This window comes from Chenopodium album, chromosome 3 (genome assembly GCF_948465745.1).
Source record: "Chenopodium album chromosome 3, dcCheAlbu1.1, whole genome shotgun sequence".
In the NCBI taxonomy this organism is placed as follows: Eukaryota; Viridiplantae; Streptophyta; class Magnoliopsida; order Caryophyllales; family Amaranthaceae; genus Chenopodium; species Chenopodium album.
Window position 1 is genome coordinate 62,674,913 of NC_137836.1, and position 72,089 is coordinate 62,747,001.

The window sequence follows — 72,089 nt, forward strand, 5'->3', positions numbered from 1 at the left end:
ACTCCCTCACCTCGAACAACACTATCTACTACACCTGGCAATCCTGACCCATACCTGTTGATCTGACCCGAATGACCCGACCCATGACCTGAAATTGACCCAAAAACATTGACCCGAAAATTACCCGAAGCCTGAAATTGACACGACCCGACCCGAAAATGGAGTTGACCCGATCTTGACCCGACACCCAAAATAACCCGACCTGACCCGAAATTAACCCAAAGTGTTTAACCCGAATGGACCCGATACATGAAATTGACCCGAACGAAACCCGATATTAACCCAAACAAACCCAATACCAGAAATGTTTTGAACTAAAATTACCTTATAATTGAACAAAAAATGTCTTGTGCCAAAAATAACTCAAATTGTTCATTTTCAACCGTAGCTAAGCTCATAAACTGAAATATACTCTATAAAATTATTGATTTGAGCTTGATCCAAAAATGAAACAACCCAAACATGACCCGAACAAATTTTGACCTGACTCGAATATAACCAGGACATATTGACCCAAATTTGACACGACCCGAACATACCCAACCCGAAAATTGACCAGACCCAGACTTGACCCGATACCTGACCCGAACTTGACCCGAAACCCGGATCGACTCGACCCATACCCGACCCGAATGTTAGCTGACCCGAAATGACCTAACTCAAAAGTGATCCTACCCAGAACAAACCTGTAGACACCTAAAAATGTCTCCCCAAAACCAAACCCGATGATGAACAACCTTTCACCGCCATTATTGGTCGGGTTGAGTATTTAATCTTGGAGTGCTTAAATCCATATTTCCATTTCATAAACCAACCCAAATCCTAGCCCATTTCCCCAAACCATAATTTGTTTTCTTCTTTTCGTGCCTTTAAACCCAAAATAATTCATTTCGTGTCCTTTAAAATCATTCATTTCAAAAAAACGTTTATCCCAGTTTATTTTGGTCCATAATATGGGTCCAACGATTGAATAGTTGGATGGGTTTGAAAAGAGCTTTCCAACGATATATTATAAGCCCAAATCCGAGTTATAACGAATAAATTATGGCCAAAATATTTAACTTAGCCCAAACCGAACCTAAGCCCACCTTACCTACGACCCAATGATCATGTAGAGGGTCCAAATGATTTAATCCAATTCCTAAAACAATTAGGATTAATTAGAAACTTCTATAAGTTTCTAGAAGATCCTAATTATCCTTTTTGAAAAGATATGATTAAAGAGTTTGAAATTGAATAAAACTTTTCTTTTTGAAAATCATATTTCTATCCGAATTGAAAGACGTTTAAAGATAGACAGATATTATTTTAATTCCACATATTTTTTATCCAAATTTTATATGGTTGGATAGCCCTTAAAATTATATTTCCAATGATATATTATAATATTAATTCCGAGCTATAACGGAAAAGATATTAATAAAATGTCAAACTATATCCAAAACTGACACCGTCTCACTATTTCGGCTATATCAGTTGTTATACAAAATTATTTTAATCTGATTCTAATTGGGTTAGAAATTAGACTTCAAGATCTTTCCAACGATATCTTATTCATCTTATTCCGATTTCTGGATCAAAAGATATGATAAAAACAAAAACCGCAAAAACTGCTGTCTATCGCAAGAGTTTTATCCGATTCGAATTCTTATCTTTTCTTGATTCTTCGACCCTCTTTTTTCTCTATAAATAGAGGTCATATCTCCCCTTTTTTCCAATAATCAACAAGCTTGATCACAAAATAATTATCTTCTCCCTCTTTAGCCTAAACACTAGCCTCCCCATTCTTTCACTATTTCTTCCTTTAAGCACTCCAAGGAGTCCATACAATACCTGAAGTTCTATACTTTAACCAAGGCGTGATAGGTAGAATTAACTGAGGGTATGGACCAAATCAAATCTACTTTTAATTTAATTTAATTTCCATTTACTTTATATTTTTATTGAAGTTACTAACAGTTTATTCATGATGTAGCAATTTAAAGGAACGCGAGGAATGTGAGTAATTAATTAATTTAATTACACTTATTTTATTTTCTTATTGCTAGCATCATGATTAGGTTATTTTATATTTTATTTGACTAATGATATTATGGTTAAATTGCTTCCAATATTAATGTTTATTCTATTGTTATTATTGATCACCATATTGCATGTTAAAGGGAATATGTAATTGAAAATCACGCCTAATAAGATAATTTGGACAACCGGTTTAGGTTCCTTTTTAATCTTGTTATTAATCAAGTGATCACCAATATTTTAGAATTATATGTTGCATTAATATTCAACCAATTTAGCTTAATAATAGTTTGGAGCAAATTGAATCTTTGTTTGTATGCCTTTGAGATCGCAGGAATCACTTTTCACTATAAGAATCGAGTAGAGGCCAATACGGGCGAATGTGACTCCATGAATCACTTCGTACCATCATCCCCGATCCTCCTTTCGTGGTTTCGAACCATATGGAGTTAGTAATCTCATGGATTATGAATGGGTGTAACCTTCACGGGTCAATCGTTGTTGCCTATCGTTGTCCCTTTATTGTGGTTGCCTTTTATGATCCGCGAATGGTTTACAAGTTCCTTAAAAACTTGTTGGCGGCTCCCTTCTTTGCTTTGTCCCTAATCGTTGTCCCTAATAGTAATGTGAATTTCCACTTCCTATGAGTGCCAAGCATATTCTCACATGCTTTAACGTCAGCGCACTTCGAACGACGCCTACAAGACCCGAATGACCCATTTGCCAGGTCTACTATCTACCCTCCTCCAAGACTTTTTAGAACCCCTCCTGTAGGCGTCGTTTGAAGTGCGCCTACGTTAAAGCATGTGGTGAATATGCTTGACACTCATAGGAAGTAGGAACTGACATATACGATTAGGGACAACGATTAGGGACAAGGAAAGTAGGGAGCCGCAAACAAGTTTTTAAGGAACTTGTAAACCGTTCACGGATCATAAAAGGCAACCAAGAATAAGGGACAACGAAGGCAACAATGATTGACACGTGAAGGTTACACCCCATTCATAATCCATGAGATTACTAACTCCATATGGTTCGGAACCACGAAAGGAAGATCGGGGATGATGGTACGAAGTGAGTCATGGAGTCACTTTTGCCCGTATTGGCCTCTACTCGATTCTTATAGTGAAAAGCATTCTTGCGATCTCAAAGGCATGCAAACAAAGATTCAATTCGCTCCAAATATTATTACATTAAATTGGTTGAATATTAATGCAACACATAATTCTAAAATATTAGTGATCACTTGATTAAACAATAAGATTAAAAAGGAACCTAAAATGGTTGTCCAAATTATCTTATTAGGCGTGATTTTCAATTACATATTCCCTTTAAACATGCAATATGTTGATCAAAAAATAATAATAGAATAAACATTAATATTGTAAGCAATTTAACAATAATAGCGTGAGGAAAATTGAATAATAAATAAACCTAATCATGATACTAGCAATATAAAAATAAAATAAGTAATTAAATTAATCAATTACTCACATTCCGCGCGTTCCTTTAAATTGCTACATCATGAATAAATTGTTAGTAACTTCAATAAAAAAATATAAATCAAATGGAAATTAAATTAAATAAATGTAGATTTGATTTGGTCCAAACCCTCAGTTATTTATACCTTTCACGCCTTGGTTTAAGGACGGAACCTCGGGTTAAGTATGGACTCCTTGGAGTGCTCAAGGGAAGAATGGTATAATTAGGAATATAGGTTTAAGGCTTAGAATATGAGAGAGAGAGAGAAGAGAATGATTTTTGGTGTAAAAGAGAGAAAAAGAGAAGGATTTTGTGCCTCGAACTGCAGAAATGAGGGTCTTATTTATAAGGAAAATGAGCAGAGGGAACACACGTAACCCTAAAAAGATAAAAACCCTAAAAATTAACACCGCGACACGGCATAGAAAACCGTGACACGGTGCCAGGCATCTTGAGACGGGGGAAAATCCCGTGACATGGGGAAAGTTGGAGTGACGCGGCACATATTTGACCTACGGGAAGTGAAAACGCGTGAAGGGTTTACGCGGAAAAGACACGAGAAAATTCCGTGAAACGGCATACGTACCGTGACACGGCAGTGTCCAGCATGGCATGATACAGTACACCGTGTCATGGTATGGGAAAATGCGGAAATTACACGGAAAAAGCACCGTGACACGGTGAGAAATACCGTGTCACGGCAACAGGTACCGTGCCACGGTGGATTTTCACGTGAAAAAGCTTCGAAAATAGCACCGTGACACGATGTAAACTATCGTGTCACAGAACCAGGCACCGTGCCACGTCATCAGGCGTCGTGACACGGTGCTTTTATATTGTGCGCGGTAATTCAAGTTTTTTACTTGCTGTTAAAATCATCATAACTTTTGATCCGTAACTTGGAATAAGGAATATAATATATCATTGGAAATATTATTAAGTCTACTTTCCAAACCAATTAGAATCAGGTCAAAATCATTTTAATATTTTAAGATATGGCTGTTTTAGTAGAAGGGTGTCGATTTTGGGCCGAGTTTAGTGTTTTGCTCATATCTTCTTCGTTTTGAATCGGAATTGGGCTTATGATATATGGTTGGAAATCTTATTTCTAGGCCTATACAAAAGAATAATAATTGGATCAAAATTATAAGACTAAAAATCAGTTTCTCTCGTTTTTGCAATGTGGACACGAAAAGGGGAAAACAAGTTATGGTTTAGGGAAATAAGCTAGGAAATGGGTTTGTTTATGAAATGTATTGAATAGAACGTGGATTTAAGCACTCTAAATATTAAATACTCAACCCGACCAATAATGGCGGTGAAGGTTGTTCATCATCGGGTTTGGTTTTGGGGAGACATTTTTAGGTGTCTACACCTCCCCCCACTCACCCGTGTTTGATGCCCCAACTCACTACTCACTCCCATAACTCCTTCGCTCTCACTCCCCTTTTCAGTAGTATCTTGCACCTTAAGAGAAGGCACATGACTCAAATTCTCTATTGGTTTAGTTCGGAGCACTATTTTATTACTTCCCTCCTCTATCACTGCACGCAACGAAGCTTCTCTAGATTTAGGAATGGGTGTTCCCAAGCTAGTGGATGAGAATTGGAGCTTTCGGGCAACACTTGGGGGCCCCCAATCGAATAGCATTGGGGTTGCTGTAGGATACTCAATGTACTTGCTTCCTGCTTAACACTTTGTTTGGATAGGAAGAAATGGAAGGAAAAGAAGAGAAGAGAAATGGAGGGGGACAAAATCTCTTGTTTGGGTAAAAGATTGGGGGAAGGAAGGGGAAGGAAAGGGAGGGATCCATTTTCCCTTTCTCTATAATAACCATAATCTCTCCAAAATTAGAGAGATTTGGAGGGAAAATGGAGCTCACCTCCCCCTCCCTTTCTTTTCCCTTCCCTTCCTCCATTTTCCCTCCCCTTCTTTTCCTTCCTTCTTTGCTATCCAAACAAAGCGTGAGAGATTCTCCACCCACTTCTTCTCTTTCTCTCTATCTACCAAACAAATACGGTACCTTTGATGAGCGGAAGCCACCAAGAAAAGTCCATATTGAAACACTATAGCATTTTCCCCTTCTTCTTGTTCTTGCTCTGAGCAGTCTTTGTCTATGTGTCCTATTCTTCCACAAAAGTCACCCAATCGTTCATATTTAAAGCCAATCCACTTTGTCAAGGAGGAATTGACTGCAACCTTAACTCCACGGTGCAAAGGCTTTGTAATATAAAACATAATCTTCACACGCATAAACTCTTCCAAACCAACCGGGTCAGAGTCGTCAAACTCCATGAACTCACCAATAGCATCTCCAACTTCTCGCGCAAAGGTTAAATTTATTCGGCCAAAAGGTACATCCAATAGCGGACTCCAGAAAGGCGACTTATCAAAGTCAATGTCAAAGGGTTGTTCATTACCATCAATCGTTTTCAGCAGCAGTAATTGTTGGTCGAACGCCCAAGGCCTCCCTTTTAGCACCCTGTTCTTGTCTTCCGCATGGAAAAATTGGAAGATGAACAAGTTTGTCTCAACTACACGACCCGCCACATTGTCTTGCAATCTCCATACACCCTTTAAAACACGAGCCAGAGCCTCGACATTAAAGGTCTTGTTAGTTAACATCTTCCCTACGAGAGCAAGCTCCAATCTGATCTTCTGATTTTCATTATTCGAACAATCGTCGCTTCCCCCTATTACTATGTTTTCATCCTTCACGACTTTTAGTTTCTCCCAATCTCAAACTAAATCCTCTGCCATAGTCAGGGAATTACGCTAAAAGACTTTCTAAATCAATTGGAAACGATAGAGTGGTTGAATTGCAGTAAAAATAAGGCTTTCTAACTCAAACCCTAGCAGAGCACACACACGATCCCTACAAGAGGGACTTTAATTTTATAAACTGACATATCCGTGTTATAGAGTACTTCAAAATAAGGTTTTTTTTTTTTTTTTTTTTAATTAAGTACCTCAAAATAAGTTCATTAGTGATATAATTTAAAAAATATAAACCACAACATTAACATAAATAACCTTCTCATATAAATTGTATGAATTTCTATAATATATATTAAACTCTTACAAAAATCAATGATATCTTATGTCAAAATATCCTAAATCAAAAGGGATACATACCTCTTTAATAAAAATATGGAAAAATTTCCAACAATAATACAACATTTGGCCCGTCTTTTTTTTATTATTATTTATTATTATTATTATTATTTCTTATTATTTTTAAAATACGGCCTTTCGATTATACCCGAAATCCTGAATATTACAACCTTTGGGGGTGTTAAATTTAAACAAGACATAACTAGTTTGTAACTTGTTTTTGTTGGTCACCATGACACTTGTCATTATTTTATTGGTTTTACCAATTTAATTAATTAAATAATATTTTATTATTAATTTATTATTATTATTATTAAAATTTATTTATTAAAAATAAAATAAACCACCTACCCCCTCCCCCACTGCGCAGCCACCTCCTGCACAGTCCCATAGGAAGCCCTCCTGTAGACACCCAAATGTGTCTCCCCAAAACCAAACCCAGTGATGAATACCTTTCATGTCATTTGATTATCAAACAAAGTGAAAGTGTGGAAAGTCTAATGATGATGATGATGTTTTTTTATTAAAATATTTCTCTTTCTGTTTTCAAAAATATTTATTTTCTTGCTCCTATTTATGAAAAATAGTCAGTCCAATTTAGTTTGGTCCATGATAAAGGTCCAATAATAGTGTAGTTGGATTGGGCTCGAAAAGAACTTTTCAATGATATATTATTAGCCCAATTCCGAAGAATTATGAGGAAGTTATGGATTAAATTAAATTAGGCCCGATGATTTTAAAGGTGGCCTAATGATCTAGAGGAGGGCCTATTAATTATTATTCCTAAAGTGATTAGGATTGATTTTAGTCTTCTAGGAATATCTAGAAGGTTCTTTTTAATTCCAATAAGATTAGGATTGATAATTATATTTTTAAAAGATGTTTTATTTAGAATAAAATACATTAAACTGATTTCGAAACTACTTGGACGCATAATTAACTACAACCGGCTTGCAAGGTAATTACGCGTGTAAGACTTTTAAACCAGCGCGAGACGACAACGTTGTCGCCAGGCGCTAACCTTCGTCGCCTAACGCTGGCCTTCGTCGTCTGGCGATGAGCTTGTCGTATGGCGCTGACTCTTGTCGTTTGCGACAAGGGGTATTTTATTTCGAATATGGTTTTTTTCGATCCTGTGCTAAAAGCTAGAAGCTCTCCCTGTTTTCAAATCATCAACACCCAGAATTCTCTCTCTTTCTCTTTCTAAAAGCTAGAAGCTTTCTCTCTCTCTCTCTCTTATTTTTCTAAACCTTCCCTCTCTCAAAATTCCTCATACATTAGTTCTAGACAGACCTAGCCAAGTTTGAAGTTGCCTTTGCCTAGACGTGAAAGAGATACGAGATATTGAAGTAAATACTTTAATTGTTTTATTGCTCTTTTGATATAGAAATCATGCTTAGATTGTTATTTTGATTCCTAGTATCATGTTAGGGTGTTTTGATCTTCCTAGTATCATGTTTAGGGTTAATTAATATTTCTAATATCATGTATGTTTCTACGATGCTTCCTATTTCTTTACTAATATCATGTTAGTATAATCTTAGGACTAAAGCTTTGATCTTTAATATTTAGTGACATGCTAGGGTTTGTTATTAATCTTGTTAGTATCATGCCTAGAATCTTGCTATTAATATTATGCTTTAACATGATTATTATTATGATAATTATTATTATTATGTTTCTTGATTGTTTATTATTGTTGTTATTACTTGATCACACCTTTTATGCATATTTAAAGGGAATTTGTATTTGTAATCACGCTTAATAAGATAATTAATAATCTTGTTTAGGTTAATTTGATTATAATTCAAGTGATCGCCAATAATAGATTTGTTTGTCCATTAATATTCAACTAACATAGATTAAATAGGTTAAGGGTTAATCTATTGATTGCATGTTAGTCAGAAAGCGCACATGAATACGAGAAGAATAAAGTAGAGGCCTCTTTTTAGGGCAGGTTCAATCTCTTTTAGGTTGGATTTGTACCTTCATCCCCGAACTTCCAGTCATGGTTCCAGACCTATTGGAGTTAACGATCTCCTGGATCGTTAAGGGGTGTAACATTCACCCTGTGAACGATTTACAAGTTCCTAAAACTTGTTAGCAGCTCTTTTGCTCTAGCTTCCTTCCCTTTGGACGCCAACATGCTTAAGTGTATGATGACAGTGGGGTTCAAGTTTGGGGTAATACTTGAAATATTCCCTATAGTTTTTTGGCGACTAAGCTGGGGAGGATTTCTATTTTAATTCCTGAAATTTATTTCAGCAATTATTTAGAATGAGTGGATGAGACTCGAAAAGTTCTAAGTATTTCATGTACCTAATTTTCATTGATATTATTGGCATAAGCATAAAAATGTTCTCATTGGAAAGACCATCCGTAATGAGTAAAAAACATAGGATTTTTACACGTAGGAATATAGGGAAATATCTTTCACCACTAAAATCGAAATAATGCTATGAAAAAAACTGGAAAATTCAAGAAAAGAAAGTTGCCGAGGCACGTAGGAATTAACGCTTAAAAAACAGTGTTAGCGCCAAATGACGGTGTTGTCGCCTGGCGACAGCGCCACTATATGCACCAATTTGTGTCTCCCCAAAACCAAACCCAATGATGAGTACCTTTCACGTCGAATCATAATCGAATGAAGTGAAGTGTGGAAAGTCTAGTGTTGCGGTTAGTTTTTATTTCTTTTCTTTCTCTCTATTTTTGAAAACCTATTTAAAGAAAACAGCCAATCCAGTTTGGTTTGGTCCAAGGCAAGGGTCCAATAATAGTGTAGTTTGGTCAGGTTTGAAAAGAGCTTTCCAACGATATATTATAAGCCCAATTTCGATGAATAATGAGGAAGTTATGGCCAAATTACTAAACTGGGCCCGGTTTGATATTTATATGCGGCCCGATGATCTAGAGGAGGGCCTAATATTGATTTATCATTCCTAATGCAACTAGAATTGATTATAGTCTTCTAGATTCTTCTAGAAGGTTCTTTTCATTCCTAATTTAATTAGCATTGATAAATTGACTTTTAAGAGTTTTAATAAGAATAAAAGAAGTGTTTTTAAGGAAAATACGATTTTACCCTCTCGTACGGCTAAATTTTATCAAATTAAGAAAACGGGAGGAAATTTAATTCCAGCGTCTGACGACAGGTTTAGCGCCTGGCGCCTTACCTGGCGTCTGGCGCTAGAGTCCACCGTTTGGCACCACACGCGTTTTTGGCGCTGTGATCGTGTTTTATTCTTTTTGAAATTCTGATTCTTTTTTATCATATCCGGTTGATTTTCTCTATAAATAGCCTCCTAAAATTCTGTTTTCAATCGTCAAGTTCCATCAATTCTTATTCTCTCCAATTCTTCTCACCAACTCTCATCAAGAATCTCTTGATACTCACTCTCTCTCTTTTCTAAATTAGCCTTTTGCATACAAAATTCCGCATTAATAAGACCTAGACACACCTAGCCAAGTTCAAAGTTGCCTTCGCCCTAGACGTGAAAGGTTTTAATTTCTGAGGGTTTGGTCCCAAATCTCTCTTTCAATTATTTAATTTAATTGTTAATTTTATTATTTTCCTTGAAGTTACTAACTTGTGTATTTTGTGATTATAAAGAGATGCGAAGCATCCAAGTAAGTGCTTTAGTTGTTTGCATTGTTATTATTATATAAAAATAATGTTTAGATTGTTATTAAGTACCTAGTATCATGTTAGGATGTTTTGATCTTCCTAGTATCATGTTTAGGGTAACAACTATAATTTCTAATATCAAATATGACAAATGTGATTTCTGCGATGCTTCCTATTTTCTTTCTAATATATCATGTTAGTATCATGTTAGGGTTAAAGCTTTGATTTTTATATGTTTAGTGACATGCTAGGGTTTGTTATTAATCTTGTTAGTATCATGCCTAGGATCTTACTATTATTATTATGCTTTAACATGATAATGATTATTATTATTATTATTATTTATTATGATTATTATGTTGCTTGATATACATATTTATTATTGTTGCTTGATCACGCCTTTTATGCATGTTTAAAGGGAATTTGTACTTGTAATTACGCTTAATAAGATAATTAATAATCTTTTTTAAGGTTAATTTGATTATAATTCAAGTGATCGCCAATAATTGTTTTATTTGTGCATTAATATTTAATCAACATAGATAAACAGGTTTAGGGTAAACCTATTGATTGCATGTTAGTCAGAAAGGGCACATGAATACGATCAGAATAAAGTAGAGGTCTATTATTAGGGCAGGTTCAATCTCTTTTAGGTTGGATTTGTAACTTCATCCCCGAACTACCAGTCATGGTTCCAGACCTATTGGAGTTGACGATCTCCTAGATCGTTAAGGGGTGTAACCTTCACCCTGTGAACGGTTTACAAGTTCCTAAAACTTGTTGGCGACTCTTTTGCTCTAGCTTCCTTCCCTTTGGACGCCACCATGCTTAAGTGTATGACCGCAGCGGGGTTCAAGTTTGGGGTAATGCTTGAAATGTTCCCTACAGTTTTTGGCGACTCCACTGGAGAGGATTTCTATTTTAATTCCTGAAATTTATTTCAGCAATGATTTAGAATGAGTGGATGAGACTCGAAAAGTTTTAAGTATTTCATGTGCGTAATTTTGATTAGCATTATCGTCATATGCATAAAAAAGATCTCATTGGAAAGACCATCCATAAATTTGAGGAATATCTTTCACAACTAGGACCGAAATAATGCTGCGCGAAACTGGAAAATTTTATCGAGCACAGAAAGATGCTGAGGCATGTAGGAACTAGCGTCAGAAAACAGAGTCTGTCGCCGAGGATTTGACTCTGGCGCTAGGCGACACTCCTGTCGCCAGGCGCCAGAGCCAAATCGCTGTGCCGGCCTCTGTTCACTGGCGCCAAGTTCTTCCAATACTGAGCCAAAAATATGCGTTCTAATTTTGACCAGTTTTTAGCACTGTTTGCTCAATCCTACTTCCTGATTGAGTTTTTCTTACTTTTATTAAACCCATATGTGTTCTACATATGGACATAACCCTCTGGGAATTCATGCTCCATCTACCTGATTAAACGCGCTGTGCAACAAAGTGTACATCTGAGAATGTTGAATTCACCAAACCATGGAAGCGAGTTTTTAACTCGCGGTGTCCCATCCACTCGCGCCAACCCTTCAAAAGGTAAGGCTTCCGCGCGGTGCATCCAGAGAATTAACCATGGACCCTCTTTGACTAATCCATATCCCAAACTTTAGAGAACTAGAGCCATGGTTAAGTTGCGAACTCATTGCATCATATTGTGCCTACTTGCCTAATTGTGCATTATTTGTTGTGCGCACTCTATGTGTTTTTCCTAACCGTTTGTTTGACTTGTGTTTAAGACTAAATAAACTGATTAATGACTAAAAGGACTTTGCCTAATTAATTAATTAATTTGAGAAATTAAAGTCTAATAATTTAATCAGATTTAACTTAGTACGACTTTAGGCATGCCTTGTAGAGTAATAATATCGAAAGCAGTCTCAGATCAAAGTTCCAGCAATGACGCCATGATTTGGACTGCAGCGCCACAATGTGTTGTGCAGCGCCTGGCGACAGCTCTGTCTTCTGGCGCTACACTGCAAAGTGTGGCGACAGTCCTGTTGCTTTGGCGACTGTTCGGTATATTGCTCGAATCATCACTATGTGTCTAATTAAACAGTTTGCTAACCAATTCGATTATTTTATTAATAATAATACCTCGTTAAGTCTAGTCACTAAGTCCCATGGTCTTACACAACAGTCAAAGCATGTCACTTGCACTCACAATAAAAAGCACACACTAATATGTATGTACACTTTGACCATGTTAAGAAAGTCTTGTATGCGTGTCTTTTGCGTCATTCGAGTGGGGGGGTCCAATCTATTCCTATTCTCTTCCACATTTTCTTCCATGTTGAATAGAGCTTAAGCCAAATAAATAATAAAAAAGAGAAAACTTACTCCTAACTTCTTTTTCCAACATTTGATCAAGGAGAGAAGAGCACTTAACCAGGACAACATTTTTTATAAAGCATCACTTTTCACAAAAAGGGTTGTAATAATGGCCGGCGAGAAAGAAATTTTCTTAATTAATACTAGTGAAAGCTCATCAAGTCTAGAAGAGGATGTTTAGGAATTACAAAATAACGTTGTCACGCTTATGGGTGCAATAGAAGGATTAAGAGACTGGATAATGGTTATCGAACAACGTTCTCATTATCAACACCATAGAGGCCATGATCACACTACCGAAGGACGCTTCATCTTCAAAGATCGCGTTCAAGACCTCATTAATTCAAGTCTCCTCCATGTTCCTCCAAGCAACAAAAAGGCCAAGATTAGTAACGATAAAAACAGTGGCTGGAAAGGAAAGAAGAATGACTATCCTTCTTCTTCCGAAAACACCTACTCTAGTAACAGTGTTGGTACTTTCGACCTTAATGAAATCTTAGCCATGGATAATCAAGGATTTAGAAAGCAACTAAGAAAGGATTACACCTCTATTGGAATTAGCTACGATGCTGCTTTCGATCAACTCCATGCAAAGGGACTCATTACTCCTATTGGACCCATTCAAGATCCCCCACTTGAGAAGAGATTGCCTAGTTGGAACCCAAATGTACGCTGCAAGTACCATCAAGGTAGGGGTCATACTACTGAGAGATTTTGGAAGCTAAAGGAAGCAATCCAATATTTGACCGTCAATAACGGGCTTCCAATACCTCTAGTCGGCAAGAACACCAAGTGACGATAAGCCCAAGGACAAGAGGCAAGCTTCAACGACAAGATTTCATGATCTTTTTTCTATTTTTTATTTACCCTTTCCCTAATAAGTCTAGCATAGGCACCTTTTTATTCTCCTTAGATTTATTTTGTAGGATCATTATTTCTTTTCCTTTAATAAAATGAGCATTTATTTTCTTGCATATGATCATTTCATTACATTGCAAATATATATATATATATATATATATATATATATATATATATATATATATATATATATATATATATATATATATATATATATACATATATATATATATAGATTGTCGAACTAAGCACAAGGTATACCAATGATTTGAGGCACCCCTTGTAGCCACATCATATCACCTTTCACCCTTCGAATATACAATCCTTTTTTGATAAACCACTTTGAGCCTCATCTAAAGACCTTTCATATTGCAACCCATATCTACCTAACCTTAGGATGGGATGGTGTGCAACTTATGCAATTTTCAATTTCATAAAAAGATTGAGTGTTTTCACAAGATTAAAATAGCAAAAAAAATAAAATAATAATAATAAAAGTGTACAAAAGGGCAAGTGTTCCAATGTCTTTGACGTGAACATGTCTTTGATATGAACACGTCTAAGATTGCGTCTCTTATCGAGTACTCGGTACCGTGCCTGAGAAACATGAATGCCAAGTGAGTGATAGACCGCATGATCGGGATTGCTCACACTTATAAAAATAAAATAAATGCTAAAGCAAAAAAAAAAAAAAAAAAAAAAAAAAAAAAAAAAAAAAAAAAAAAACAGAGAGAGAAAAAAATAAAAAGAAAAGAGCTAAACCTCAAGCATGAAAATACAAATATTTCAAAAGCAAAGTTCCACACCTTGGGGGTTTATCTAGGGTCTTGAGCCTTTATCCCTTTCTTCTATAACCTTTAGCCTAACCACGTTACAACCATTAAAAGACCTCTCTGAGGTATACACACACTTGTGCGAGGTTCGACTAGAGCTACGTTCGGCCTGATTCCTAACGGATATGTAGGCAACCTCACATCGAGGTGCGGCCGTAATAAAAAATGCATCCATATTTACATTCATAATTGATCATATCAAGGGACCTCCTCTGCTCATCCATTTTTACTTAGAGATAGACTTGAGGGCTTGATCCCTACATCATTAGCTTACCTTAGCCTAAGAGTCACCACCATTTGACTCTTTTCAATATATTTTTCCACACACTTAGCCCTTGCGGCCTAACTTTAGTGTCACTATCACACACATCACAAACACATGACTAAATAGTCTTCCCCTATGGAACCCTTTGTCATGAAATCTTAACACAACGTTGAAGCATGCCTTGTCATATCAAAATAACTCATCACTTGTAATCGTTGTCGCATCACGAAGTATGAAGTGCTTAGCCTCTCCGTGCCTAAGTTACCTACATACTTTCATTATTGAGTCAACTAGGATAGCCTAGGATGAATTAATCCTTGCACCTTGAGAGATAGTATCAAATGACATTTGACTAAGCTCATTCAACATGCACCCTCAAACACTTCGATTCTTTTTCGTGTCTTTCTTTTTCGGGAGAAACTCTGTACCCTCCACAAAAATGACGAAAAATTTTTGTTTTTTTTTTTCGCATTTTCGAGTCGCACGATCACATTACAATGCACACACGAGTCATGTACACATTGAGTGATGTCGTGTTATCATATTAAGTCAACACTAAGTCTTAGGTCAACCCTAAAGAAAGATAAGCAAAGTCCTATTGTCAAAGATATAAATGCAGGTGCATCCTAGAAAGCAAGGACATTCTCGGATTTTTTTTCTCGAAAAAACCGCAAATATGACACAGGAGATTCCTCCAAGATAAGAGGAGTTACATAAATCAGTATATTAGAGATGAAGAGCTTTAATTTACAAAAGATTTGAGCGGATTTGGTTGAAAGGAAACGACCAAGCTCAAAGTTTGGAGAAAAACCAAGCAACAACGGCAGCAAGAGCAGAATAGGGAAGACCCGACTCCAGCGCCAGATGACAAGGTTGTCGTCTGGCGACAACATTTGTCTTCTGGCGACAACATTTGTCTTCTGGCGACAAAGTTCAGCGCCTGGCGCTAGGTCCCGGCGTCTGGCGACAAAGGTAATTCTTGGCGCAAGCGATATTTCAGCAGCGACAGAGCTCGAAGCCTCTCAGAATGGTTATTTCAACCTCATATAGCAATTTCGGGTTCCTTAGTACGCCAGTTAGCCCCTATAAGCAAATTTACATGGTTAGTAGTCGGCTCGATTACAATCGTAGTAAGTGATTTACCTGACAAAAAATCGTCTCACTTAGCTTAAGCGCCTAAGCATTGGCTCATTGCAAACACCAAGGCATCGGTTCAAAAGCAGGCGCGTCACTTATACGACAATTTTTTCAAGATTGGATTGTCATCTCCAACTGACAATATTTCCAAAATATGGATTGTCGCGCATCTTCTTCAAACGACAATTTTTCCAAGATTGTATTGTCATCCCTGGCAAAGTTTCCAAGCGTGGATTATCGTGCTCCTTCTTTGTTTGGCAAGTTTTTCCAAGTTCGGATGGTCATACATTCATGGATCTTTGGCAAGTTTTCCGAGATTGGATTGTCATACACCCAGTTTCCTATGGAAAATTTCCAAAGGATTGTCGTAGGTCTCTACTCATAATAAATTTCGGCAAAAGTTCCTCAACATGAATTGTCATTCATTTCAGTAAGTGGCAAATTTTCTCGAAGTGGATTGTCGGTCGACTCTTTTTTTGCAAATGTTCCAAGACGCGGATTGTCAATTGTGGCAATATTTTCCTAAAAGGATTGTCGCATAGTATTGGCAAAATTCCAAGGTGGATTGATTTCAAGAGTTATATTCCAAGATGTGGATTGTCAATCATAGCAAAGTTCTTATGACAGATTGTTACGAAGCATTGGCAACTTTTCCCAAAAATGGATTTTGGCAAATTTTTAGAGATACAGATTGTCACTTCATCTTGGCAATGTTTTCAAGGATGGATTGTTACGAAGTATTAACAACTTTCCCTAACTCGGATTGTCATACATTGTATAAGAGTTGTGTTGGAAACTACTCCCAAAGAAAAGAGGATTGTCATCACAGCAAAAGCACCGACATACTGGTTCACAAGCAACAAAGCGCCGACGCACTAGCATAACAGCATTCAGGATCAACAAGCAGTGGTCTTTTCGAAGTCTATCAAGGCGGAATTGGAGGCAGTTACAGGCGTAGCAATCTTCAGGCGATATTCTCTATCTTGCAGAAGATCGTCAAAATAAACAACTAGATGGCGTTCCCTAGCTTGCAGAAGGTTGTCACAACAACGAAGCAACCAATCGGTTACCTTCAGAGACGTGTGCTCGATGGTGTAAGATACGCGTTTCTTAACTCTCTTATCTGTTTTAACTAACGCTAGTTTGCAGGTATCGACGTTACAAGAGTGGTTTTGGATCGCAGAACATTCTGAATCATTCTCCGTCCCTATCGATACTTTGACTTTTGTTTTCGAAATTTGCGTTTCTCCAAACTCAGTCAAAGTGGGGGCTTTTGTAGACAACCATTTGTGTCTCCCCAAAACCAAACCCAGTGATGAGTACCTTTCACGTCGAATCATAATCGAATGAAGTGAAAGTGTGGAAAGTCTAGTGTTGTGGTTAGTTTTTATTTCTTTTCTTTCTCTCTGTTTTTGAAAACCTATTTTAAGAAAACATCCAATCCAGTTTGTTTTGTTCCATGGCATGGGTCCAATAATAGTGTAGTTGGGTCATGTTCGAAAAGAGCTTTCCAACGATATATTATAAGCCCAATTCCGATGAATAATGAGAAAATTATGGCCAAATTACTAAACTGGGCCCGGTTTGATATTTATATGCGGCCCGATGATCTAGAGGAGGGCCTAATATTGATTTATCATTCCTAATGCAACTAGAATTGATTATAGTCTTCTAGATTCTTTTAGAAGGTTCTTTTCATTCCCAATTTAATTAGCATTGATAAATTGACTTTAGTTGACTTTTAAGAGTTTTAATAAGAATAAAAGAAGTGTTTTTAAGGAAAATACGATTTTGCCCTCTCGTAGGGCTAAACTTTATCAAATTAAGAAAACGGGAGGAAATTTATTTCCAGCGTCTGAGGACAGGACCAGCGCCTGGCGCTAGAGTCCATTGTTTGGTGCCACGCGCGTTTTAGGCGCTGCGATCGTGTTTTATTCTTTTCGAAATTCTGATTCTTTTTTATCATATCCTGCTGATTTTCTCTATAAATAGCCTCCTAAAATTCTACTTTCAATCGTCAAGTTCCATCAATTCTTATTCTCTCCAATTCTTCTCACCAACTCTCATCAAGAATCTCTTGATACTCTCTCTCTCTCTTTTCTAAACTAGCCTTTTGCATACAAAATTCCGCATTCGCAAGACCTAGACACACGTAGCCAAGTTCAAAGTTTCCTTCGCCCTAGAAGTGAAAGGTTTTAATTTCTGAGGGTTTGGTCCCAAATCTCTCTTTCAATTATTTAATTTAATTGTTAATTTTATTATTTTCCTTGAAGTTACTAACGTGTGTATTTTGTTATTAGAAAGAGATACGAAGCATATAAGTAAGTGTTTTAATTGTTTGCATTGTTATTATGATATAGAAATCATGTTTAGATTGTTTATATGATTCCTAGTATCATGTTAGGATGTTTTGATCTTCCTAGTATCATGTTTAGGGTAACAACTATAATTTCTAATATCAAATATGACAATTGTGATTTCTACGATGCTTCCTATTTTCTTTCTAATATATAATATTAGTATCAGTTTAGGGTTAAAGCTTTGATTTTTATATGTTTAGTGACATGCTAGGGTTGTTATTAATCTTGTTAGTATCATACCTAGGATCTTACTATTATTATTATGCTTTAACATGATGATTATTATTATTAATATTTATTATGATTATTATGTTGCTTGATATACATATTTATTGTTATTGCTTGATCACGCCTTTTATGCATGTTTAAAGGGAAATTGTACTTGTAATCACGCTTAATAAGATAATTAATAATCTTGTTTAGGGTTAATTTGATTGTAATTCAAGTGATCGCCAATAATAGTTTTATTTGTGCATTAATATTCAACCAACATAGATAAACAGGTTTAGGGTAAACCTTTTGATTGCATGTTAGTCAGAAAGCGCACATGAATACGATCAGAATAAAGTAGAGGCCTATTATTAGGGCAAGTTCAATCTCTTTTAGGTTGGATTTGTAACTTCATCCCCGAACTACCAGTCATGGTTCTAGACCTATTGGAGTTGACGATCTCCTGGATCGTTAAGGGGTGTAACCTTCACCATGTGAACGGTTTACAAGTTCCTAAAACTTGTTGGCGACTCTTTTGCTCTAGTTTCCTTCCCTTTGGACGTCACCATGCTTAAATGTATGATCACAGCGGGGTTCAAGTTTGGGGTAATGCTTGACATATTCCCTACAGCCAGCGTTTGGCGATGACGTTATTTTCTCGCGCCAAATTCTTTCACTACCGAGCCAGAAATCTACCTTCTTGTTTCGACTAGTTTTCTAGTACTGTTTGCTCGGTTTTACTTCCTGATTGAGTTTTTCCCTTTTTTTTTGAAACCCATATGTGTTGTACATATGGACATAACCCTCTGGATTCATGCTCCATCTTCCCAATTGAACGCTCCTGGCAATGAAGGGTACATCCGAAATTGTTGAATTCACCAAACCATGGAAGCGAGTTTAACTCGCTGGGTTTCATCCACACGCGCCAACCCTTCCAAAGGTAAGGCTTCTACGCGGTGCATCCGGACTCATAACCATGGACCCTATTTGACTAACCCATATCCTGAACTTTAGAGAACTAGAGCCATGGTTAGGTTGCAAACTCATTGCATAATATCGTGACTATATGACTACTTGTGCATTATTTGTTGTGCATATTCTATGTGTTTTTCCCTAACCGTTTGTTTGACTTGTGAAAGAGTTAAATAAATTAATGACTAAAGGACTTTGCTAATTTAATTAATTAATAATCGATAAAAGTCTAAAAAATTGATCAAATTTGACTTAGCACGACTTTTAGGCTTGTCCCTTTTGAGCAAAATACTGGGAACAATCCTAGATTGATGTTCCAGATTGGCGTAGAGATTTGGACTGTGGCATCACACGCTAGTGTTTGGCGCCAGACGACGATCTCGTCGTTTGGCGACAGTACTGTCGTCTGACGACAACTTGTATTTCTGCTCGAGTCTTCACGTCGAGTCAGTCTAATGAATTTGCTAATACAAATTAATCTGTTTATTAATGGCAGTAATCATGTTCATTCCTTAATCGAGTTTAGGCACATAGTCCCACGGTCTCACAAAAGAGTTAAAGTATGTCACTCACATTCACTATTAAAGCACACACATAATATGTCACATCTTGACCACATATAGAGAGTCTTCTATGCGCGTTTTTCCGTCATTTTTTTAGGGGGGTAAGTCGGATATTAATCCTCTAATAAAACCATACTTTTTTAAATTTTACTTGGTCTTCAAAAATACACCCCATTTTGTTTTTTTTTTTTAAAATCAATAAAGTCAACGTAAAATTCGAGTCAAGTAATTAAACAAATAAATGGTTCAATTTACAGCGCTTGGTCAAGAAAGGAAGGGCGGCTAATCAAAGACAACACTTTCATTCAGATACTCCTTTTTGACAAACCTATTACCCGGAAAACTAAAGCTAAGAAGATCATGACCTCTTAAGAAGAAGTTAATGAACTCAAGAAGGATGTAGCCAGCCTAACTGAATTGATGAAGAATATAGCACTTCAAGTTAATGCCCCTTTAAGGCAACAACAAATGGAGCTCATGCAAGAAAGCTTGAGCAAAATATCCAATGACTACATGTTCCAGAGCATTAGCTCACAAGGGGTCTTAGTGGACCAGGATCTTCTTCCGCAAAAGTTCAATGCCACTGACATCCCTAAGTTCAAGGCAATAGACAATCCCTACTTCCACTTAAGAGCATTTGAGACAATAATGAATATTAAGGGGATAGATAAGAAACTTTTTCATACATTGTTTTCTTTATCACTTGAAACTGTTTGTCAACAATGGTTCTTTTCCCTTGACAAAGAGAAAACCACTAATTGGGATGCCATTGTAAATGCTTTTATTGATAGGTACAAGTACAATATTCAGGTTGAAACTGATCATAGGGAACTTGAGATACTTAAACAAAAAGAGAATGAAGGGTTCACTTCTTTCTTTTATAAGTGGAGGGAAACCTCTGCTAAGATGATTGAGGTACCTACTGAAAAATAATCTGTGAGATTGTTCATAAAGAATCTCCAGGAAAATTATTCTAATCATCTCAAGTATCAAAGAAACTTGAACACCTTTAAGGCCGTTTATGACATTGGAATTAATATTGAAGACGACTTTGCAAAGCAGAAAGCTACTAACACTAACTCCAACGGTGGTTGGAAAGGAAAGAAGAACGACAATCCTTCTTCTTCCAAAACTACCCACTCAAACAATGTTAGCACCTTTAATCTGAATGAAGTCCTTGCTATGAACAATCCGGGACAAAAGAAAGCATTTAGGAGAAACTTTACTCCTATTGGTATGAGTTATGACACTGCATTTGACCGTCTTCATGCAAAAGGTCTTATAACTCCTATTGGACCATTTGGGGATCCACCAGTTGAAAAGAGATCGCCCAATTGGAACCCCAATGCACACTGCAAATATCATCAAGGCAGGGGCCATCTTACCGAGAATTGCTGGAAGCTAAAGAAAGCTATCCAGGACTTGATCGACAACAATAAACTCCCAGTGCCTCCTGCAAGCAAAAATTCAAGTATCAATAGTGCACCATTTTCTGATTCCTTGCCCATCTCTGATGAGGAAAATTCTGTTGATCCCTCATCTTTGATCAAACCAGTCAAAGAAACTCATGCCTTTGAAGAAGAAGAAGAAGTATTCTTTAACGCCATGAGTGATCCATCCCCAATGCAACAACCGCCCACTAGGGAAGATATATTGCTCCTTGTATATTTGGTAGAAAAATTCGTAGGCATGTGTAGAAGAATTCTTTAATGCACAGAACAAGAACGAAATAAACATGTCAACAAAGAGGTAACACCAACTACGAAGAAACCATTCTCTCTTTAAGTAGTTGAAACACCTAAAAGGATCCATAGGTCCTACACTCTAATTGGGACCACCTATGCGAACATGTTCAAAATTATCTACGAAAGTGGCAAGATTAAACCTCTCGAACCGAGACCATTTGAATCACTAAAGAGGACGAATAGAGGGAGACATACAATAGAACACTGTTTTAAATTTAGAGATTTAATTCAGAAACTAGTTAATGATAAAAAGATAGTCCAAATTCCACAAGAAAAAGATGCTACCATTAATGGATTTTGGACAGTGACGATGAGGATGTCTTCCTTAAATATTTAGAAGAGACCCCACTCTCCACAATATATCCGATGGACGACATTTGAGATGAAGAAGATTCACCGATAGATGTCCTCACAAGGCCCGGGAGAATGCAACCTCCCATTATTGTACAACAATCTACCCAGCAAGTTCCCATACCTATCATAGAGGACAACGATGTTGTCAAGCAACTAAAGAAGACCAAAGTTGACATGAATGTATGGAAACTCGTAGCTACATTCCATCAACATAGGTTGGCAGTCATGAATGCTTTGGACAAGATAGGATTAGATTCTGAATCCACTCTTAAGGGGTTGGCTAACTTCCTCACGAGTGATCTTTCTAGTCCTATAAGCTTGATCACCTTTCCTGACAAGGACTTACCTCCAGAGGGTGATAAGCATAATAAAGCATTAAATCTCACGGTAATATGCAAGAGAATGAATGTCCCAATGACTCTTGTAGATAATGGATTAGCAATTAACGTTTGTCCACTCCGAACTGCGAGGATGCTAGGGATAAAAGATGATGACTTACACAGGAAATAAGAGCCTGCGACAACATTCGTCGCCAAGCTCTTGGGACTATCACTATGAATGTGATGACAGGAGTCATAGAACATGCCACTACTTTTCAAGTGGTAGACATTAAAGCCTCTTTCAACCTATTGTTGGGACGCCCTTGGATTCACGACCTAAAGGTCGTCCCTTCATCCCTTCATCAACAAGTGAAGGCTATAGTTGGAGGAATCCCTGTGACAATTGATGCTTCACCAATGAGAATCAAGGCTATCGAAAATCCCATAATAAATGTGGAGCACGATGAAGATGACGAGGACTTGTGGGGCTTTAATGAAGATGTCTCCTTAATTGAGGAAGATGAAAGGACCCCTCTTCACTACGAACTCCACTCTAACATGACGGTAAATGCTATCCTCAAGAAATAAGGACACTTTCCTGGAATGACCCTCGGAAAGAAGAAAGGAATAGCAAAACAAATGGGACTACATGGCCTCCCTAAATTGGACACTTTAGGACTTGGTTTTGAACCAACTCTGGAAGATCTTAAGCAAGCCCGGGAAAAAGCAAATGCACGTAGGAACGCTCGTACCCAAAAGAAAGCAATCCCAATGGATCGTTATCCTCTTACCCCTAAATGGGAAATTCATAAATGAGGGAGAAAATTATCCATGCTATGAATTTCATGAACTCTTTGTCAAGAATGGGATAAGACAACCTGGGTTCGAAATATTTCTGGATTATAACTTTATAGATGATGTCCCAACTCCTATCCATAAGGAAAAGGCACCCCCATGCTTTGACTTTTATGTCATGGGACTTCTCTTTGGGTATGAAAAGAATGAGCCAACGCATATCGAAGAAAACTCTTTGCTCATTCAAACAGTATTACAGAGTGATAACTTTGATCCTTCCAAAATTATCTCACACAGAGAAGGATTAGGGATTAAAGAAAGGCAGGAAGCATGAACTTTTATAAACTAAACTTACCCTTTAAAGTATCAAGAATAAATTTTCACCTCATCTTACCCTTTAAAGTGTCAAGGATAAAATTGATCACTCATATCACTAAATAGGAGAATCAATAGAACAAGCAAAGTCATGTCATTGTCCTATAGAATTAAATGCTTATATGCATATTCTTATAACTTTATGGCATAGACTAGCGCATGAAAATCCAATTGTTGACATCTACAAGACTACAACTACCTCGATTACCTAGACATGCATAATGCGTTTGCATCTTATAATTCATATTAATACACATTATGTAAAATTAGAAGGAAATACAATATTAGACAGAAAAGAACATTACTAGGATTGTGGTCACCGAAACTGATTAGCATATACTAGTATTCAAATTGCAAAAAGGATTATTTTGGAGCTAGATTGACTTAAGGAAGACTTGTGGTCACAACACCCTTTAGTCTCTACATATACATACATACCCGACTTTAAATCTATCATAGAGATTGGGTAGAAAAGTGAGGATGGAATCCAATCAAGTAATATTACTACTTTACTGAGAATACACTCTTCCATTAATTTAAGCCAAATAGTCTAATTTGAAAAAAGCAAATTCTGAAAGATGAATAGAAAGGAATACCAAAATCATCTAGAGAAGCATCATAGTCATAGCTCATCACAATAAAAGGACCACTAGTAGTTTGGCCAAAGTTTGTACTACCATAGTACCATTATACTGCAAAAACATCAAATAACAGCATACATGGTCATAAAACGATGCAAAAATAACAAAATTACATATTTTCGTTTCTTCAAATCATCCAAAACAACAACAATTTCACAGAAAATAATTAACAAAAAAATTACTTACATATTACTTGGATTTTACTTATGTAGAAGTATAAAACAAAAGGCCAAACCAACAAATAAAATAAGAATTACATACATTCAAAAACTTCACTGAGATATTCACTTTCAGAAACATTTCATCATAAAAAAATATGAGGATGTCCATTACGCACCCTCACATTAATAAACTCATATGCCTAACAACAATCAACACTCAATAAAAACAAGACCTCTGAGATTCGTCGTCGTATTCAAGAACCTTGAACCGAAAATACGAAATTCTCCAAAACTAATACAACAAATGCCATCATAAATCAATCAACTAATCCTAACCAAATCCACTTTATTAATGGTTTAAATATCTTATACTTCCTTCTAGCAAATTGCACCATAAATTGCCAAAGACCAAGTGAATAAGACATTGAATAAACAAAATCGCATGAACATGAAATACCTTAATCTCACAAAAACAAAAAAATCAATAAAAACAACAAAATTGGAATTAATTCCATTTCAGATTACAACCCAGAAGCATAATTATGAAAATACAATATTAAAATTAAAACCCACAAATATTGAAAAAAAAAAACCCACAATAAATCGAAGAACCCTAACTCGCGTATAAAAATAATCACACATTAGTTTAACAAATCAATTAACTGATGTTGTAAGAAATGGTGGTAAGATTACCACAAACATCTAGATTAGAGAAAAGGAGAGGATGTTCATCGACTTTGGAACCGTAGGCAGCTGCAAACTGATGAAATCGCTGAACCCTAGACGATGAGAAACAACAACAATAGTGAAGAATTCTCTTCACAATTTTATTCGAATATTAGCATAGTAAATTAACGATTGATTCACAAGAATTAAATCCCCTAAAATCTAAATTAATTTCGAATCAAGATGTACACAAATTTAAACCCCCAAAATTATCACATCTTGAACGAATAGAGAACCGAAAACAACAAATTATAGAGAAAGGGTTTAAAAAAATGCTGGGAATTCGAGGCCAGAAAGTAGAATTATCAGACCTTTTAATGCCAGTCGCAATTATTATCAGAGAATATGAGAAAAGATGAAGAAGAGCAAGGGAGGAGAGAGAGTGTCAGAGTGACATTGGAAAAGAGAGATGTTGTAGAAATAAATAAAAACAAAAAAATATAGTTTTAGTAGCAGACCTTTTAATGCCAGTTGCAGTTATTATTGACAACATAAATTTGACTAAGAATTTGCGCGAACAAAAATAGGCGGGGTTGCTAATGGAAATTTTAATTTTAATTTAAATATTATTAGCAACGTTCATTTCTATGCCAGCTGTGAATACTGTAATATTTGCAACTGGCATTAAATAGGCCAGATGTTAATGCAATTTTTAACTTTTAAACACCAATTTATTAGCAATGATCATAACTACGCCAATTGCTAATAACATAGTATTTGTAGCCAACATTATATTAGCCAGTTGCAATTAGTACTTTAGTAACTAACATGTTTAACACCAATTTCTAATAGGGTGCTACTAATAGCATTTTTTCCCACTAGTGACACGGAATCCCATTTAATTGCCAATGGTAACATGTGCAAGTACTCTTACCTAAGTCAACTAGAACTGTATCACCATTCAGCTCAACCTCATATGAGTTTCCTCTTGAGACTTGCACTATATAGTGCCTTGCAGCCCTCTCAATCCTCTCAAAAATCTTAGTTACATAGGGCATTAGTTTCCCACCCATTTTCTGTGCAGCCTCTCATTTGTCGTCGTGTCTTTTCATCATATATATTCTTAACCAATCCATCTGAGTAAGTATTGGCTTGTCCTTTGCATCTCTTATGACAACATTGAATTTCACACAAACATTGTTCAGCAGCACATTTGATTTACAGTTAGTGGAAAATACATGTCTAGACCAATACTTAGTAGGAATATTATCTAAGTATACATATGTATATTTAGATAGGAACTTAGTTGATTCCATTGCTACATCAAAGTCAATCTACCAAAATAAACAAAAAAATTAGGGCATAATTGATTAACCTAACCACTATATAACAAGAACATCAAAGTGTAATCAATATACCAACATGAAAGTGACTAACAACTGTCATTCTACCAAAACTAACCAAAACAAATAGGCCAAAATTGATTCACTTAACTACTATAGAACTAGAACATCAAAGTGTAATCAAAATACAACACATGAAAGTGACTCACAACTATTGTATTGCAGCACTCCAGAACAACTCTTTGAAGGTTGAACCTGTGAATTGAAGCTTGAAGTTGGCCCATATATGCCTCACACGTTACCTCTTCTCATCCAATGGTACTTGCAATTCAAAGGCTTCCAAGAGACCCTGTTGTACAATAAAACAAGTCAACAAGTTAGATCAAACATAGTCAAAGTGCACTAGTTCATTGATATATGCGTTTTATATGCTATTTTATTCCTCGTCCCTCAATCAATTATATGCATGATAATTTCTTATTGGATTGTTTTAATTATTTACAATTGGATTATGAATCAAGCAAATTTGGTTTGATTGTAAAAGTATAGCAATATTGAATTGATAAATCGAGTAGTGGTGTTCAATTTTGTTGTTTTGTGAGCTAAGTTCATTTTTCAATTTGCTACAATTTGTGGTTAAGTTCTACTGCTCAAATTTGTGTACTTAATTTCCTTTTTTTTTTTTTTGTATTCAATGAAAATTATTTTCTTATCAAATAAACCTAAAACAATCAAGGTTATTTTCAATAGGAACTTAGATCTAGTAAATTGCGAGAGCCTGTTAGATCTATGTTGATTAATAAATTGCGAGAGCATGTTAATTATGTTATATGTGCAATGTTAATTATTGATTATTATGTTTTATCTCGGAATATTAGTTATTGGTGAACCTGTGACCCTAGGCTTTTTATTATTGATTTCTCCCTATTTATTCTCTTTAGGTTAATTCCCCTACAACAATTTGGTTACTTGATAGTTTAGATTAATTAATTTAGTTCAGACTTCCCTATGGATTTGACCCTACTTGCCTATTTACTTTGGTTAGAGGACTTGAGTAATACTTTTGATTAGGTGATACAACTTTAGCCTATCAAAATTTGGCGTCGTTGCCGGGGAAACGATTTTATTTTTATTTTTAATTGTTTTTATAGTCTAGATTATTTCCCATCATCTCGGAGAACGTAAGTTCTCTGAGATATTTGTCGTTTAGTTCTTTGTTTATTCCCAAATGTTCCAGATCTAGTTACATCCCATTCGATCCAGAGATTGAGCGTTATTTTCATTAACAAAAGAATCTATACAGGAAAATATTGGCGGGTTCTGGGGGTGATATTCCTAGGGACCCTCCATCTAATTCTAGTGGTTTAAAAGTTGCTTCAGAACCAGAATTAGAGATGACAAAAATCCACCTCGCAAGCTCAGCGATTATTCGCAGCCGTCCTTGACGGATTTTCCACATCTTTCTCCCACTCTAGATCTCGAAGGAGTACAATTTGAGATCAAACCCTAGTTCATCACAATGATCGAAAGAAAGCAATTAAGCGGAGATAAGGGTTAAGATCCGAATCTTCGTATTGCAGATTTCTGTCAATATTGCAACACCATTAGGAAAGCCGGGGTCGCACAAGACTAAATCAGGGAGATTCTTTTCCTCTTTTCTTTGTGTGGTAAAGCTAAATTGGGGTATAATGGATTGAATAGAACTGCACTTGGTATTACTAACTGGAAGACTCTTGCTTTGAATTTCTATAATAAACAGGAAAATTTTTAAATTACCACCTAAAAATGTAACCATTTTCGAACTAACCACCCGTTTAGTTTTTTATTTTAAATTACCATCCCCTAAATTAAATAAATGCTCAGATTACCACCCATTTCAAAATTCCGGTGGATTTTCCATTTGTGGGCCCCACCTAACACTTATTTTAACCCTTTTGACTGATTTTTTCCCCGATTTTTCTCTTTAAAAACGTTCTCCTAACTTCAATTCACATTTTCTCTTTGAAATTTGGTAGAATTTGGTGAAGGAAATGTGAATTCGGGGAAAAAATTAGTCAAAAGGGTCAAAATAAGTGTTAGATGGGGCCTACAGACGGAAAATCCACCGGATTTTTGAAATGGGTGGTAATTTGAGCATTTATTTAATTTAAGGGGTGGTAATTTAAAATAAAAAATTAAACGGGTTGTTAGTTCGAAAATGATTACATTTTTGGGTGGTAATTTAAAAATTAACCTAATAAATATTACCCTGTAGAGAGGACGGCTTTATTAAGGAGTTCAGTCCAAAAAATTTCACAAAATCCAGATGAAACTTTATATGAGGCTTGGGAAAGATTCAAGGATCTGCAGAGAGAATGTCCCCACCATAATCTAGCATAGTTGCAGTTAATCCAAGACTTTTACTATGGGATTGGAAATTCATCCACAGCTATTCTAGATTCTACAACTATTGGGAAATGATGCAGGAAAGATGATGCAAGCAAAGTTATCGAAGATATGTCAATTCACAATTCCCAATATGGGAATCCTAGAGGTTTTGATAATAAAGGAAAACGTAGTGTCGATTCTGTATCCTTTTTGTAAGCCTAATTAACATCTATTTGCAAGAAATTAGATAATTTGAGTATTGCTATTCCTACTTCTATAGCTAATGTTTTTGTAATTAATAATATTTCTAATTATGTTTTTTATGAAAATTGTGGAATTGTAGGTCATTGGGAGCAAGATTGAAGGAGTCCCATTATAGACACCCAAATTTGTCTCCCCAAAACCAAACTCAATGATGAATACCTTTCACGTCATTTGATTATCAAACGAAGTGAAAGTGTGGAAAGTCTAATGATGAGAATGTTTTTATTAAAATATTTCTCTTTATGTTTTCAAAAATATTTCTTTCTTACTCTTATTTATGAAAAATAGCCAGTCCAATTTAGCTTGGTCCTTAATAAGGGTCCAATAATAGTGTAGTTGGATTGGACTCGAAAAGAGCTTTCCAATGATATATTATAAGCCTAATTACAATATTAGTGGATTTAAAAATATTAGTGGATTTAAAAATTGTTGATAAAATATAATAAAAAAATTATTCTATTATATATATATATATATATATATATATATATATATATATATATATATATATATATATAGCCTAATTACAATTAATTATGAGGAAGTTATGGATTAAATTATATTAGACCCAATGATTTTTAAAGGTGGCCCAATGATCTTGAGGAGGGCCTATTAATTACCGATTTTAAAGGTAATTATGCGTGGGAAAGCGCGTTGACTTTTGGACCAGCGCGAGACGACGGAGTTGTCGCCACGCGCTAACCTTCGTCACCTGGCGCTGGCCTTTGTCACCTGGCAACAAGCTTGTCGTCTGGCGCTGACTCCTGTCGTTTGCGACAGGAGGTATTTTGCTCCGAATATGATTTTCTTCGATCCCGTGCTATTTTTCCCATAAATAGGGGTCATATCTCCCTGTTTTCAAATCATCTACATCTATCTAAAATCATCATCTCTTTCTCTCTCTAAAAGCTAGAAGCTTTCTCTTTGTAAAAGCTAGAAGCTTTCTCTCTCCCTTTTCTTTTTCTAAGCCTTCCCTCTCTCAAAATTCCTCATAAATTATCTCTAGACACACCTAGCCAAGTTCGAGGTTGCCTTCGCCCTAAACGTGAAAGGTTTGATAATTTCTTAGTGTTTGGTCCCAAATCCGTATTTAAATTATTTAATTTAATTGTTTGATTTAGTTCTTTTCCTTGAAGTTACTAACTGTAGACACCCATTTGTGTCTCCCCAAAACCAAACACAATGATGAGTACCTTTCACGTCGAATCATAATCGAATGAAGTGAAAGTGTGGAAAGTTTAGTGTTGCGGAAAGTTTTAATTTCTTTTCTCTTCTCTCTGTTTTTGAAAACCTTTTTAAGAAAACAGTCAATCCAGTTTGGTTGGTCCATGATATGGGTCCAATAATAGTGTATTTGGATAGGGCTTGAAAAAAGCTTTCCAACGATATATTATAAGCCCAATTCCGATGAATATTGAGGAAGTTATGGCCAAAATACCAAACTGGGCCCGTTTTGAGCTTTATATGCGGCCCAATGATCTAGAGAAGGGCCTAAAATGGATTTATCATTCCTAATGCAATTAGGAATGGTTTTAGTCTTCTAGATTCTTCTAGAAGGTTCTTTTCATTCCTAATTCAATTAGCATTGATAAATTGACTTTTGTTGAATTTTTAGAGTTTTAATCAGAATCAAAGAATGTTTTTGAGGAAAATACGATTTTATCCTCCTGTACGGTTAAATTATATCTGATTTTAGAAAACGCGTTAAAAACGGGATTAGCGCCTAACGCCAACATTAGCGCTCGGCGCTAAGCCTGTCGCCTGGCGCTAGCGTTAGCGCCTGGCGCTAATGTTAGCGTCTGGCGCCAATTGCCGGCGTCGGCGCTAATCTAATTTTATCTGTGTCAGAACTCTGTTTTGATGTTTTATTTTTTTTGGTTGATTTTCTTTATAAATAGCGTTCTAAAAACTCCGTTTTCAATCATTAGTTTTTCACCAATATTAGCCAACTCTCATCAAGATTTTCTTGATATCTCTCTCTCTCTCTCTCTTTTCTAAACTAGCCTTTTCTCAAATACAAAATTCCGCATTCATTAGTTTTAGAAACACCTAGCCAAGTTCGAAGTTGTCTTCGCCCTAGACGTGAAAGGTTTAATTTATGAGGGTTTGGTCCCAAATCTCTCTTTCAATTATTTAATTTAATTGTTTTAATTATTATTTTCCTTGAAGTTACTAACGTGTGTATTTTGTTATTAGAAAGAGGTACGAGGCATCCAAGTAAGTACTTTAGTGGTTTAATTGATCTTATGATATAGAGTTCATGCTTAGGTTGTTATTATGATATTCCTAGTATCATGTCTAGGGTAACTTTAATACCAAGTATGATTAAAAGTATGATGTCTTTTATGTTCTTCCTAATATTTGTGATTGTTAGTATCATGTTAAGGCTAAATATATGATTTTTATTGTTTAGTGACATGCTAGGTTTGTTATTAATCTTGTTAGTATCATGCCTAGGATCTTGCTATTATTATGCTTTATTATTAACATGTTTATAATAATTATTGTTATAATTATGATTATTATTATGTTGCTTGATGATATTTATTGTTATTGCTTGATCACACCTTTTATGCATGTTTAAAGGGAATTTGTACTATTAATCACGCTTAATAAGATAATTAATAATCTTGTTTAGGGTTAATTTGATTATAATTCAAGTGATCGCCAATAATAGATTTATTTGTGCATTAATATTCAACCAACATAGATAAACAGGTTTAGGGTTAATCCTATTGATTGCATGTTAGTCAGAAAGCGCACATGAATACGGTCAGAATAAAGTAGAAGCCTATTATTAGGGCATGTTCAATCTCTTTTAGGTTGGATTTGTACCTTCATCCCCGAACCCTATTTGGTTCAAGACCTTATGGAGTTGACGATCTCTTGGATCGTTAAGGGGTGTAACCTTCACCTCGTGAACGGTTTACAAGTTCCTAAAACTTGTTGGCGACTCTTTTGCTCTATCTTCTTTCCCTTTGGACGCCACCGTACTTTAGTGTACGATCACAATGGTGTTCAAGCTAGGGGTTAACGCTTGAAATAATTTCCTACAGTTTTTTACGACTCCACTGGGGAGAATTTCTATTTTAATTCCTGAATCTGTTTCGGCAATGATTTAGAATGAGTGGATGAGACTCGAAACGTTCTAAATATTTTATGTGCGTAATTTTGATTAACATTATTGTCATATGCATAAAAAAGATCTCATTGGAAAGACCATCCGTAATGAGTTAAAACATAGGATTTTACACGTAGGAAATTTGAGAAATATCTTTCACAACTAGGACCGAAATAACAATGCGCAAAACTGGAAAATTTTATCGAGCACAGAAAGCTGCTGAGGCATGTAGGAATTAGCGTCAGCGACCAGAGTATTAGCGCCAGACTTTTAACTGTAGCGCCAGACGACAGTTTTGTCGCCAGGCGCTACAGCTAAAATCTGGCGCCAATCTCTGTTTGCTGGCGCCAAGTTCTTCCAATACCGAGCCAGAAATATGCGTTCTAATTTCGACCAGTTTTTCGTATTGTTTGCTCGATCCTACTTCCTGATAGAGTTTTTCTCACTTTTTAGAAACCCATATGTGTTCTACATACGGACATAACCCTCTGGGAATTCATGCTCCATCTACCTGATTGAACGCTCTGAGCAACAAAGGGTACATCCGAGAATGTTGAATTCACCAAACCATGGAAGCGAATTTTTTCTAAAACTCGCGGTGTTCTATCCACTCGCGCCAGCCCTTTACGGTTAGGCTTCCGCGCGGTGCATCTGGACAATTAACCATGGACCCTCTATTGACTAACCCATATCCCAGTCTTTAGAGAAATAGAGCCATGGTTAGGTTGCAAACTCATTGCATTGTGCCTACTTGACTAATTGTGCATTATTTGTTGTACGTATACTATGTTTTCTTAACCGTTTGTTTGACTTGTGTTGAGATTAAATAAATTAATGACTTAAAGAACTTTGCCTAATTAATTAATTAATTAATTTGAATAAATAAAGTCTAATTTTTTTAATCAGAATTGACCTAGTACGACTTTAGGCATACCCCTGTTGATTAATAACACCGAAAACAGTCTCAGATTGAAGCTCCAGCATTGGCGCCAAAGTCTGAACTGTAGCGCCACTCTGTGGAGTGTGGCGCCTGGCGACAGCTCTGTCGTTTGGCGCTACACTGCAAAGAGAGGCGCCAGTCCTGTAGCTTTGACGACAGTTCGGATTATTGATCGAGTCATCATCTAGTGTCTAATTAACCAGTTTACTAATTAATTCGGTTAAATTTTACTGTCGATAATGCCTTGTTAAGACATTAATTGAATCTAGTCATATAGTCTAGCCACATGGTCGTGACACGTGTCCAAGTATGTCACCTACACTCACTAGTCTTAGCACACACTTTGAGTACATATCACCATGACCATGTCTTAGGTTCATGCATGAGTCGATTTTTTCCGTCATTTGAGCTGGGGGTACATTCTATTCCTAATTCTTCATATCTCTCCATCTACATCATTTTTCTTCACATTCTATTCCAATCTTTCTTCACTTCCTCCATCCATTGCATGTTGAATAAAGTTCGAGTCAAATAATTAACAATGAATATCCCCAAATTCCTTTTCCACAGTACTTGTTCGAGGAGAGAAGGGCGATTAATCAAGGAAAACCTCTTTATTCAAGTCTCACTTTTTGATAAACCAATTCGTCAAAAGAGGAAGGATAAAAAGATAATGGCAAGTCAAGAAGAGGTCAACGAACTTAGGAATCAATTGAATGACGTGACTGAGGTTTTAAAAGCTTTAACCCTCAAAATTGATGACCCTGTGAAGCAACAACAAATGAACCTCATGCAAGAAAGCTTGAGCAAGCTATCTAGTGACTATAAATTTCAGGGCATTAGTTCACAAGGGGTCTCGCTGGACAAGGAACTTCTTCCGCATAAGTTCAATGCCACTGACATCCCAAAATTCAAGGCAACAGATAACCCTTACTTTCATCTAAGAGCTTTTGAAACCATAATGAGTATTAAGGGTATTGATAAGAAAGTGTTCCCCTCTATATTTTCTCTATCTCTTGAGATCGTTTGTCAACAATGGCTGTTTTCCCTTGACAAAGAGAAAACCTCTTCTTGGGAGTCGATAACATACGCTTTCATAGATAAATATAAGTGCAACATCCAAGACGAAACATACCATAGACAACTTGAGATGTTAAAGCAAAAAGAAAATGAAGGGTTCACTTCTTTCTTCAACAAATGGAGGGAAACTTCTGCTAATATGGTCAAAACTCCCACTGAAAAGGAATCTGTGAGGATGTTTATCAAGAATCTCCAAGGGAAGTATTCAAAGCACTTAAAATACCAACATAATTTGAATACTTTCAAGGTTGTCTATAATATAGGCATTGACATCGAAGATGACCTTCTAAAAGATAATAGTGCGAGAGGAAAGAAGAACGACCATCCTTCTTCTTCCTCTCCCATTAATGAGGTACATGCTACGAACGCCTCTAAATCACGAATCCAAAGGTCAAAAAGAGTGTTCACTCCACTTGGTATGAGGTATGAAACAGCTTTCGAGAAGCTACATCACAAAGGACTAGTCATGCCCATAGGGCCCATCAAAGATCCAGTTCCATAAGCCAGGCCACCCAAGTGGGACCCTAATAAGCACTACAAATATCACCAAGGAAAGGGTCATGACACTGAGGAGTGTTAGAAACTCAAAGAAGCTATTCAAGATCTGATCGATAACAATGAAACTTCCGAAATTCTAGCCATCGAAGAAGATCAAGCATCCTTCAATCCATCACTTCTTATCACACCTGTAGGAGAACCCACGATCGAGACAGCTTATATAACCCCTCTCGATGAAGTGGCCATGATTGAGGAGGATGAAAGTCTTTTCTTAGATAATACCAGGGGAGACTCGTCAAGTCTAAAAGAGGACGTCTGAAAACTGCAAGATGTCGTTGCCATGCTCTTGAACGTGGTAGAATGACTAGCAAATCGGGTGATGGTGATCGAACAAAATTCTCGCCAAGGGTTTAATGAAGAACTCAATGCTCCTAAGCCACGGGCAAAACGGACCATTGAAGAATACACACCAATAGGAATGACTTACAATGAAGCTTTTGACTGTCTTCACGATCAAGGTCTTATTCACTCCATTGGTCCCAGTCAAGACTCTCCACCTGAAAAAATGTTTTCCCAATTGGGATCCAAATTCCTATTATCGATACCATAGAGGCCGCGGTTACACTACCGAAAAGTGTCTCGCTCTCAAGGATCGTGTTCGAGACTTCATTGATTCAAATATCCTTCATGTTCCTCCGCCCGACAAGAAGGCCAAGATTAGTAACGATAGTAACAGTGGTTGTAAAGGGAAGAAGAACGACTATCCTTCTTCTTCCGAAAACACCTACTCTAATAACAGTGTTGGTACTTTCAACCTTAATCAGATCTTAGCCATGGATAATCGAGGATTTAGAAAGCAACAAAAAAAGGATTTTACCCCTATTGGAATTAGCTACGATGATTCTTTCGATCAACTCCATGCCAAGGGACTCATTACTCCTATTGGACCTCTTCAAGATCCCCCGCTTGAGAAGAGGTTTCCTAGTTGGAATCCAAATGTGCGTTGCAAGTACCATCAAGGTAGGGGTCATGCTACTGAGAGCTATTAGAAGCTAAAGGAGGTTATTCAACATTTGATTGATAATAACAAGCTTTCCATACCTCCAGTTAACAAGAAGAGCGAGTAATGATAAAGCAAACAACACAAGACAAGAGGCGAGCTTCAACGACGAGATTTCATGACATCTTTTTTCTTTTTCTTTATTTACCCTTTCCCCAATAAGTCTAGCATAGGCACCTTTCTTTTCCCTTAGATTAATTTTGTAGATTCTTTCTTTTCCCCTTTTTAATAAAATGAGCATTTATTGCCTTACATATGATCATTGCATTGCATTGCATTTAAAAAAAAAACGCCGAACTAAGCACGAGGTATACCAATGATTTGGGGCACCCCTTGTATCCACATCATATTACCTTTCACCTTTCTAATTTACAATCCTTTCTTCATAAACCACTTTGAGCCTCGTCTAACGATAGACCTTTCATTTTTCAACCTACATCTACCTAACTTCGGGATGGGATAGTGTGCAACTTATGCAATTTTCAATATCATAAAAAGCTTGAGTCACTTCAAAAGATTAAAATAGCAAAAATAATAATAAAAGTGTACAAAAGGGCAAGTGTTCCAATGTCTTTGACATGAAAATGTCTTTGATAAGAACACGTCTCAGATTGCGTCTCTTATCGAGTGCTCGGTACCGTGCCTGAGAAACATGAATGCCAATTGAGTGATAGACCTCATGATCGGGATTGCCCACACTCATAAAATAAAAATAAATTCTAAAGCAAAAAAAAAAAAAAAAAAAAAAGAGAAGCAAGCCTCAAGCATAAAAATATAAAGATTCAAAAGCAAGGTTGCACACCTTGGGGGCTTATCGAGGGTCTTGAGCCTTTATCCCCTTCTTCTATAACCTTTAGCCTAACCAAGTTACAACCCTTAAAAATACCTTTTTGAGGTATACACACACTTGTGTGAGGTTCGGCTAGAGCTACGTTCGGTCTGATTCCTAACGGATACGTAGGCAACCTCACATCGAGGTGCGGCCGTAATAAACATGCATTTATATTCACATTCACACACTTACACCGTGATCATATCAAGGGATTCCCTGTGTTCATCCCTATTCATTTAGAGCTAGACTTGGGGGCTTGATCCCTACATCATTAGCTTACCTAGCCTAAGAGTCACCACCATTTGACTCTTTTAACAAATAATATCTTTCCACACACTTAGCCCTTGAGACCTAACTTTAGTGTCACTTTCACACACCGCACAGATACATGACCAAATATACTTCCCTTAGGAACCCTTTGTCATGGAATCTTAACATAACGTGGAAGCATGCCTTGTCATATCAACATCACTCATCAATCATAATTGTCATTGCATCACGAAGTATGAAGTGCTTAGCCTCCGTGCCTAAGTTACCCAAATACTTTCATCATTGAGTCAACCATTGAGATAGCCTAGGATGGATTAATCCTTGTACCTTGAGAGATAGTATCAAATGACATTTGACTAAGCTCATTCAACATGCACCTTCAAAAACTTCGCTTCTTTCTTTTTCGTGTCTTTCTTTTTCGGGAGAAAGTCGGTACCCTCCACAAAAATGACGGAAAATTTTTTCTTTTTTGCATTTTTGAGTCACATTGAATCAACACTATGCACACACGGGTCATGAGTCACACGTGTCATTTCACTTCGAGTCGAGTCAACCTCGAGTCAATCACAGCGAGTCAAGTTTATGCCTTGAGTCGTGTCGTGTCAATGAGTCAAGCGACACTAAGCCGTAGGTCAACCCTAAGATAATTAAAGAAATTAGCAAAGTTCTATAGCCAAAAATAAATACACGTGCGGCAGAATAGGGAAGACCCTACTCCAGCGCCAGACGGAAACATCTAGCGTCTGGCACTAGATCACAACGTCTGGCGACAGAGTCAATTCTTGGCGCCAGAGATATTTCAGCAGCGACAGAGCTCGAAGCCTCTCAGAAAGGTGATTTCGACCTCATGCAGCAATTTCGGGTTCCTTGGTACGCCAGTTAGCCCCTATAAGCAATTTGACATGATTAAGTAGTCGGTTTGATTACAGTCGCAATAAGTGATCGACCTGACGAAAGATCGTCTCACTTAGCTTAAAACGCCTAACCATTGTCTCATCACGGACATAATGGTTCACAAGCAGCAAACCGGCGACGTACTAGCATAGCGGAAGCAAAGTTCAAGCGAGCTTTAGAGATCGGCAAGCGTTGGTCTTCGAAAATTTTTCTTCGGAATATTATTGTAACAAACATTCAAGCATCGAAGCTCTTTTGTTCAGAGACGCGTGGACATTTCATTCAAGCTCTCTTTCTTAGAGACACGTGGGCATATCATCAAAGCTCTTTTGTTCAGAGACGCGTGAACATTTCATTCAAAGCTCTTTTCTTTAGAGACGCGTGGGCATCCTATTTTCAAGCTCTTTTGCTCAGAGACGCGTGGGCATCCTATTATCAATCTCTTTTTTCAGAGACGCGTGGACACATCATTCAGAAGTTCATATTAAAAAAATAAGCTCTATTGTTTAGAGACGCGTGGACATATTAAAAAAAAAAGAAGCTCTTTGTCCAGAGGCGCGTGAACATATCCAAAAGAAGCTCTTTATTCAGAGACGAGTGAACATCAAAACAGCAGGATGGCGTTCCCTAGATTGTGGAGAGTTGTTACAAACAACTGAAGGTGATTTCAAGCGAAGTTATCTTCGATCATGTTCCCTTAAATGTGGAACATGGTCACAAAAGCGGAAGAGGGTCGTTTCAAGCGAAGCAATCTTCAATATTAGAAGCAGTTACAAGCGTAGCGGTTTTCAAGCGGAATGGCATTCTCTTGGAAGATGGTCATCAAAACAACAGTAAAGCAACAGCAAATCGGTTACTCTTCAGAGACGTGTACTCAACGGTGCAAGATACGCGTTTCTTAACTCTCTTATCTGTTTAACTAACGCTAGTTTTGCAGGTATCGGCGTTACAAGAGTGATTTAGGATCGCAGAACATTCAAAATCATTCTCCGTCCCTATTGATACTTTGACTTTTGTTTTTGAAACTTGCATTTCTCCAAACTCAGTCAAAGTGGGGGCTTATGTAGACACCCATTTGTGTCTCCCCAAAACCAAACCCAGTGATGAGTATCTTTCACGTCGAATCATAATCGAATGAAGTGAAAGTGTGGAAAGTTTAGTGTTGCGGAAAGTTTTAATTTATTTTCTCTTCTCTCTGTTTTTAAAAACCTATTTTAAGAAAACAGCCAATCCAGTTTGGTTGGTCCATGATATAGGTCCAATAATAGTGTAGTTGGATAGGGCTTGAAAAGATCTTTCCAACGATATATTATAAGCCCAATTCCGATGAATATTGAGGAAGTTATGGCCAAAATACCAAACTGGGCCCGGTTTGAGCCTTATATGCGGCCCAATGATCTAGAGGAGGGCCTAATATGGATTTATCATTCCTAATGCAATTATGAATGGTTTTAGTCTTCTAGATTCTTCTAGAAGGTTCTTTTCATTCCTAATTCAATTAGCATTGATAAATTGACTTTTGTTGACATTTTAGAGTTTTAATCAAAATCAAAGAATCTTTTTGAGGAAAATACGATTTTATCCTCCTGTACGGTTAAATTACATCTGATTTTAGAAAACGCGTTAAAAACGGGATTAGCGCCTAATGCCAACATTAGCGCCTGGCGCCTGGCGCAAGCATTAGCGCCTGCCGCCTGGCGCTAGCGTTAGCGCCTGGCGCTAATGTTAGCGTCTGGCGCCAATTGCCGGCGTCGGCGCTAATCAAATTTTATCTGTGTCAGAACTTTGTTTTGATGTTTTATCTTTTTGGTTGATTTTCTTTATAAATAGCGTTCAAAAAACTCCGTTTTCAATCATTAGTTTTTCACCAATATTAGCCAACTCTCATCAAGATTTTCTTGATCTCTCTCTCTCTCTCTCTCTTTTCTAAACTAGCCTTTTCTCAAATACAAAATTCCGCATTCATTAGATTTAGAAACACCTAGCCAAGTTCGAAGTTGTCTTCGCCCTAGACGTGAAAGGTTTAATTTCTGAGGGTTTGGTCCCAAATCTCTCTTTCAATTATTTAATTTAATTGTTTTAATTATTATTTTCCTTGAAGTTACTAACGTGTGTATTTTGTTATTAGAAAGAGGTACGAGGCATCCAAGTAAGTACTTTAATGGTTTAATTGATGTTATGATATAGAGTTCATGCTTAGGTTGTTATTATGATATTCCTAGTATCATGTCTAGGGTAACTTTAATACCAAGTATGATTAAAAGTATGATGCCTTTTATGTTGTTCCTAATATTTGTGATTGTTAGTATCATGTTAAGGCTAAATATATGTTTTTTATTGTTTAGTGACATGCTAGGGTTTGTTATTAATCTTGTTAGTATCATGTCTAGGATATTGCTATTATTATTATTCTTTATTTTTAACATGATTATGATTATGATGATGATTATTATGTTGCTTGATATGATATATTATTTTTATTTCTTGATCACGCATTTCATGCATGCTTAAAGGGTATTTATACTTGTAATCACGCTTAATAAGATATTTAATAATCTTGTTTAGGTTAATATGATTATAATTCAAGTGATCGCCAATAATAGTTTTGTTTGTGCATTAATATTCAACCGACATAGATAAATAGGTTTAGGGTTAAGCTATTGATTGTATGTTAGTCAGAAAGCGCACATGAATACGAGAAGAATAAAGTAGAGGCCTATTTTTAAGGCAAGTTCAATCTCTTTTAGGTTGGATTTGTACCTTCATCCCCAAACTTCCAGTCATGGTTCCAGACCTATTAGAGTTAACGATCTCCTAGATCATTAAGAGGTGTAACCTTCACCCTGTGAACGGTTTACAAGTTCCTAAAACTTGTTGGCGACTCTTTTGCTCTAGCTTCCTTCCCTTTGGACGCCACCATGCTTAAGTGTATGATCACATTGGGGCTCAAGTGTGGGATGGATTTAAATATTCCATACACCCATGACGAAGCAAGTTAATGCCTTTCAATCCTATAGGCAAAATAACCCATACTCCAACACATATAATCCTGGCCTCCGGAACTATCCATATCTTTCTTATCGAAGCACCAATAATGTGCAAAATCTTCCATAACAAGCACCACTACCACAGCAGAAATATTATCACCCCAACTCTGGCCAAAAACCCCAACCACAAACTGCTCCTCCATTCACCGACCTTGCCTTGTCAGATTTTAGAACGATGCTAGCAAATATGAAAAAGCACATGGAGAGTAGAGATGCACAAATTGATTCAATCTTAGCACATAAAAAAATCATGGATTATAATATTGCGCAACTTTCCTCTACTCTACAAACTCGCCAGCAGGGAGTCCTACCATCGCAACCAGTACAACCCATGGATCATGATAATGCAATTACTCTAAGGAGTGGTTCACACTATGATGGGCCTTCTATGTCTAAAGATGATGAACATGTTACAACATCAATTGCTAATCTTGATTCCCTTGTACCAAGTGATATTGTTACTAACCCTGCAGGGCCCTAGACAGAAACTAACTGTGCTAATACTTCTTTGCAGGGTAAAACTCTGGAGAAGGGTGGAAATGTGCAAAATCTTATTATTCAAATTCCACTCCCTAATAGACACCTAAAAAATAAGTTGGATAAGTAATTTGATAAGTTTCTAGAGGTCGTCAAGAATCTGCAGGTAATGGTTCCTTTCACTGATTCAATCACTTAAGTTCCTTCATATGCTAAATTCATGAAGGACATTTTGACTAGGAAGATATCCTTTAATGAGGTTGAGACTGTAGCTTTCATTGAAGAATGTAATGCTTTACTACAAAATAAATCTCCACCAAAATTTAAGGATCTCGGTAGTTTTTCTATACCTTGTCATATAGGTAATGTTTTTATTGATAAAGAATTATGTAATTTAGGTACTAGTGTCAGTGTAATTTCATCATCTGTGTGTTCAAAGCTTAATATGGGTGATTTCAAGGATACTTTACTCTACAAATGGCAGATCGTTCTGTTAAATACTCTTTAGGTATTTAAGAGGATGCTCCTATTAGAGTTGGTAAATTTTTTATCCTATTGATTTTGTTGTTTTAGACATGGCTAAGGATACACATATTCCTATTATTTTAGGAAAGACCTTTTCTTCATACTGCAAGTAAGGGCCATAATTAATGTGAAAAAATGGGAAATTAACTCTCTCTGTTGGGGATGATAATATTACATTTAATCTAGGGAGAGTTATGAAAGGACCTATGCTAGAGGAGAAATGTTATAGTATTGATGTAATTGATTTTATATGCCATGATAGCTTACCTCAGGTTCTCTCCCGAGATCCTTTGGAGGAAGTACTATGTTGTGAACTTAATGCAGGCAACGCTGACGTACATATGGAGCAAAGAGGTGGATGAGATTGAGCATGCTCTATCAAATGAGAAACTTAGCCCTGATGAGAATGTTAAGGTGGAAAATTTATTTCAGGAATCATACTCTACGGAGGTAAAGAAACCTGAACTTTAACCTCTTCCTTCACATTTAAAATATGTATTTTTAGATGAGCAGGAACTACACTCTGTGATCATTAGTACTGCACTCGATGAATGAGCGCGGGGAAATTATGTCGTTGACTAACCTACTCACGGCCAAACAAAATTTATTATAATCCTAAACTAACCCTTAAACAAGTCTAGTGGTAAGTTCGGAGTCGAACCACAAGGAACGGTAATGTTGGATTGTTCTCGATCTAATGCTTAAGCTACGCCGAAGTCGGTTTATGGATAGTGGACACTACAACTACACTAACACACATATAAAGATCAAGATATTACAAAGCCTACTAGGGGCAAAGATCCACTTTGAACAATTAACAAGTTAATGGGAATCGATTTAATAATCAATCATGCAAAGAAAGAATTAAAATGGGAATTAATTACCATCAAGAGCAATCTCTCAAATTCCTAGCCTAGATCCCTCATTGACTAGGTGCATAGAAGAAATTTACCCAAAATGCAATCAAATATATAAATTCTAATTCACAATCCCTTGTCAAACTAGAACTAACATGCAATTAAGTTTGCTATCTTGGGAGATCAATCCAATCTAAAACAAACAACATGCCATCATCAATTCAATCAATTTAATCACACAATTATCATCAAATTTATCTCAAATAACTCAATTAACCATAACAAAGCTTCACTCAACACCTAGTAGAAGGAAATCTACTCAAACATGATTAACAAAGCAATTAATAAAGCATAAAGAGAGAAGAGAGTAAGAAATGCTCATTGATATAAAATGGAGATCTTCAAATCATCCAATTCCTCCTTTGATTATCCAAAATCCATGAAAACCATTGTTTCTCTCACTTTCTCTCTCCAAAATTTGAGAGTTTCTCTCTCTAAAAACCTAAAACTAACCTAAAACTACTATTTTGATGGGCGTTAGAACGGTCGCACATTCCACACTCAATCAAACACATTTATTAACAAACACCTTACAAACCAAGCATAATGACAAGTAAGAGTTCGGTCCACAATGAACGGGATATGGTTGCCAAAGATCTTAACACTTAAGCTAATTCGAAGTCAATGGTGAATTGGGGTTCGTCAAGAAGACAAACAAACTATGGTTCTAAATCAATGGATTGAGGACACTAGGGAATGGGATCCACTCGACCAAGGAAAATAGACAAACGGGGAGTGAAATTGATAAGATATAGCAAGGACTATATGTAAGATCAACCTCATGCAATTAGGAAACAACTCACACTACTAAACTTAGATTCCTCATTAGTTTAGCAATAGAAGATACATAATCAAATTACAATAAGTAATGCCATGCTTCATTCACATTTCCATGTCAAACTAAGCATATCATGCTATCAAGCTCCTAAATCAAGGGTAGCTAATCCTATCATTGAAGAACTAACAAGCAATCTCATATAATCAATTTAATTGCAATACAAGCATCAATGCTTCTCCCACATTTGCATAATTAACCCAAAAGGTTGAGCTTCACCCAACCCCTAGCAAGTAGACTACTCACAACTCATATTTATCAACATGCAAACAAGTATTAGGGTTCTAACTTCTTCAATAATTGGGGAAAAATGATTAACAATTGAAATAACTATCATCCAATAACAAATTATCAAGAACTAAGAAGATTTAAATATCATGCAACAACAAATAAAATCAGAAATTAAATGGAGAAAAGTAGAAGGAAGTTACTAATTGAGGCTTGAAATTGTTGAATACAAAGTGCCAATCTTGAGAAACAAACTTGAAACCAACTATTACAATGATTGAATTGATGAAAATTAAGCTAAATTAATTAAAAGGAATGTTTCAAACTAAGAGGAGTCTCTAAAAACTAGGCTATATCTCTCTAGGTTACAAATGAATAAAGGAGGAAGTATTTATACTCCCCATAACACATATGGAAATCCGTCAAAGAAAACGGATTTCCCAGCGAGGAGCGCCCGCTCCTCAAGGCTGCACGCCCGCTCCTCACAGGGTGTGCAATTCTTGAAGCTTTGGCAGAAAGTTGGCAGAAAGATCGGAGCGCCCGCTCCTGAGGGGTGCACGCCCGCTCCTGAGGGGTGCACGCCCGCTCCTGCTGGAGCGCCCTCTCCACTCTTTAATTCTCTTGCCTTAAACACAAACCATGCACCGAAAGCTTGCCAAATTGAGTCCATAGACCTGCAAAACATGGACAAACACAAACCAAGAGGGGGAAAGCCGAGACAAAACATTTTCATTCAAAATTGGGTTAGAAAGAGGGGAAATGATCGCAAAACCGGGTTTAAATTAACACAATAAGTGGTCAAATAAACCACTTATCAAATCCCCCCAAGCTAGCCAAATTCTTGTCCTCAAGCAATTCACATTGCCCAAAAACAAACCCAAAGATCAATTTGCTCAAAGAAAAGCACATGCATAGATATAAGAATACTTAAGCAATAAAACTCGAGCATGAGGTATATGCCTAAGATCAACCACGGTCATGACTAGCCAAAGCCTAGCTAACCTTCCCGAAAATACTCAACTCAAGCCTATTCAACATATATTACCGCGTCCCTATCAAAAAGTTCAAATCCCCCCCCCCCTAATGGTAGTGTCTCGTGACTCCACGAAGGAGCCGGAAAAACATAGATAAAGCGGGTTTCGAACGCTCGACATCTCAATGAAAGAGTACCCTCTCCATATGCTTGCGAATCAACTCCCTCCACCGACAAAGGCATCCACTACTCTCCTAATCATTACAAGACTCAAGGACTACGGCACAAGGTTAAGGCATATATATAAAACTAGAAGTGTTTTGCAATATGAGCCGACTAAATTGTATCATTTGTAGCAAACCCAAAAAGGCTTCTAACCTTGACCCAAGTTGCAACTATGAATGAAATTTTCAGAGTACACCCCCAAGCTTATTTGGTTGCTAGGGCGGTGACAATACATTCCTTCTTCGCATTATTTCCCTTCCTTTTTATTCTTCATTCATCCCCTTTTTTTTTTCCTTTTTTTTTTTCTTCTCTCTTTTTTTTTTTTTTTTTTTTTTTTTTTTTTTTTTTTTTGGTATATACATCACTAACTACTAATTATAGAGAACTAAAAATTAAACTATGGAAATGGTAATAATAGAAATAAGGAAAATTATATGCCTTAACCCTTTGTGAATAAACATTACATGACACCTTTTATCAATACTAAGAGTAGTTTAGGCCACGGCCTTGGGAGTTGAGACTCAAGTTCTCGATTTAGGTACCAAATCAAAGAGGATCCTTGCCACTCATGCAAAATGTAGTAGGCTTGAAAAATAATAAAACCTCAACTTTTTTGGAACAATGTGGGATCAAATACTACCATCTGGGGATCAAATTCCTTTGAGATAGGCGACTCCATCTTACCACAAACCTAGACTTAAAGTCTCGTACATTCGGGAAAGTTATTCTCACACTAGCCTAAACTAACCAATTCTATTTTCAACCAAGGGCATCTAAACCATGCTCGGAATTTTATTACGAAATTAAAACAAACATCCACCACATACAATTCAATATCATCATTGCAAACCGATCAAAGGCAAACAAAATCCTTTTTTTTTTAGCTCTGTTTTTTTTTTTTTAGAAAGCTGAAAATGGGGGAAAGGAAAACTAATTAAAGAATTTGGATATTAGGGTTTTGGATATTAGGGAATTTGGATGTTAGAGGGTAGAGGATAAGAAAAAGAAATTTGGATATTAGGGGAAACCATCATCATAAATCCGCACAAATCATCATCAAAATTCATCATCAAGAAAGACCAAGGACAATGCCAATCAACCCATGATACCAACCAACAAGCAAACCAACCAAAGCATAATCATATCAAAGCCATAGATAAGATGCTCCAAATAGCACACACATAAGGAGAAGTGAGACAAAAACATCAATATGCAATTGTTCTAGCCTAGGCATGCCATAAAAACGTGAAAAGGGCAACAACCAACCTAAAATAGGCATGCTAACTAGAACATAATACCATATGAATCCTACCACAAGTCCCAAAGGCTAAACTAAGCCTTTCATGCCAAACATTCCACATACAAACTCAAACTTCTCCATACATAGCACAAAAAGCATCACAAGAAAGCACACATCCTACCAAAACCAAAACCCACTCATAGGCATAAAAACCCCAAGACTACCCCCCAAGCTAGACTTTTGAATACCGTACCCACAAAAGATAGACACGAAGAGGACAACTCTCCCCCCCAATCTAGAACTTGACACCGCCCTCGGTGTCACAAAAGACGGGAAAGAGTAAAAGGGAATGGTAAATACAAAAGCCTAAGCCTACTCCCGATCACTCCTCCCTACTCGGCGATGGCATGAAATTGTAGTTAGGATCTACATCGCCGGAGTAGGAAGGTTGATCCACATAGGGAGGGAGATCATAGTTGGGGCTACTACGGTAATGACCGTAGTCCGGTGCATCACTAGTGCCCCAACCACCATTATACCCGGGTGGGAACCCGAAGTATCCCCTTTGGGGGTGGTTATCGATCTCCTCCGGAGTCATCCTACCACATGTCTCGGGGACGTGGTAGTAAGAGGGGTCCCCCCCTAAAATCACAACCCCCGGGTTGTGTATAATCGTAGGGAGGGAAGGAACAAAGCTCCGAAATGGAGCTACGGGGTCCTTGCCAATAAGAGTAGGTGGGTTGGTTGTTGTTCCAACCCGCAACCGGCCCTTCTTGAACGGGTCGGTGAGGATAGTTGACATAAGGGAGAAAGTCTCCCCTTTCAACGAGGTTTTGGTAGGACATTTGGGAGACATAGCTTTGATATTCATTTTCTTGGAGAATTCTTTGGTTAGAAAGGTTAAGGTGGTGGAAAGCCGACTCAAGGTTGAAGGAGGAAGATGAGGAGGAGGATTGACCGCCCATGAAATTTGGAATGGTAGAAATGCTATGGCGGCGGGGTTGAGATGGTTGATCAAGGTCGGGAACATTGTCGGGGAGTGGCTCATTTGGCACTTGCCAAGTGGTTTCCACGGTGTTCATAACCGCCGCATTAGGGAGAATGCAACGGTGTTTCCCTTTGACCAACCAAGAGTAGGTGGTCACATTTCCCCGGATTTCCACAATCATATTCATTGTGGCAAAACCGGCAAGGTCAAGAGCATTTGGGCCTTTAATTGGGGTTAATTGGTTAACCCAATCGGTGAAACCCAATGTCTTGGCGATGATTGTGATCATCCCACCACACTTAATCTCACCCGTCAACTCCGTGCTCATCTTAATATCGTAGCACCGCTTTATGAATATGTACCCCATATTCACATTCCCCTCAATATCCCCCTCAAATCGGGAAGCTATAAAGAGGCATTTAATCTCCTCTTTTGTTAGCTTCCCGAGATCTTGCTTTGTAAAGCAAGCATACCCCATAATTCTCATGAATATACGGAGTACAGGGTGGATGATATGGCTAGCGTAACTAGACCGGGATGTGAATGTGGGGTACCCCGCGATAGTGTTCCACCAGTTACACTCGTCGTAACTGGTGAGCTTGTAACTATCGGGTCTGGTTATTTGGTTGTTAACGGGCCACCCGAATATCTGATTGAGTTAAGTTAAGCTTATGACTTGAGGTCTATTGAACATGTTAAACTCAATCTCACACTCAATCGGCTCTCCTTCCCCACTAGTCTTTACCACGGTTAGGGTGGATAGGAATTCAAGAGTGAGTGATTCGAATGTTTCCTCCCTTTTTTTAAGAAATTCTAACCATCCGAAATTAGCAGCCACTTGACGAATTCCGTCGTCTATTCCTAGAATTTGGCACGACTCTTGGTCATAGAATCGTGTTGGAAGCATTTTTCGCGAGCATAGATTTTTATGGAGACTTTTGGATTTTTCTGGTATTTTTATCAAAGGAGGAGGACCAGATTGGCTTATTGCTTGGTTTTGGGCTATTGTTTGGTTTAGGGATTCGGTAGGGCTTCCGGAGGAACGTTTTTCATTTATTTGGATGCCGGAAGTAGTCTTCCTCTTCTTCCCTCCCGCACCTCCAAATAAACGAAGAACCATTTTGATTTTTTTTTTTTTTTGGATAGGAAAGCTTACAAAAATCACCACAAACAACAGTCAACAAACCACAAACAATCTCCTTAACTTCAAACCCCCAAATAAATCCAATGTACCTGCTCACAATTCAATAATAATTCCACACAACCAACCAACAATCTCAACACAACAATTCCCACACAAAAATTCACAAAGTATAATCAATTTTTCAAGCACAAGCCATTCTCTTACTCCACAATTATCCACAAAAATCAACAATTTAATTATCAAAGGCAAGAAAATTTGTTCAAATCACCTAATCATGCAACTAATTACACAACAATCATGAAATAAACAAATTGAGAGAAAGATTGAAGAAAAACCCTTAGGTTTAAGAGGGAAAGTGAAGTAAGGAAGAAGATTATACCACTTAGAGTATGAAAATACTCTAAAATCCTCCAATTTACCCAAATTTCTCCTTTTCTAACAAGCTTGGCCCCTTTCCCTTTGATTTTCTTCAATTCCCACTTGTGGGTCTTCGAAATTTTTGCCCAAAATTTTGTAAAATTGTGGTTTTTTGGAGAGAGAATTTGATGTAGATTAAGAATTTGTGAATTTTGATTGAAGAAAGTTGAGATTTGATGATGAAAATGAAGAGAGAAGTTGGAGAAAGTGAGGGTTTTTAGAGTGAGAAGTAGATGGGGATGAGGAGAGAGAGCATGAATGTTAGAATGATTGGTGAAAATGGGTGAAGGAGATTAAAAGAAGGAGAAAGATTCCCCCTTTTTTTTTTCCCGGATCCGCTGGAGCGGGCGTGCAGGGAAGAGGAGCGCCCGCTCCGATCCTGGGAATTCACTTCTGTTTTTTTTTTTTGAATTTTCCTGTGAGGAGCGGGCGTGCAATTTTTGGAGCGCCCGCTCCTGGGGGTGGAGCGCCCGCTCCTGGGGGTGGAGCGCCCGCTCCAAACTCTTCTTCACCCTTCTGTTTTTTTTTAATTTGGTTCACCCTGCAAGGAGCGGGCGTGCAAAATTTGGAGCGCCCGCTCCTGTCTTTTGAGCGGGCGTGCAGATCATTGGAGCACCCGCTCCAATTCTTTGGAGAACCTTCTGTTTTTTTCTTATTTGGGACACCCTGTGAGGAGCGGGCGTGCAAAATTTGGAGCGCCCGCTCCTCATTCCGGAGCGCCCGCTCTAAACTTACTGGAACTTTATGTTTTTCTTCTGTTTTGGCTGAAAGTTATTTCCTGTGACGAGCGGGCGCGCAAGGCTGAGGAGCGCCTGCTCCTCACTGCTTAATGCTTTGATTAAATTCTTCCTTGCTTTCTTTTTTGCTTCTTTCTCCTACATTAAAATCACAAGGACATAATTCAACAAAATTAGCCAAAATCAGATATTCTCAACACTCTTATTCTTTTCTTCTCTCACTCATTGTTTAATTTCTCACTCCTTTTATTTTTTTTACTCTCTTTTCTCTCTTTTTTTTTTCTTTTTTTTTTACTCGGGTTGCCTCCCGGAAGCGCTTCTTTAACGTCAATAGCTTGACGACCTCCACACTCAGGAGGTAAGATTACATTGAGTTGATTCTAAAACACCTACATGAGCACCCTCGTAGTAAAGCTTGAGGCGATGCCCATTCACCTTGAAAGATCTCTTGTCGTCCATATCCCAAACTTCCACGGCTCCATGAGGAAACACTTCCTTAACAACAAAAGGTCCACTCCACCTTGATTAAAGTTTCCCGGGAAACAATTTCATCCTAGAGTTGTAGAGGAGTACCTTATCGCCTTTTAGAAATGATTTCTTTTCAATGTTCCGGTCGTGGCAATCCTTAGTGCGATTCTTATAGTTGCTAGCACACTCATAGGCTTCCAATCTTAGCTCTTCAAGCTCATGCAAATCAAGCCATCTTTGCTCTCCCGCGCTAGCCAAGTCGAAGTTAATCTTCTTGATTGCCCATTGAGTTCGGTGTTCAAGTTCCACCGGTAGATGACAAGATTTTCCATACACAAGACGATATGGAGTTGTGCCTATTGGGGTTTTGTATGCCGTTCTATATGCCCATAGAGCGTCATCAAGCTTTTCCGACCAATCCTTCCTATTACTTGCAACCGTTTTCTCAAGGATTAATTTAATTTGACGGTTGGACACTTCCACTTGCCCACTAGTTTGTGGATGATAGGTAAGGCCAAATCTTTGGTGAACCCCGTGCTTTCTTAGCATCTTTTGAAAAGCACTATGAACGAAATGTGAACCGTTGTCACTTACCACTGCTCTAGGAATTCCGAATCTTGGAAATATGACTTTCTTGAACATCTTCATGACTACCTTGTGGTCATTAGTTGGGGAGGCAATGGCTTCAACCCATTTTGACACGTAATCGACCGCCACAAGGATGTATTGATTTCCATAAGAAGTAGGGAATGGCCCCATGAAATCAACACCCCACACATCAAATACCTCTAGCTCAAGAATCGGTTGTTGAGGCATCTCGTTTCGCTTGGATATATTGTCGGTTCGTTGACACTAGTCACAAGTCTTCACAAACCCCCAAGCATCCTTAAAGATGTGAGGCCACCACAACCCGCTATGCAAAACCTTCAATGCTGTTTTGTTTGCTCCCATATGCCCTCCACAAGGATCGGAATGACACATCTTGAGCACATTTTTCACTTCTTCATCCGGAACACACCTACGGAGCAAACCATCTACTCCTCTCTTGTAGAGAATGGGGTCATCCCACACATAGTGTCTTGCTTCCCTTTTTAGCTTCTTCCTTTGATTTTTTGAGAAATCGGGAGGGAATTCTCCACAAGCCAAATAGTTCACCAAGTCGGCGAACCATGGAAGCTCCTTCTCATTCAAGATATAGAGCACATCATCTCTCAATTCATCGCAAATGGGAATTTCATCATCACTAGCTCTCACATTCTCTAATCGGGAAAGATGGTCTGCAACCACATTTTCGGCCCCTTTCTTATCCCGGATTTCAACATGAAATTGTTGGAGAGACAAGACCCACCGAAGAAGACGAGGTTTGGACTCTTTCTTTTCCACAAGGTACCTAATAGCCGCATGATCGGTATAGACAATAGTTTTGGAACCAATTAGGTAGTTCCAAAACTTCTAAAAAGCATGCACCACGGCAAGAAACTCCTTCTCCGTTGTGGTGTAGTTCCGTTGAGATTCATTCAAGGTCTTGGACATGTAGTAAATGATGTGAAGTTTCTTCTCAATTCTTTGTCCCAACACCCCTCCAATTGCAACATCACTAGCATCGCACATAAGTTCAAACGGCAAATCCCATCTTGGCCCTTGCACGATTGGAGTAGAGATCAAAGCCTCCTTTAATTTGTTGAAAGCTTGAAGACACTTTTCATCAAAAATAAAGATGGCATCCTTTTGAAGAAGAGCATTTAGGGGTCTAGCAATTTGTGAGAAATCCTTGATAAATCTCCTATAGAACCCGGCATGCCCTAAAAAGGATCTTACTCTTCTCACATTAATTGGAGGTGGCAATTTTTCAATCACTTCAACTTTGGCCTTGTCGACCTCAATCCCCTTGCTTGATATCTTGTGACCAAGGATGATTCCCTCTTCAACCATGAAGTGAAATTTTTCCCAATTTAGGACCAAGTTGACCTTCTCACATCTTGCTAAGCATTTTCCCAAATTGGACAAACAATCTTCAAATGAAAGGCCCCCAACCGAGAAATCATCCATGAACACTTCCATTTCGGCTTCAAGCATGTCTCCAAATATACTCATCATGCACCTTTGAAAGGTTGCCGGTGCATTGCAAAGTCCAAACGGCATTCTCCTATATGCAAAAGTACCATATGGACAAGTAAAAGTTGTCTTCTCTTGATCATCCGGGTTTATGTGGATTTGAAAGAAACCCGAATAACCATCAAGAAAGCAATAATACTTGTGCTTTGTTAGTCTTTCAAGCATTTGGTCGATAAAAGGAAGAGGAAAATGATCCTTATTAGTGGATGCATTTAGACGTCTATAGTCTATGCACATCCTCCAACCGGTCACCGTTCTAGTTGAAATGAGATCACCATTCTCATTTTCAAATACGGTCATTCCTCCCTTTTTAGGGACCACATGAACGGGGGAAACCCATCTAGAACTCGAAATGGGGAAGATGATGCCGGCATCAAGGAGTTTGGTGATTTCTTTCTTCACCACCTCCCCCATTTGAGGATTGAGTTTCCTTTGCCTCTCAATGGAAGGCTTAGAACCCTCCTCAAGTGTTATGTGGTGCATACATAAAGCGGGACTAATACCTTTGAGGTTATCAATGGTATAGCCCAAAGCACCTTGGTGGTTTCTTGAAATTCCACATAACATTTGAGTTTGGCACTCGTTCAAAGAAGAATTCACTATTACCGGAAAAGTTGAATTAGGACCCAAAAACTCATACCTTAGGTTTGATGGTAGAGGTTTTAACTCTACCATTGGAACACCCTTACCTTCTCTTGAGGTGGCTATTTTCAAAGCATCATTGCTTGTGATTCCCATGCATACTTGCTCAATGCTTTCTTCCGTACTTCCTTCAAGCATTTCTTCATACAATGTCATCTCCTTGCCTTGCTCACCTATCTTTTCCTTATTCAAAAGGACATTCTCAAGGGCATCGTTAGTAGTGAGCAAGTGCTCATGCATAGAAGTCACAATAGAATCAATAGTATCAATCATCATACAATTATCAAGACTAGAGCTTGGATATTTCATGCTCTCATTCAAATCAAATTCTATCACCTCATCTCCTACTTTTAGTGAAATTTTAGCACTTTTAACATCTATTAAAGCACCCGAAGTAGCAAGAAAAGGTCTTCCTAAAATTATTGGAATGTTAACATCTTCATCCATCTCTAACACAACAAAATCCACCGGGATTACAAACTTCCCCACCCTTAGAGGAACATCCTCTACCTTACCCTTTGGGAATTTAATAGAGCGATCGGCCAATTGTAGGGTGATGTTGGTGGGTAGAAGCTCCCCTATCCCAAGTCTTTGGTATACCGAGTATGGCATTAGGCTAACACTAGCCCCTAGGTCACACAAAGCATTATCAATTTGCATCTTGTATATTGCACATGGGATAGAAAAGTTACCGGGGTCTTTCAATTTGGGTGGCATCTTGTTCATGATAATTGCACTACAATTCTCGGTGAGACTCACCGTTTCAACCAATTCACACTTTATCCTTCCACTCAAAATATCTTTCAAAAACCTAGCATAGTTAGGCATTTGCTTGATAGCATCGGTAAAAGGAATTGAAAGGTGGATTTGTTTCAATGTTTTAAGAAATTTTCCAAATTGCACATCTAATTTGTTTCTAATAAATTTGTGAGGATATGGTAGCTTTTGCAATTGTTTTGTTTCTCTCTCTTTTTCTCTTCTCTCTTCACTCTCTTTTTCAAAATCTTTCTCTTTCTCACATTCTTTCTCTTTTTCATTCTCATGGTTTTGCTCTCTCTCTTGTTCAAAATCACTTTTAAGGGGAGGCTCACTTATGTTCATTCTCTCATTGCCTTTTTTAGGAACACTTTCTTCCAACACTTTTCCACTCCTTGTTGATATAAAATTTACGGGTCTCTTAGGATCTAGTCCTTGGGGTGGTAGTTTAGAAGTGCTAGTCCCTTCCTTCAAAGCATTGGCCAATTGAGAAATTTGTGTTTCTAGCATTTTATTATGGGTCATCACTTCACTAAATTTCTTTTCACTAGAGGCCATGAAAGTATTGAACATTTTAGTTTGATTTTCCATCATTTCCTCCAAGCTAGACCTACTATGTGGTGCTTGTGCATAGTAGTTGTCTTGGGAAGCCCTATTACCTCTAACATTCGAATTGGACGCATTTTGATTAGAAGAACCTCTATTATTATTGTTGTTGCAATTGTTCCAATTATTATAGTATCCCCCTTGGTGAAATTGCCCTTGATTCCCATAGTTTCCTTGATTATTATGATTATGGTTACCATAATCACCTTGTTGGTTGTAGTTACCTTGGGGATTTTGGTCCCTTTGGTTCCTATTTCCCCATTGATTTTGGTTATGGTAATCGTAATCATTTCCTCTTTGGTTATAGGAATTCCCCCCTTGTTCTCTTCTATTTGGTGGTAAGTATCTTTGGGGTTGGGAATCATAATTACAAGAAGAGGTATCATGGTCATATGACCCACAATTTTCACAAAACAAACATCCATGAGGCATGTTATTAGAATTAGAGGGAGAAGAGTTAGAATTCATACCTCTCCCCTTAGATTGGGAGGGATGCTCTTGTGTTGAACTAGAGGTCTCTATTTTTGCCTTAATGGACGTCATCTCCTTTCCAAGGTTGGCGATTTGGGAAGTCAAATTGTTGATGGCATTAAGGTGATCGACGGAGTAAACCGCATTTCCTCCCTTTTTTAGAGAATCTCTCTCTCCTTCTTGCCAATCCATGTGGTGCCTCACCACATCCTCAATTATCTCTATGACTTGCTCCTCCGTCTTGTTCATAATCGGGCCACCCGCTCCCGCATCCAAGCTAGTCTTTCCTTGTGGGCTCAAGCCCCCATAGAAAATTTGAAGCACTTGATATGACGGAATGCCATGATGAGGGCACTCCCTTTGATATTCCTTGTATCGTTCCCATGCCTCATATATGGTTTCACTAGCCTTTTGACGGAAGCCTTGGATCAAAGCCCTTGCCTCGGTCGTCTTCTTTTGAGAATAGAATCTCCCTAAGAAAGCCGTGGTGACCTCGTCCCAAGTTCTCAAGGAGTTAGGCCTCACCTCCTTCTCAAGCCATTCAAGAGCCCTTCCTATCAAAGAAAAAGGAAATAGCTTTAGTCTCACAAACTCTTGAGTTACCCCATTTACCTTGATTGTGTTGCAATATTTTTCAAACTCGTTCAAGTGTGCAAGAGGGCTCTCATGTTTTGCTCCACTATATTGCCTTCTTTCAATCAAATTTATCATCGCGGGCCGAATCTCGAAGTCATTGGCTTGAGTAACGGGTGGAGCAATGCCACTTGAAGCTCTATAAGCTCCCGGAGTTCCCAACTCCTTTAAAGGTCTTTGAGGTGGTGGTTTCGCGTCACCCAATTGATCTCGATCCTCCTCGAAATTGGTCTCTCTAGTTGGGGGAGTAGTAAACGGCCTAGAACCGGCTCTTTTTCTCCTTCTATAAGTTTGCTCAATCTCGGGATCATAAGGTACCAAGATCCTGTTATGAGTTCTGCGCATACACTCTCAACAAACGCAATTAGTACCAAGGCTACAAGTGTAGCCTAAAAGAAACAATCTTTTTGAAATTTTTTTTTTGTTTTATGGTGAACTAGACTCAAGTAATCAATTAGCAATCAACAACACCGCTCCCCGGCAACGGCGCCATTTTGATGGGCGTTAGAACGGTCGTACATTCCACACTCAATCAAACACATTTATTAACAAACACCTTACAAACCAAGCATAATGACAAGTAAGAGTTCGGTCCACAATGAACGGGATATGGTTGCCAAAGATCTTAACACTTAAGCTAATTCGAAGTCAATGGTGAATTGGGGTTCGTCAAGAAGACAAACAAACTATGGTTCTAAATCAATTGATTGAGGACACTAGGGAATGGGATCCACTCGACCAAGGAAAATAGACAAACGGGGAGTGAAATTGATAAGATATAGCAAGGACTATATGTAAGATCAACCTCATGCAATTAGGAAACAACTCACACTACTAAACTTAGATTCCTCATTAGTTTAGCAATAGAAGATACATAATCAAATTACAATAAGTAATGCCATGCTTCATTCACATTTCCATGTCAAACTAAACATATCATGCTATCAAGCTCCTAAATCAAGGGTAGCTAATCCTATCATTGAAGAACTAACAAGCAATCTCATATAATCAATTTAATTGCAATACAAGCATCAATGCTTCTCCCACATTTGCATAATTAACCCAAAAGGTTGAGCTTCACCCAACCCCTAGCAAGTAGACTACTCACAACTCATATTTATCAACATGCAAACAAGTATTAGGGTTCTAACTTCTTCAATAATTGGGGAAAAATGATTAACAATTGAAATAACTATCATCCAATAACAAATTATCAAGAACTAAGAAGATTTAAATATCATGCAACAAAAAATAAAATCAGAAATTAAATGGAGAAAAGTAGAAGGAAGTTACTAATTGAGGCTTGAAATTGTTGAATACAAAGTGTCAATCTTGAGAAACAAACTTGAAACCAACTATTACAATGATTGAATTGATGAAAATTAAGCTAAATTAATTAAAAGGAATGTTTCAAACTAAGAGGAGTCTCTAAAAACTAGGCTATATCTCTCTCTAAAAACCTAAAACTACTGAAAATATGAATTTCTCTCTCTAAAATGAGCAAAAAAATCTATTTATAGCCCTTACTAAATTGCCTAGGAAGCTCCGCAAAAAGTTGAGCAGCGCGTAGAGGAGCGGGCGTGCAGGAGGTGGAGCGCCCGCTCCAGGTCCAGGAGCGGGCGTGCAGAAGGTCGGAGCGCCCGCTCCAAATCTGGAGGAAACAATCTGTTTTTTTTTTATTTTGGATTTCCTGTGAGGAGCAGGCGTGCAGATTTTGGAAACTACTCAGCTTCAAATGAGCATATCTCCCACGTTTTACATCGGAATTGAGCATATGACCTGTCGTTGGAAAGCTCTCGAGATAAGCTTTCATCTCCAATTAAAATCGCCCCAAAATGTTTTGTAGATCAAAAGATATAGGCGTTTGAAGTATGATCTTTGCAAATCAAGTGCACATTTCTTCATTACTTGTTCTTTTATGTTTTATATTTCTTCAATCTTGAGCAATGAACTTATCCAAGTGTTCCTAAAAATAAGAGTAAACCAATAAAGTTTAATCTAATGTCATAAGCCACCAAAATATGCAAGAAAAGCCAAAATTGAGCAATAACGACATTTCACACACAAACATGATAAATGTAGTAAAACGCTATTAAAACCAAGTAAAAAGATAGAAAAACTAACTACAAAACTCCTAAAAATAGCGACATAAATGACACTTATCAATGACCCACAAACTTCCCAACTTCTAGAGCTTCTTCGAACCCACAAGAGGGGAATTGGGTACGGTATTGATGATCTAAAGAGTATTAGTCCTGATATTTGCATGCACAGGATACACCTAGAGGATGATCAGAGACCAATTATTATTCAACCTCAGAGAAGGTTGAATCCTAACATGCAAGATGTTGTTAAAAAGGAAGTTATGAAACTACTTGATGTAGGTATTATCTACCCTATCTCTGATTCAAAGTAGGTAAGCCCTGTGCAGGTAGTTCCAAAGAAGGGTGGGATGACAGTAATAAAAAATTAAGTGAATTAATTCCTACTAGAAATGTAACATGATGACGGATGTGTATTGGTTATCGCAGATTAAATACTGCCACTAAAAAGGATCACTTTCCGATCCCCTTCCCTTTACAGATCAAATGTTGGAAAGATTGGCTAACCATAAATTTTTTTGTTATTTGGATGATTACTCAAGATTCTTTCAAATCCCAATTCACTCTAATGATCGAGAGAAAACAATATTTACATGTCCCTATGATACTTTTGTTTATCGTAGGTGTCCTTTGGATTACGTAATGCACCTTCCACTTTTCAGCGTTGTATGATAAGCATTTTTGCTGAATTCATAAAGTCTATTATAGAAGTCTTTATATATGATTTTAGTGTGTATGGATCTTCATTTGATAATTCTTTATCTAACCTCGCTAAAGTTTAATTTTGAAATAGTGTGAAGAATACAATTTAGTCTTAAATTGGGAGAAGTGTCACTTTATGGTGACACAAGGTGTAGTATTGGGTCATATTGTTTCTGATCAAGGTATATAGGTCAACAAAGAAAAGGTAGAATTAAGTGATTGAGCAATTACCCCCACCAGTGAAGGTTAAAGGGGTAAGGAGTTTCCTTGGTCACGCGAGGTTTTATCACCGTTTTATCAAAGATTTTTCAAAAATTGCTAAACCACGAACCCAAATTCTGCTTAAAGATGCTCCTTTTGATTTTACTGACGAGTGTCTTGAGTCATTTAACAGGATCAAGAAAGCCTTGTTTTCGGCTTCCATCATATGTGCTCCCGATTGGAATCTTCCATTCGAGATCATGTGTAACGCTAGTGACTATGCATTAGGTGTCATGCTAGGCCAAAGGAAGAATGAAGTTTTGCATGCTATTTACTATGCAAGTAAAACTTTAGATGATACTCAAGTTAACTATGCCACTACAAAGAAGGAGTTTCTTGTTGTTATTTATGCCTTAGAGAAATTTAGATCATACTTGGTTGGTTCTAAAATTATTGATTTTACTGATCATACAGCGTTGAAATATCTCATTGCCAAGGCAGAGACCAAGCCCAGACTCTTTCGTTGGATGCTCATGCTCCAAGACTTTGATATTGAAATTAGAGACAAAAAGGGAGCGGAGAATGTAGTTGCAGATCACTTGTCTAGGATTAGGTATGATGGAGGTGAGGACTCTACACCTATTGATGATTCTCTGCCTGACAATAATCTCCTTGCAGTTATGTAACAAGGACCTTGGTATGCCGACTATGCCAATATTAGGTAGGTCGTATACTACCTCCGGATATGTCCTACCAATTAACAAAAGAAAAGGTTTCTCCATGATGTTTAAATATTACTTTTGGGATGATCCTTTCTTGTTTCGTGAGTGTGTATATGGACTATTTCGCAGGTGTATCCCCGATTGGGAAGTGAATGGCATCTTACAACATTGCCACAACTCTCCATACGGTGGGCAGCATACCCCTTCTAGAACCGTAGCCAATCTTAATGAGTCAGGCTTCTTTTGGCATACTATGTTCAAGGATGCGTGAATATTTATCAAGTCTTGTGATTTTTTCCAGAGGACCGGGAATATTTCAAGGAGGCATGAGATGCCTAAAACTGGGATTTTTGAAGTTGAAATATTTTATGTTTGGGGGTATTGATTATATGGGACCATTTTCATCTTCCAAGGGGAATTGTTACATACTCGTGGCCGTTGATTATGTGTCCAAATGGGTCAAGGCCATTGCTTCACCAACAAATAATGCCAAGGTGGTAATGAAGCTCTTCAAGAAGACTATATTTCCACGGTTTGGTGTCCCACGAGCTATCATTAGTGATGGGGTAACTCAATTCCATGAAAGACAATTGGACAACCTTCTAAATAAGTATGAAGTATATCATAGGAGCGGACTTAGCTATCATTCTCAAAATAGTTGTCAAGTTGAGGTCTCCAACCGAGAAATCAAGTCGATTCTAGAAAAAGTGGTAGTTAAGTTGTAGCTGTCGTTTGAAGTGCGCCTACGTTAAGCATGTGGTGAATATGCTTGGAACTCATTGGAAGTGGGAATTGAAAAAATACAATTAGGGACAAGGAAAGTAGGGAGACGCCAACAAGTTTTTAAAGAACTTGTAAACCGTTCACGGATCATAAAAGGGAACCACGATAAAGGGACAACGATAGGCAACAACGATTGACCCGTGAAGGTTACACCCCATTCATAATTCATGAGATTACTAACTCCATATGGTTCAGAACCACGAAAGAAGGATCGGGGATATGATGATGGTACGATATGAGTCATAGAGTCACATTCGCCCGTATTGGCCTCTACTCGATTCTTATAGTGAAAAGTGATTCTTGCGATCTCAAAGGCATGCAAACAAAGATTCAATTCACTCCAAACTAATATTAGGATAAATTGGTTGAATATAAATGCAACATATAATTCTAAAATACCGTGATCACTTCGATTAATAAAAAGATTAAAAAGGATCCTAAACCGGTTGTCAAAATTATCTTATTAGGCGTGATTTTCAATTACATATTCCCTTTAAATATGCAATATGGTGATCAATAAATATAGTAAAACAAACATTAATATTGGAAGAAATTTAACAATAAATTGTTAGTCAAATAAAATATAAATAAACCTAATCATGATACTAGCAATATTAAAATAAAATAAGTAATTAAATTAATTACTCACATTCCGTGTGCTCCATTAAATTGCTACATCATGAATAAATTATTAGTAACTTTAATAAAAATATAAATTAAATTGAAATTAAATTAAATGTAGAGTTGATTTGGTCCAAACCCTCAGTTAATTTTACCTTTCACGCCTTGGTTTAAGGACAGAACCTCGGGTCTCGGGTCAAGTATGGACTCCTTAGAGTGCTTAGGGGAAGTATTATGGAAGAATAGGGAGGCTAGAGTTTAGGCTAAAGAGGGAGAAGAGAATGATTTTGTGATCAAGCTTGTTGATGATTGAAAAAGGGGTGATATGACCTCTATTTATAAATAAAAAAAGAAGGGTCGAAGAATCAAGAAAAGATTAAATTCGAATCGGAATAAAACTCTTGTGATCGACAACAGTTTTTACGGTATTTGTTTTTATCATATCTTTTGATCCAGAAATCGGAATAATATGAATAATATGTCGTTGAAAAGCTCTTGAAGTCTACTTTCTAACCCAATTGGAATCAGATTAAAATATTTTTAGAATAAAAGATATGGCCGAAATAGTGGGACTGTGTCAGTTTTAGATAGAGTTTCGTATTTCAATCATATATTTTCCGTTATAGCTCGGAATAATATTATAATATATCAATGGAAATTTATTTCAAAGGGCTATCCAACCATTTAAAATTTATATAAAAAAAATATGTGGAACAAAAATAATATCTGACTATCTTTGAACATCTTTCAATTCGAATAGAATTAGGACTTTCAAAAAGAAAAGTTTTATTCAATTTTAAACTCTTTAATCTTATCTTTTCATAAAAGATAATTAAAATCTTTTAGAAACTTATAGAAATTTCTAATTAATCCTAATTGTTTTAGGAATGAGATTAAATCCTTTGGACCCTCCACATGATCATTGGGTCGTAGGTAAGGTGGGCTTATGTTCGATTTAGGCTCATTTTAGTATTTTGACTATGACTTATTCGTTAACTCGGATTTGGGCTTATAATATATCGTTGGAAAGCTCTTTTCAAACCCCATCCAACTATTTAATAATTGAACCCAGATTATGGACCAAAATAAACTGTTTCTATAAAAAGGACACAAAATGAATGATTTTAAGGGACGTGAAATGAATGATTTTGGGTTTAAAGACACGAAAAGAGGAAAATAAGTTATGGTTTGGGGAAATGGGCTAGGAATTGGGTTGGTTTATGAAATTTATTGGGATTGAATATGGATTTAAGCACTCCAAAGGTTAGGTACTCAACCTGACCAATAATGGCGGTGAAAGGTTGTTCATCATCGGGTTTGGTTTTGGGGAGACATTTTTAGGTTTCTACATAAGTCAAGGAAGGATAAGCATGAAACTATATGATACACTTTGGGCATTGTACCGCATTCAAGACACTAATTGGTACCTCTCCTTACAGACTAGCATACGGTAAGGCATGTCAATTTCCCGTGGAATTGGAGTACAAAGTTTTTTGGGCAATCAAGGAACTTAATATGGATTCTAAGGTTGCGGGGGAGAATATTTTTCTCCAACTCAATAAGTTGGATGAGTTTAGATTGTCGGCGTATGATAGTGCACGAATTTACAAGAAGAAAACCAAGAAGTGGCACGACAAGAAAATCCTACCAAGAGAGTTCGCACTGGGTGATAAGGTTCTACTCTTTAATTCTAGATTAAAGATTTTTCTAGGAAAACTAAAGTTTAGGTGGTTGGGTCCCGTTATTGTCACTAAGGTGAATAAATTTGGTTCAGTTGAGCTAGTGAATGAAAAGGGTGAAGAATTCAAAGTCAATGGTCAACAATTGAAGGTGTAAAATGAAGGAGCTACTATTGGAGTGGTGGTCAGGTCCCTTTATTGTCATGTGGGACTTTTTTAAACCAACGCTTTGCGGGAGGCAACCCGTATTTCTTGCTTTCTAGACTAGTTTTTTTTTTTAGAAAGGTGAGGAGAATGCAAATTTTACACATTTGAAGTGAGTTGTGTAGGTTTATAGCTACCAAATCGGGAGACTTAAAGAGAAAAAGTGAATGACGATTTGTTTCTGAGCTGGGCAGTCGCTCGATTGGGCGCGAGAGTAAACGTCAAAAAACAATTTTTGTTTGCCCGATCAGGCAAGGAGGCCCGACCAGGTGCGCAAGTGAAGAAATTGTGAGCTGTTATTTTGCCTGATTGGGCGCGCAAGCAAATGAAAGATTTGAGGCAAAATCGCCCGATCGAGCGCAAAAATGAAGAAATCGAGTGATCTCAAAAAGAAATCTCGGGCAACGCTCGCCCAATCGAGCGAGTGATCGAGAGAGAAATCATGGGAAGTTCGCGCCCGATCAGGCGAGCTCAGAACTGCATAATTTCTCCTGATCGGGCGTGCCTATTTACTCTGGGTTACATTACTTATTTTCTCCTCATTTCTTTTCACTTTCTTCTTTCTTCTTTTATCTTTTTCATCTACACTTTCTCTGTCTAACCTCCATTTTTACACCTTCAAAATCAACTTCCAATCAAGATCTCCAATTTTCTCATTAAAACTCAAAAATTTTACCATATTCTTAATACTCACATATCTCTACACTTTCCACCCAATTTCTCCTTGTTTTCTCACACTTTTAGGAAACCCTAGACAGAGAAAATCTCAAGTTCTTCAAGAAAAATCATACCAATGGCTTCTAAGAGATCAAGGAACCAAATAGGAGAACAATCTTGGCAACAATCAACACCAATGGTCAACTCGGAGCTTCAAATTTTGGGGTGGAGCAAGGTGGTGGTCACGAGCCAAGAACAACGGACTAGGATTCTCAACCTCATCTCTAGGCAGGTAATCGCTACCTGTTTTGTTCATCATCCTACTTTGATTAGATTGGGTATTGATAAAGAAGTAGAGAAATTATTCAAAGGAATTGGCATGTCTAACTTGTTTAAATTTCATTGTGATACTTATGATCATTTAGCGGTAAAATTCATCTCTACATTAATTTAATTAAGTAAAGTTCAACTGTGTATCATGTTCAATTTCGTTTGCTTAATAATGATGTGAGACTATCTTTGAAGGATTTTGATAAAAAAAAATTACTTGAAATCCGATAAACCAATTGAGCCACCTCAGGATTTTTGTGTCGAGGTTTATTTGGCCCTCACGGGAAAGGTTTTAGAAAACCTCCAACATGCTAAGAGGACCATTATTCACCATCCCATGCCAAAATTTTGGCAAAGATTTGTTGGCCTCAGCATCTTTGGGAGACATGAACCGGCTAATGTTAGGAGGGATGAGTTAGAGTTATTAGCCTCCTATATTTGATTCCCAAGTGTGGGAAATTAAACATTCCCCTTAGGATGGCCTAAAATTTCCAACGTAGTGTAGCCGAGACCTCGAGGGTTATGACCCCTATCTAACCCACATTGCGGTTAAATTAATGGGTTTTACGCCTAATGACCATAGGAGAGTGTACAACCCTACCTTAATGGACCTTAGCTACTTAGGAGGCCATCTTTCTACCCATTTTGTTGCTTGTGCCCTTTTATTGTTTATTAACCACATTAAAAGTCTATTTTAGCCCTGTTGGTTACTAGTCCCAAGCTTGGCTTGGGGGAGATTTTATTTAGTGAGGTGAGGGAGTTGTAGTGTTCACATAATTTGCAAAATGTGGGAAAATAAGAAAAGTAATTTGTTCTTTTGATATTGTGATTAAAAAAAATGAGAATTTGTTGTTCAAAGTTGAAAGTTCTAATGTGAGATAAAAAGGAAAAAAAAAAAGGAAAAGGAAAAATATTGTTTCAATGTTCAAGTGTTCTAATTGAAGGTTGCTCAAAAGAAAAGAAAAAAAAAACAAAAAGAAGAATATAAAAAGAAAAAAAAATCAAGTTCTAAGTTTGTTTATTCATTCAAGTTCTATAATATCATATCTTTATGAGTGAAGTTGTAAGTGATGGTGAATTTGTGAAAAATTGTTTTGGTTGTTTGGTGAATTTTTGTAGAGTTGAGTTCACTAGTAGAAACAATTAAATGGGCAGCCCCAAATAGCAAGCGGTTATTGAATTCCGCTTCCAAAAACACCAAAAAATAAATAAAACAGGCAAATGGCAAGTGGTTTTGGGTGAACCGCTTGCAAAATTAAGAATGGCAAGTTGTTTGGACATTGAACCGCTTGCCATTCTTTAAATTTGCAAGCGGTTCACCCAAAACCGCTTGCCATTCTTTAAAAAAAACCCTATAATTTTTACGGGCCTTCACTCCTTCTCATTTACTTTCTCTCGCCTCCACCCCACTCTCATTCTCCCTTCACATTTCACGCATTCCCTTTCTCTCTCCTCCTCTCCTTCTAACGCATCACCTCTCCTTTCTCTCTCCTCCTCTCCATTCTCATCTCTTTCTTCTCACCGACAGCAAACCACCAAGCAACCCCAACCAAAACCGACCAAAACTGACTCATCGAGCAACCCCCACCAAAACCGACTCACCGAGAAACCCCCACCACAGCAAACCACCGTGCAACTGCAATTCACCGTGCAACATCACTTTAAATTTTTTGGGTTTTGATTTTTGGGTTTTGATTTTGTGGGTTTTGATTTTTGGGTTCAGATATTTGGGGTCTTGATGGGTTTGAATTTTTGGGATTTAGATGGATTTCGATTTTGTGGGTTTGATTTTTGGGTTCAGATTTTTGGGGTTTTGATACAGTTTTTTGAAGGAGTTCGATTTTGTGGGTTAAGATTTTGGGGTTTTGAGGCAGATTTTTGGAGTTCGATTTCGTGGGTTTGGGTTCAGATTTCATGAGGTTTTGGTTTTTGGAGCACCACCAACACCGACAACAACACAACAACATTTTTAATTATATTGAAATGTATTATTGTAATTTAGATCTAGTGGTTTTTTTTTTAATTATCAAATATAATTGTAATTTTTAATTATATTGAGATGTATAATTTTTGTTGTTAGATTTTTGTGCTTTTGATGTAGTTAAGATTATTTTTTTTAATTATTATTAATTTTTTTTATGAAAATGTAATATTATAACAATTGATTAATGAAAATATTTATGTTATTATGAATGTTAAGTATTTATATTTCAATTTAAGAAAAACAAATATTTTTTATAGCCATAATGGGCAGCGGTTTGGCGCCAAAACCGCTGCCCTTTCACTACAAATGGCAAGCGGTTCTAAACCACTTGCCATTTAAAAGGATTATGGCAAGTCCCCCAAGCTCATGCAGTTCAAAACCGCTTCCCATTAAGGGGTTTGAACCGCTTGCCATTTAGTATTTTCTACTAGTGGTTGTGTTGGAGATGTTTAGGTCATTATTTATTTTGGACCTTGGTTTTATTAGGATTCGGCTCCATTAAGCATAGCTTTTCTCTCACATTTTTCCAAATATTTTCAAACCTTTACCCTAGTCTTATATTACAAGCTTTATAGACCTTCCGACCTTAGTGCATAGAGTTGTGTTAATGTGAAAGTAGTTGTTTATCAACCCGAAGGATGAATTGATATATTCCGAGTCGACTATCTAGGTTGAGCGCTTATCTCTTTAACCAGACGAGTGTTGTGAGTTTGGAAGGGCATCGTTCACATCAAAGGGGTTGGTTGGAGAGCGATTGATTACATCTTTTACTCGCCACATAAATGGGAGTCGAGTGTGTGAGCACTAGTCTTGAATTCTATATGCTCTTGTGGTTTGCTCTACTTGACAATTGTTTGGGAAGATAGGTAATTGGATGGATTTGAATGATTGATTATGATGCATGTTTGTTGGATTGGCTTTGAGTTGCATTATGGATTTCAAATATGATTCGGGTTGAAGTTATGATTTGTTTTGTTCATTGCCTTGCTTAGGGACATGCAAGGGTTTGGCTTGGGAGAGTTTGATATATGTGTTTTATATGCTATTTTATTCCCCGTCCCATGGTCAATTATATGCATATTTGAGCTCTTTGGAGCTACTTTTAGTACTAATGTGTGGTTTCGAGTGTTTTATAGAGTTGGCATTTGTTTTGTAAGAAATTCTCGGGTTTGTCGGTAATTTCTATGGTTTTTCAGCCACTATGAGATATCAAACCTTGTAGAACATTCATGACCATTGATTGTAGCCCAAGATCGATCATATCAGTGATTAAGGGCTTGGTTCCTGGAATTGGTCCGAGCAATGGAGCGAGAAGAAGTTGGTCCTTTGATAGTTAAAGCCCAAAGAAAATAAAGGAGAAAAATAAAGAAAGTCAGCCAATAGAGACCAGGCCCGATCGGGCAGCTTATGCTCGATCAGGCAATTGCCCAGAAACAACGGAGAAGAAAAAAGGCGCGCTCGATCGAGCGATTGCCCAGAAAAAACGGAGAAGAAAAACGGCGTGCTCGATCGGGCACGTATAAGTTTAGGCGGCTTAGGATTTTCATTTTAGCTAATTTTTGAGCTTGGTATCAAAACTCTTCTTTTAATCTTCTTTAGCTACGTTTTTCATTATTCTCTTTTCATACTTAAATTTTAGAGAGATTTTTAGTTGTGGATTATTGCTAAACTCAAGTTTTCCCCTTTAGTGAAATTTCATATTTTCCTTCTTTCGGTATTCCTTCTTCTCTCCTTTATTACTTATTTTCTTTGCTTTAACTTAATTGCTTTATTAATTTGTGCTTTGATCTTGATCATGTCCTTTTCATATGCTTTGATTATTAGTTTAGATTTAATTATGTGTGAGTATTTTAATTCTAGGGTTCTTGAGGGATCCATAATTAATGTTAAGGGATAATTATTATTAATGATTAGGAAAATTTGTCAAAAATAACACCACCTTTAAGCGGTCTGCCCTAAATAACACCACCTTTTGATTATTCCACAATAACACCACCTTTGATACACATTTGCCAAAAATAGAACAAAAAACCTATAACCTGTTTTTCAGGTTACAATTGACACATGTCACATGTGTGATTGGTTAATTTTTTTTTAAAAAAAAAACTTAGATTAGAAAACTTTAAAAAATCTAATTTTTTTTAAAAAAAAATGAAAAAAGGGAAAGCTCCTACCCTTAACGGCGGCAACCCCACAACCACCTGCCAGGGCTGCCACCACCGCCGACGACCAGAGTTCATAACCGGCGGTACCAACGTGACCACCCAGCCTGAGTGCCCAACCACCCAGCCCCTCCTCTTCCCCTGAACCACCTTCCTCGACCCTAAAACCCTTCTCCCTCCCCTCGAAAACCCCCCTCCCCTCACTGGCCGCCAGCCAAAGCCCCTCCCCTGTGTCGGCGAAACCACTTCGCCCCCCCCCCACCGGCCGTCTCCACTTCCTTTCCCCTTTGAACCACCATCCAAAAACCCTAAAACCCCAAAATCGAGTGGTTTAAGGGTTTTTTACCTTTTGGTGGTGGGTTAAGGGGGGGAAGGGGGTGCAGACGACCGGCGAAATGGTTAAGCCGGCACGGGGAAGGGGTTTCAAGCGCCGGCGGTGGTGGCAGCCTGGTAGATGGCGGTGGTGCCGTGGTGGGACGGATTTTCTTTTATTTTTTTTATTTTTTTTATTTTTAATTTTAAGGTTTTTTTTTAAAAAAAATTAAGGTTTTTCTTTTTTAAAAAAAATTGTTAAAAAAATTGACCATTGATAGTGTGACACGTGTCACAGGTAACCTTTTAAATAGGTTACCAACCGGTCATGTTTTATTTTTGGCAGATGTGTATCAAAGGTGGTGTTATTGTGGAATAATCAAAAGGTGGTGTTATTTAGGGAAGACCGCTTAAAGGTGGTGTTATTTTTGACAAATTTTCCTATTGATTATTGATACTGCATGATAATTTCTTATTGGATTATTTTAATTCTTTACAATTGGATTATGAATCGAGCAGATGTGATTTAATTGTAAAAAGTATAGCAATATTGAATTGACGAATCGAGTGGATGTTAATTTGATATTAAAGGCTATTTTCTATAGGAACTTAGATCTAGTAAATTGCGAGAACCTGTTAGATCTATGTTGATTAATAAATTGCGAGAGCCTGTTTATCATGTTATATGTGCAATGTTAATTATTAATTATTATGTTTTGTCCCGAAATATTAATTATTGGTGAACATGTGACCTAGGCTTTTTATTATTGATTCTCTCTATTTATTCTTTTTAGTTTAATTCCCCTACAATAATTTGGTTACTTGATAGAATGATAGTTTAGATTATTTTAATTAATTAGGAATAGAAAGACTTGTTTCCCTATAGATTCGACCCTACTTCCCTATCTACTTTATTTAGAGGACTTAGGTAATACTTTTGGTTAGGTGATACGACTTTAGCCTGTCATTCATACACATTGATGTTTACATGAGTTAGAAAAGAACCTTTTGTCTGTCAGACATGAATGTCCAACCACCACCTTCACACACATTACCAGCACCAAGTGTCTCTATTCTCCACTTCTAATGTAGCCCAAGCCAATGGATAAATATTATTGTTTCCATCTTTGCCCACCGCCACTCATATTTTTCCTTGATAGGCTCCCTTCATATAACAGCCATCAAAACCCATCAGAAGTCTGCAACCTTTAATAAAACCACTTCTTAATGGTTGAAGACAAATGTATATCCTCATCACTTTCTACCACTATGCACACCCCAGACCTAGGACTGTACTTAATTACAGCTTTGCCATAATCTTATACTCTAGCATATTGCTATGCAACTGACCCATAAATCTTCAGCTTAGCCCTATCTCTAGCAAAGCCACCCTTTGGAATAAGTTATGCTAATGCCTAAATTACTCAAAACCCTAGCCTTTAAACTTTTTATTTTCCAACTAGGATTATTCCTCCATTCCTCAACATACTTCTCAGCAATATACTCAGCATTCACCTTGGAGTTCATCTTAAGCCTCAAATCTTTGATTTGCCAAGCACTATTGTTGTACAATCTTCTAGACCACCTTAAAGTTACACTTTTTAACCTTCTCATTACACTTGAAGCTCCCTGACATATTGCTTCATTTGAAACTCCACTGACAATTACACATTTTCTTACAGAATATTTTTATCCTCTCACCTCATTGTGCGGATAGTAATACTCATATCTCTTTTCTATTGCATGTATCCTCATGGCTTTCCTTATAATGGTGTTGTTACTGAACTGCAGCTTATTCATCAGCACAATTAGTTTTTTTTTTTAAAATCAGTATTGTAGGGAATATTTCAAGCATCCCACACTTGAGCCCCACTGTGATCATATACTTAAGCATGGTGGCGTCCAAAGGGAAGGAAGCTAGAGTAAAAGAGTCGCCAACAAGCTTTAGGAACTTGTAAACCGTTCACAAGGTGAAGGTTACACCCCTTAACGATCCAGGAGATCGTTAACTACAATAGGTCTGGAACCATGACTGGAAGTTTGGGGATGAAGGTACAAATCCAACCTAAAAGAGATTGAACCTGCCCTAAAATAGGCCTCTACTTTATTCTTCTCGTATTCATGTGCGCTTTCTGACTAACATGCAATCAATAGATTAACCCTAAATCTGTTTATCTATGTTGGTTGAATATTAATGCACAAACAAAACTATTATTGGCGATCACTTGAATTATAATCAAATTAGCCTAAACAAGATAATTAATTATCTTATTAAGCGTGATTACAAGTACAAATTCCCTTTAAACATGCATAAAAGGCGTGATAAAGAAATAACAATAATAATAAATGTAATATCAAGAAACATAATAACAATCATCATCATAATAATAATCATGATCATGTTAATAAAGCATAATATTAGCAAGATTTTGGGCATGATACTAACAAGATTAATAACAAACTTTAGCATGTCACTAAACATTAAAGATTAATTAGCCCTAACATGACACTAACATGATATTAGAAAAGAAATAGGAAGCATCATAATAATATACGTGATATTAGAAATTTTAGTTACGATAAATTGCTCCCATTAATCTGAACTTTGCCTCATCTGCCCAAATTAATCCGAACTTTTGATTATTATCTATCACTCCCAACTTTAGGGGGTATTAATTTCTACTGCACCCAACATGTCACCCAACCTGATGTAGCAGGTTACCTAGACACGTCTCAGCATATGATTCGCTTAAAAAATAAAAATTAAAATTAAAATTAAAATAAATAAATAAAGTTAAAAAAAAATTAAATTATAAAAAAACACCTTCTCTCTCCTCCCTTCTCCCCCTTCCCTCTCTGCTTCCTCCCCCCATCCCTTCCCTCACGGCCACCAGCAATCAGACGGCGACAGCACTACCTCCCCTTCCCTCACCTCCGTATCGCCGCCTCCCAGCCCACCTCCCCGCTTCCCCTTCCCCTTGCGCACTTCGGACACGTATTCCACCAACCTCCCTGCTTCCCTTTCCCTACAACTCCACCAACTTCCCGTTGCAACCACGACCACCAGCAACAACCTGCTTCTACCACAACGAGCGTCGATGCTGGTGCTTCCCCGATCATCTCCCCTTTCCTCTTTGGTCACCTTGCAAACCACCCAAAATCCCCCAAATCCTAACCATTAACCCTAACATTCGAAAGACTACAAAAACGGCGACAAAATCAGCCACCAACGGCCGAAATCGGCCGATAAAGGGTTGAAATCAACCATCAGCCCCATTATCGACTGATTTCGGCCATTTGTGGCCAATTTTGGTAGTCGATTTTGGGGAGGGGGGTTGTTTTATGGTGGGAAAACAGTCGTGTAGTGGGTGTGATGGTTGGCCATTTTCGGTCATTGTGGTGGTCGATTTGGTGTGGGGGCTGTGATGGGTTTTCGATTGTGGTGGGCGAAGGGAGTGCGTGTGGTGGCTGGTGGCGAAGGGAGTGCGTGTGGTGGCTGGCTGCTGGGCTGCGTGAGGGGAGAGTGTGCGCTGGTAGTGGTGGTGCGGTGGTGGAGGTGGGGCAAGTGCTGGATTAGTTTTAGGAAATTAATTTTTTTTTGTTTTCATTTTTCTTTTTTTTTTTAATTTTTAGTTTTTTTCCAACCAATTACATATTGACACGTGTGCAAAAAAATTTAATTCACAAATGTTAACTTGATTAACCGGTTTCAGGTAAATTGGGTGCAATAGAAATTAATACCCCCTAAAGTTGGGAGTAATAGATAATAATCGATCCAAAGTTCAGATTAATTTCGGCGGACGAGGCAAAGTTCGGATTAATGGGAGCAATTTTTCCTTTAGGTTATTACCCTAAACATGATACTAGGAAGATTGAAACACCCTAACATGATACTAGGAATCAACAAAATAATTTAAGCATGATTTCTATATCAAAAGATCAATAAAATAATTAAAGTACTTACTCCGATGCCTCGTACCTCTTTCTAATAACAAAATACACACGTTAGTAACTTCAAGGAAAATATAAAACAAACAATAAAATTAAATAATTAAAATAGAGATTTGGGACCAAACCCTCATAAATATCAAACCTTTCCCGTCTAGGGCGAAGGCAACCTCGAACTTGGCTAGGTGTGTCTAGATCTAATCAGTGAGGAATTTTGAGAGAGGCAAGGTTTAGAAAAAGAATAGAAAGAGAGAAAGCTTCTAGCTTTTAGAGAGAGAGAGAGATGATGGTCGTGAATGATGATTGTGAATGACGATTACGACCCCTATTTATAAGAAAAATAGCACGGGATCAAAGAAATTCATATTCGGAATAAAATACCTCATGTCGCCAACGACAGGATTCAGCACCAGACGACAAGAGCAGCGCCAGGCGACAGCTCTGTCGCCTCGCGCTGATTCAAAAGTACAACGCGCTTTCGTACGCAGAATTAACTTTTAAACTGGTTAACAGGTAATTCCACGTCTAAGAAGATTTAAAATCATGTTTGTGACAAATAATATATTTTATTCAAAATAAAACATCTTTTAAAAATATAATTATCAATCCTAATCTTATTAGAATTAAAAAGAACATTCTAGAAATTCCTAAAAGCTCTAGAAGATTGAAATCAATCCTAATTACTTTAGGAATAATTATTAATAGGCTCTCCTCTAGATCATTGGGCCACAT

General features: G+C 37.4%; 1 non-coding gene and 1 pseudogene across 1 annotated transcript; one reads left to right on the forward strand and one right to left on the reverse strand.

The window, feature by feature from the left end:
• Positions 1-28,453: 28,453 nt before the first annotated feature.
• On the reverse strand, positions 28,454-28,552 carry LOC145626066 (small nucleolar RNA R71; annotated as a pseudogene).
• Positions 28,553-54,654: 26,102 nt separating this feature from the next.
• Positions 54,655-54,760, forward strand: LOC145625665 (small nucleolar RNA R71). Its single transcript, XR_014110574.1, has one exon. It is a non-coding gene; the product is annotated as a small nucleolar RNA R71 (small nucleolar RNA).
• Positions 54,761-72,089: the final 17,329 nt, after the last annotated feature.